Raw genomic sequence first — 72089 nt, 5'->3', positions numbered from 1 at the left:
TGTTTGAAAGTCCATAATTTTGATGTTTAATTTTTTGGGCTCTTTCGAAAGCTGCACCCCCAAGGTACTAGACAACAATACTGGGATAAATCCAGAGCAAATCCATAGACTTCAGAGGGGTTAATCTCAGTTCACCTGACCTAATTAAACTGAGAGCAGAATATGATTCTCAGTCTTTTTAAAATTTTTAAATGCTATGTGCTCAGAAGAGCAAAGTCGATACTGAAATTGTCTATTCAGATTGTATTTGAATGTAAAGAATTAAAACAGATGATCAGGGAAGGGTAATTATTTCTAGAGTGCTTACTGGAAAGCATATTTTTTTTACATTTTTTAACTATTGATTCTTGTAATAAATGTCTCCTTAAAGGCAGCTCATAAGTCAATAGCTGTAGTTATTATGATTAACTGGGGATATCTATGTCTGTTGTGAGCTTTTTACCTTTCCTTGTCTGCCTCACTCAATTGCACTTACTTTATGCATATTTGTAGTCATGCCTCTCTGCCTTTGTGAACATTTGCTACTGGGAATGGGAGTTTTAAAGCTCTCAGCCTTTTCTAGCCTCTCTAGTCATTGCTATCTAGCAAACTATACAGACTATGCCTGTAGCAATTTTGGTTAGATTTGCATTTCTCCAGAAGGCCATGTAAAAACCAGCTAATGATTCATGCAAAAATCTGGAAGGGATTCTGCCAAGAGGCTGTTTTACCTGGTCATGAGAGATTTTGTGTTTTTTCTTTCTTAATCGCTCTTCTTAATTACACCAGATATTTGCATGAGAAAGACATTTGTGGTGTTAAAAGGCCTACTGACATCTTTAACTTGTATGTCACCTAATTTAATGTCCTTAACTGCTGTGCTGCTGATTGTCACTCCAGCAACCAGGCCATAGAACTGCTGTTCTAAAACTGAAAAGTTCCACTGAACACACAATGGGACATTGTGACCTAGCTGGAACTGGATTGGGAAAACACCGGAGAAGCATTTTGACTGATTACCTTTAACAGCCAAGTGGCTAAGAATTATACAGTATAAAAGCTTTATGCTGCGAGTCTGGGATGGCTGCATTATGGATGGCAGAGAATTATACAAAGATATGAACTGTTTAAAACCTCATGTAGCTGTACAAAATTTAGCATTTTCAGCTAGCAAGGCTTTGTCCCAGTAAAGAGGGTCCACATGTTCTCTGACTCCTTGAGATTTGGCTTGACATAGGACCTGAGTTGGTGGGGTTGCAAGGAGAAGGTGGTTCTACAGCATCAACTCTGCTGTCACAGACATGGGTGTTTCCGCTGTCTTTGTTATGGGGCGTGCTTGGGGCCTGATATGGCTCTTGGCATAACTTAGAGCAACCTAAGTTCTGTTCTAAGAGTAGGAAATTATTTCAAAATAATAACTCACAAAATAACAAAACATGTCCACACTACAGGGAAGCCTTGAAATTAGTCCGAGGCAGGCACCCTTGATGTGGACATGCAACCTCAACTTAGAGCTCCAGGAAGCAGTGGGGAATAATTACTTTGAAATAGCAGCAGTGGAACATCCACACTACCGCTATTTTGAAATAAATACGCGTTAATCCTCATGGAAAGCAGGACGTATTATTTTGAAATAACCAGCCCATTATTTCAAAATAAGGGGAGTTATTTCGAAATAACTCCCTAGTATAGACCAGGATTTAGTTCCAGTAACAGTAACTGGCTTCTAGGCACTGACCTACCATCCAGGGATTGGTGGGGCACAGGGTGCTCCTACTTCACCCCTTTCCTAATCTCAACAACTTCCTTATATTAGGGCTTCTCATGCTGCCTGAGTGAAGTAGTGAATAAAATCACCCTATATACATCCTTGCCCTGGTGAGTGTATAATTAATTAAGCCAGAATGTGTGAATTTTGTATTTGTAAAAGTAGCAAACGTGTTTCAGAAAGGCTGCATTCTCCTGAAACTGTTAATATATTTTCATTGCTGTCGCACTTTAAATGAACTGATAAGTTAAGAACAGCAGCACTGAATAAATTATCATACAGCTTGTAGGAATAAGGTAAATAAAGGCATATGTAGAAAAAAATAGATGTTTATAGAAGAGCCAGCCCTGCAGTTGGAAGCCAGAAAGGATCGTTGTGATCAAACAGTGATGTCCTTTATAAGCAGGCCATAGAACTTCCCTGAATTAATTCCTGTTGGAATTAGAACAACTCTTTTAGAAAAAAAAAATCCATTCTTTATTTTAGAATGTCCAGTGATGAAGAATCCACCACAGCTCTTGGTAGGTTGAACAAATGGCTAATAACCTCTTACTGTTGTCTCTTTCCTTGTCTCTTAGAGCCAAAAGAGGGCAGAGGCAGGTGGCAATACAGGTGCTTTGCCAGTTTTACACCAGCTGAGATGTTAGCACAATGGGGAATTTTCTGGTAGGCAAATGCAAGCTCCTCGTGAAACAGGTCTAGAACAGCATCTGGCTACTTCTCTGTCTCACTGTGGTAGCTTGCAGCTTAGGAACCCAGTGCTTGAGAACATAGATGTGTTTCTGATCTGATTAAGAATATAATATACATCTTTACAATATAAAGTTGTAATTTCAATTCTGTGTGTGTTAATTGTTACATATGAATGATTCTTGTTTTATGTCTTTGGAACCACTCTGGGGAAGGATCCTGAAAACATGTGACTGATACTTGGTATGTAACTGGCAAAACTATGCTTTCATCTTGATCCTTACAGCTGCATCTCTGTGTCACTTGACTTAGGGAATGTCAAGAGAGGAAGATGATGGGCTAATTGAAAACAAAAACTGTTTTCTTCTGACTCCTTCTCATTTAGTCATGCTTGCTCTTTTGTTCTGGATTTGTTCCATACCTTAGTTGTTCCTAAGGAAGGTGGAGGTTTTATAGTTTAGTGGGTAGGACACTAAACTGGGTGTCAAGAACTTGGGTTCTCTTCCCAGATTGTACTTTGGACAAGTCCCTGATTACTTTGGACAAGTCCCTTAACCTCTCTGTGCCACAATGATCAATACTTTGAAAGTGCTTTGAAATCCTCTGAGGAAAGGAACTATAGAAATGTAAATCTTTATGCTCTATGTTGTTACTGCATTTGACTTTAAGGTCTGGTGTCACATTAAGAATTCTTTACTAAATGAAACCAAACAAACCTGATTTACTCTTTCTACTTACTTTCCTGCACTGGAAATTCCTTCACATGGAAATGTTTCAGGATTTCATAGGATCAATAGGTATTTAATTGTAGTTTGAGAGTTATCTTACATATCCAAGCCAGCTCCTTTTGGTTATTTTTTAGCTATATTTATTTTCTGGTATGTAATTTTCTCATATCAGTTAAATTTCTTTTTATCCTTCATCTTGTCCTTGCAAGCAAGTGTTTTGATTTATTGATGTTTACTCTTGTAATTTTTTCCTTAAAGGTTCAGAACACGGTTGGGAAGAAGAGCACAAAATCCATACAGAAAGGAGAGAAGCAACCAGTGCCGGTTTACGGAGCAATGCTGTTCTCAGGGAACATGAATAGTCCTTTTTCATTCCTAGAGAAGTCTGATCTTTCTTCTTCCATCCAAGATAAAACAGTCTACCTGTCCCATAAATGCACAGTAAGGTGCAATTTCATGTCAAATCTTCATCATCTGGCCAATCCTGAAGCTTATCTAATGGCTAAAAGTTCTTGACAAGCTCAACTCACCAAAATGATAATGTGCATCCTTGTCTGAATCTCATTTAAGCAGGCCTTTATACTTCCCTTTCCTGGAAAGGATACCTGAAAGGTAAATGTGCAGAAGGAAGAATGGCAAGGTATTTTCTACCACAAGATTACAGAAGAAGACCTGCAATCCAGGAGATGGGAGTGTACTTCTAATTTCCTTTCCTGTTTCTCACAAGAAAATGAGGTAACAGCAAAAAGTCTCTGGGCCTTTAACACTGGTTCTTTGGAGGGCTGCGGTTTCTTTTCTCAGGGCTGAAATGCTTCTTGACCACACTCATATGTTCTACTTCATTGACCCCTTTGGGCATCTCAGTGTTGTTTATTTTGAATAGGTTTATAAAACTCTTTTTACACCTAATTTATTGATAAAATTCCTCTTAGGTTTTATTTTTCACGATGAGGAATTTGTTTGGATCAATCTTATTGACCCCTTTACACTTTGACAAACTTATAATTAAGTCTCCTACACAAAGTAGCTAGTTAAATGAGAATAGCTCAGCATGCCGGGCTTTCATGTGTACAAGAAATAGAGCCAAATGTGGCCATGACCTCATTTGCCCAAAGGGTACGCCTATCATAGGTTGCAGACACTTTTAGTTTTGGTCTATGAAGATGGCATGTTCCACTGCTCTGAGTGTATCAAGATGGCACCTTGCTAACTGGGATGCCGAAAGGGCACCATTATCCCTTGAGCGCCCCCTTGAAGCTGACGGTGGCATCAGTTTCCCCAACCTTAATGAGCTAACAGTCTGCTAGCTCCATTTAATAAAGTTTTCTGAACAGCAAACTTGTACCTCAGAGCCCAGAAAAAATGTAGACATCCCAAGACAAGTCTCTAGGTTCCAGCAGCAGCTCCTTCTGCTGTAGGGGCTCAGAATTCTCTACTATCTCAAGAGCTTTTGCAGTCTTTCCACTATTTTTCAGGATCTCTCCCTGCTTTCCTCCTTCCTTGGAGAGCTATTACCTAGGTCAGGATGCCTAGGAATCCCCCCTCCTCTAGAGCTTCCATTCTCCTCAAGAGACTTTCTTCAGCTGAGCTCCTCTAAACCTTTTATTAGTCGGGTGAGCTCCTGACTCAATTTGCCTTCCAGCTACTTAGCCAGTTTACTATCCCCCAGCTGGAGATGGGTTAGCTCATTCCCTTCCTGGGATCCTGTCACATATAGGTTAGGCATCCGAGTCCTTAAAGGGCCAGCCCCGTGACCTGAGGCTAGTCGTCATGGCACATCATAATGCCTTGTTAAAGATGAGGGCTGACAGAAGTCTGAGTGTGTCTACTGGGATGCGGCTGGCCCATGTCAGCTGTCTTGGATTTGTGGGGTTTGGACTGTACGACTATAAAACTGCAGAACAGATGTTCTGGCTTGAGCTAGATCTCAGGTTTTGGGATGCCCCTGCCTTTTTTTGGTGACCCCAGAGCCTTGGCTGCGTCCTAAGATTCCCATTGTCTATGCTGCACGTTTATAGCTCTGCAGTCCAAGCCCTGTGATCCTGAGTTGGCGGATGTGAGCCAGCTATGGGCAGGGTGCCACCACAGGGGTGGAGGGGACAAACAGGGCAAGAAGTGTCATGATGCCCAGAGATTAAAGAGGTCCAGGACTCTGGGCTGCTACTATGGCATGGTTTGGGCAGTGCTGAGGGCTTATTGGGGAAGGTGATCCCTTAGTCCCACCCTTTCTGCCAGAGGCCCTACCTCTTTCAGGGGCCCAGAATTGAGGCCCTTCCCCCTACATTGCCCAGGCCCTGATGAAGTATGTCACCAACCTTAGCTGTGGGTGTTTTATTACAGTGTAGACATACCACGACAGCCCACAGTTGTCCATCCCTTGCTCAAATGTAGACTAAACAGCATCCCAATGTGAAAGAAAATATTATAGAAATGAAAAACAGAAAAGACCTGTTAAGTAGCAGGCTTGGGAGGAAAGTTCTTCAATGTCACATCTTTACAATTTACATGTAAATGCTTCTGCTGAGTATGTTTTCCCCTTCACCCTGGAGTATTGGGGGAAACACTGGGTTTACATCTACCCTTGCATGCCTCCTTTCAGCCATCTCCGTTCAATGGCCACATACACACCACATACTGTTTTCCCAGCACACGAGTTAAATCACCTCCTCGAGGGGAGTAGCTAACTGCACCAGGAGCACCGCTCCCAGCACTGTAGCCCAGTTTACACTGGCACTGTAACTTGCTGTGCCTGGGGTAGGGAAGGTTTTCACACCTCTGAGCCAGAAAGCTGCAGCGTTATAAAGTGGCAGTATATAATTAGGCTAAGGCATGTAACAGGAGGACAGCCAGAATTTGGCCCATAGTTTAAAATATGTGGACGCTTGGGAGCAAAAAGCTTTCTATAAATTAGACAATAATATTAATTCAACCTGGCAGTTGGGGCGTGATTGAAAGTTGCTTTAAGCTGTCTTCATAGCAAAAGAACCTTTGGTCCTTGCCAGTTAACTTTGGGGCAGCTTTTAAACCAATCTTCTAGCAGGATTGCCCCAAAGGTTTACCATAACAACTAGAGAGCACAAAATTAAAGCCACTCCCAGACTGGAAAAGCATTCTCAGCAGACTTCAAAACTTCTAAAATGCTTGTTTATTTAATAATTATCTAGCATAATTATGGTAATGAAGTTTGTTCACATTTACATACTAGCGATGCATTTTAATGATCTGATTATAGAAAAGTGAGATACAACAGATTAAATTTTGTTTAGAAATGTTGTTAGGCTGGAGTCATGAGACAAAAAAAAAAAAAAAAAGCCCCTACAAAAAAACTAAAATCCCAAACCAAACAGATTTATGGGTGCTCTGGGAATTATCATGTAATAAAATCCAGGGGTTGTAATGAAATAGCTAGAGCAGAACAAAACTCAAACCATTCATTGCACAAAAATCCCCTAATGGTGAACTATTGCTAAGTGACATGAGACAATACAATTTTTGGAAGCTTTTTTTATAATACCACTAAATGGATAGCAGGGTTTTACTCAATGGAGAGGATTTTGAGAAGAGTGGTTTCCCTTATGAGGTGTTGCTTTCTTTGTGTCTGAGAAACGCGTTAATATGTCCAGATAAAGAAGGAAATGACCCTCCTGTTGTCTTATCTAATTCTCATGCTTCCTTTTTTAATCTGTCTCATCCTTCCTTCCTTTCATCCATCTTTTGAGTCTCCCTTGCTTTCATTCATAGGTATTTTTGTCTGGAAATCACAGTTGTGCTTTGTCCTAATAGTGTCTGTATTTTTGTGGTTGGGGTAATGATATTTTGCTCATCTATGGCTTTTTGCATGCTTGGGCTCTGTGTTTCAAGCCTTTTAAAATCTCTTCTTTTCTTAAAGACTCCATTCTTTGATCTTAACTTGGGGGAATACAATCTTATCTTTGACTCATTAAGTGTCCTTTTTTTGTTGTTTTCAGAGATTCGTGATTTATTTTGTGCAGCACAGCAGCAAATTGGATGATCCTTAAGTCAGGGAAATCAAAGCACGGCTGTGCATATGAGCCACTGACTGGCATATGGGGAGAGCATGCTGAACTATTCAGTTTGTATTTGAGGGGTTTGATCTGTTTTTGCTGTAAATAATTAGAAGGAGATTAGATGGAATAGTGTGACTAATAGAGAAATTGAAATGCTAGAATTAAACAATTCAGCGAGAGCTTCTGAAAAAAACTCTTGGGCTCAGATGTTAATAGTCTCACTCCACAAGATACAGAGATGCATGTTGTTTCTGTCAGCATGATTCAGTGTATATACTAATTTGGCTCGGTTGGAAACAACCTCAACTCTAGTTTATAAATCTTGGGTTCAAGGACTGCACAAGAACTGGAGTTCCCACTAAATGCATAAATTGTGGAGTAATTTGTGAAGGGAGGTGGCTGCAATATTAGTGGCATTATCTTTCGGGGGATGATACTCTGGACCTGGTTATCAGACATTGGTACCGCAGTTTGTCCTGCAGGTGGGTGCATAAATTGGTGTTGAGAGGCCCAAAATTACATCGTAGGTCAGTACATTCTGATTAGAGCACCAAATCACAAAGAGAGGTGTGGAATTAAAACACAAAGCTAGGACACAGGAGCTTCAGGGCTATCACGCTGGCACTAACATAGCACCATCCTCTGGTGTGGAAAGTGACAGCTAGCAGATACCCTCAAACCAATGGAGAAGGTCAATTTTCTAGCCATGCCTTTAAAATGCCTTCATTTTATAAAAGTATTTTTTTGCAGATGTAAGTTATTGTGGCTATGTTTTTTGTAGGCATTCTGCCTGCAATTTGCTCTCCTGACCACGGAGACCAGCTTCTGAAAATCTGGTTCTTAAAGCCTGCTATTCACAGAACCTTGTATCTGAAACAAGAAGTTACTTTTCCTTATCTCTCTTGCCTGTTTACTTTGGTCTGCACACTGAATCACTTCATCCATATAGTGTAAGTATTCCCAGGAGGTATTTGGCTAATTCGCTCACTTTATCTTCATTCACTGGTAGTTATTCAGATGCACACCTAAGAAGACTGCTCTTTAGGATTGTTTGCCCATGTTTTAGGTTTGCATGCTACTCACCATGTGTCAAAGAACAAGAGTTAAAGATTTAGTGGTGCTATTTACACTGTTCTCCAACTGTGTTGGACAAGGGTGTCTCTGAAATGCACTTTGAGTGGCACAGCACTTTGAGTGGCATATTGTTGTGGGGACTCAATTAAACGAGGAAACATCTGATATAACTATTAATAGCAGCAACACTCCATAGTTCTAAATCACAAACTTGGTCTGGCTCGCAGGACCCATCTCCTTTTATGGGGTTTATCTATTCAGTCACTTGATGAAATGGATTCTATAGTTCTACAATAAAAATCAGCAATGTTCATATTAAAAGAATTCACTAAGTTCCTCTGAATTCAGAATTGGTTGTTGCCCTTGATGAAGAAAGAACAGGACTATTGTTTACTTGAAAGATTTCTGCTTTCTGTTGAAATCAGTTGGAGATGAGTCATTAAAGTGTGAAGATGGCAAGAAGCCAGTAATCATGAAGAATGAGCTCTTTATCTTCCTTCTACAGAGCTCCTTGCAGGAAACATCTCTGTTGGTTGTCCTGTAGGCAGGTTCACTGTCACTCATTCAATGGAAATTTTGTTGTCACCCTTTCAACAAAAGGAGATACATTTCTTTATCTCCCTAAGTAAGGCTTAGTCTCGAAAACATTGTATTTTGTCTGGGGCACCAATGGTATACCTTAAAAAGAGCAACTCCGTATGACTAGGAGGAAAAAAACTTGATGCAGCTGTACTTCATGGATTTTCAAATCAGAGGGGGAGCATTAGGAATTGAGAAGTGAACACATCCTGTGGATTTATGCTGCATCAACATAGATGCCCATTACCTTGGATATGAGTTGCCAATAGTCAGAGATCATACAAATTGTTGCCCTGTGTACTGACCGAGTGTTCCACTGCTAGCACCTGGATATGCAATCTTACTGCACAGTGGCTGGCTTTGTATGTTTGTGCTATAAGCCAAACAATAAACATATCTCTAGAGCCAGGTGCAGGCTGCCACAGTTATATTCTCCACCTTCCAAGCCAATTCCAAATGGTTTTCAGAAATTCCAGGGATTTGCCCCACCCTACCTCTCTGATGCCATAATCATCTCTGCTCAGCAGATTCTTCCTTCAGATTTGTCCAGCTCTCAGCCTGAAAGGGTTTGAACATCTGAATGAGAAAGGGGAAAATAAGGGCATGGGTGTGTGTGTGTGGGGGGGGAGGGGTCCTGCAAAAGGGAAGGCCTATGAACAACCAAAGTCAGGGGACTCTCAGGCTGAGGTTCGTAGGTAACGTTAAATCGGACAGTAAAGAGAAACTCTAGGAAGGCACCATGTTTGGACATGATTTACTGATGAGTGCAATGTATTTATTTATTTGCTTTTGCTTCTGTCATGATCATGATGGTTAGCCAGCATCCTGGGGACTAAGGGGTTAAAGATGCCCCTTACCTAAATCAGGTGGCAGGCAGCCAATAGAAATGTAGGTAGGAATTTCAAACTGGGACAAAGCAATTTTTGGGTTTTTCCCTCCTTTGTCCTGCGTAGTTTCTCTTCAGCTATTGAAGGGGACAGGATGTCTCCCTCTAAGAAAATACTCTTCACAGTCTGTAAGTAGGATACAATTTAGATAAATCCATTAGGTTTTATTGTTTTATGGTTTGGGAAATGGGATCTGGTCTGTGCATTTAAAAATGGGTTTTGCTCTCCTTTGTAACTAAGTTCCTGGCCCATGGTAAATTTCTCCTCCATGGGTTTATCTAGACTACATGGCTCCATCCATGTTCTTTTCATGGGTATTTATCATCCAGAATTCCCCCTTTCCCCTCTATTTTTTAATTTCCCATTGCCACACTCACAGACGACACTTGTCTTTCTTTCAGAGCTGGACATGCCCATGGCAAAGCCATTAATTGTATTATCTCTTAGGGACTGCTGGAAAGCAAGATGAGTCAGGCACTATGTAGGCTTCTAGCCTATGCTAGTTGAATGGCTGTACATAGCCATAGACAGATCCACAGCTACCGATCCACCATCAGAGTATTGTTTCTTCTTTCAATGAGTCAAAAGGCCAAATTCTGCCTCAGCTTTATCTGAGTCATTCTATTGACCTCATCAGTAGTTTCATCCCTGTAAGTGTGGTCAGAACTAGTGCCAGTGCATTGGCTTAACAGTGCAGAAGACAGAAAACCCATGCTCTGTGAACAGGTAGACCGACCCAATGATACTGAGAAATTAATGTTAATTCCTTGCATTTCTTATCCTGAGATCCCAAACAATTTCTCAGACATCAATGGATCAAGCCTCACATGCCCTTGTGAGCTAGGAACAGTGAGTAGTTTTATCCATGTGTTATACCTAGGGCAACTGAGGCAGAGAGTTGAACAAGGTCACAGAGGAAACTGGTGGCAGAGCCAAGATTGGAACCCAGGTCTCCTAACTCTGTCCCCTCTGCATTAACCCATCTTGTCTCTTCTCTCTCCCCGGAGATGTTATAATGAAGCAATGAGGTGTAAAACAAAGGCTGGGAAAAAATGTGCCCTCTTGGAGTAAGTGTAGCCCTGGGCTGCTCCATTTACTCTGTCTCTTTACACTCTCAGAGCTGGCATGCAGTGGCTGCAGTGCCTAATCTTGTGACAATAGCATGACTCAAGCCGCTAGCCCTTAGCTATATCCTTCTCTCTCTGTCTGCTATGGGTTGGCAGGACATGTGGTTCCATCACAAACAGCACACAAGATGCCCATTATGATCATTTTCATGAGCAGCTTTTCCTACTCAGGTAGAACGGTCTCATCTGTGAGTCTGAGTTTACCTTCCTGCCCTGGGTTGTCTCAGGTATGCAGCAGACAGAATATTAACCAAGCAGGCCCAGTCTGGGGAAGCCAGATAGGAACAGGAGATCCGGTGTAGACCCTTAAGAAGGAACTTTTAACTCACCATATTTTGTTACTATTTCTGTAGAAGACAACAATGAATAACAAAGCCTAGCCATGTGCCCAGGGGCAGTGGGGGAGAGGGACACACAAGAAGAGGAATTGCCCATTGCATGCCTGTGTTTTTGTTTGCTGGGTTCTTTTGTTGTGACTTGCTTGTTGAATGCTCTCTGCAGTAATCTTGAGTGACTGGAGTTATAGTAATTCCTTTTGTCTTAAACTAAACAGAATAATTAAAAATAATGACTTCGCAATATTATTAAATGGAGGAGCTCAATATAAATTCTTAGAAAATATAATTATATTATTGAACAGAGATGCGAAGAAGCCAACATCTGACCAAACATAACCTCTTCCATAGCAATCAGTGATGTGGTTAATTGTATCTTATTTTATGTATTTGTATGGCCTCCCATCCCGCAGTGTGTGAGCCCCTCAGAAGCTGGAATGTATTTATAAAACACCCTTGTGAGTGAGTTAGGGAATTGGTAGCATCCCCTTTCACAGATGAGGCACAGGGAGATGAAACGTTTTGTCTACGGTCACACCAGAAGTCAGTGAAGTAGCTGAGAGTTAAACCAAGAACTTCTGAGTCCCTTGATGAATTGTTTTCCTTGTAATTATGGCACCAGGCTGCCTGGCTAGACTGCTGTCAACAAAGTGGCTGGCTATACACACCTACAGCCTTCTTGAAAGCCACCCATGAGAAAGGGGCCGGATTCCTGTCTTGTCTCAGTCTCTTCTTTACCAACAGCAAGGCCATGTTTCTCCTTGCTGCACCTCATGGGCTTGAATCTGCATCTTTTATTTGGGTAAAACCTCCAGGGCTGGATTAAGAAAAGGGCCTTAGCCCGGGATCCTTAGCCCCTAAAGCTCTTGTGTTCTGGGCCAGCCCTTCCTGGTGGTTCAGCACCTCCCCCTCCCTCTGTCCCAGGCTAGAGCCATGTTGCTGCATGTGCCTGAAAGCTCTGTCCCTGTGTTGCCCTCACCATGAGGCTCCACCCTGCAGCTCCCATTGGCCGGGAATCACAGCCCATGGGAGCTGTGGTAGGCAGTGCCTGCAGGTGAGCATGAGCCGTGTGGAGACACCTGTTTCCCCCCTGAAACGGGAGCTGCCCCAGGGGAGCTCCCTGAATCCCAATCCCCAGCCCTGAGCCCTCTCCCACAGCCCAACCCTCTGCCCCAGCCCTGAGCTTCCTTCTGTACCCTAAATCCCTATCTCCCTCCCTGACCATGTACCCCAACCCAGAGCTCACTCCAGCATCTTAGCTTACACCTTAGTTGACATCCCACACCCCCATCCTGAGCCCCCTCCTGCACCTTAATTCTTGCCCAGAAACTGCATCCCCACCCCAACCTCCTGTCCTGAGCCCTCTCTTGAACCCCTAACTCCTTGACGCCAGCCTGGAACTCCCTTCTACACCCCAAATGCCTCATCCCCAGAGCCCACACCCCAAGTCAGAGCCCTCCCTCCCTCCCACACTCACCCTCTCACCTCAGCCCACACACCGAACCCCTAAATTTTGGCCCCATTGCCGAGTGTAGGAATCCTCAAACAATCGAATAGCCATGGCCCCACAGAGATAATCCAGTCCTGAAAGCCTCCCCTGAAATCAGTGGGAATTCAGGCCCTCTAGACTTAGTCTCACTAATCCATCCTCCTACACATTAACTTGCTTTTACCTCAGCAGAACTAATGCAGGAGTGTCCACCCCGACTGAGGAGATTGAAAGATACTGGCTCAGCAGATCAAGTCTGTGCACTTCACCTCCCACCCTCGTCTGTCTCCTGAATGGATTGTGACAAAGAGGTAATATTGGGGCCTTCCTAATGAACAAGTGCATTGCCACTTCCTATCAAGGAGGCTGTGCTGCACTCTGCCCGTCCAAACACACAGAGACACTGATGAATTCAGGCTGCGTAGCTGCTACTGTTCTTCTTTCATTTGCTATTATTGCACGTGTGGATACCCCCTATTGCACTTGTCGGTTCTTCTCCACTTTATCACATTGATAGATGAGTTTCAGAGCATTTCCTGACTGCCCAAAGTGAAAGTTTAATTAGACATCTAATCAGCTGCAGCATGTATATTTTAAAAGGTTAAAAAATGCATGTATCTACCATTAGAATAAAGGTGTTTGCTAGCTATAAATATGGCTTTAAGCTCTTTAACCTACATTGTTTCCAAAAGCACCTAGAATTTTACATATTGCCAACACAACCCAACAGAAGAAATCAGTGATATAACCTGTACGCAATGAATGTGTAACTCATAATTGATGGTGTAACTTATAACTGATGTCACCTTCTCTCTTAATATCTATGTAAGAAAACCATTTGTACCATCCAAATTCTGTTAATTTTAATAGAACTGTAACGCTTAGTCATCGGCTAGCCATAAGTGGTTGTGTACGGGTGGAAGGGGAAATAAGATACTATCCCCTCCACCCATAAAACCCACCACCAGCCTCAGGCCTGCCAATGGGGGGAGGGAGAAGGGAAAGTAGCGGGGAGAAGGAGGGGGCTTTTGCTCCAGGGCCAAGTGATTCAAAAGGGCCCAGGTCCCTGGCCACCATCCAAATACTGCTGTAGCAGTGGCACCTGGAGCCCCAGGCCCTTTAAATCACCACTGGAGCCCAGTGCATCACACTTAAGGAGGCACTAAGACTGTCCAGGGGGAGGGCATAGAGTGGTCTGGGTGGTGCGGAGGGATGGCTCTTCTTCCAGAGGTTGACCCCTTCTGGGAGTGTGGAGCTGGGCTCCCCACACTTGTTCAGGTCTGTAAGTGCAGGGTGAAAACAAGGGCTTCATGCTTGTTATTTCCCTCCCCTGTGCTGACAGACAGGGAGTGAGTAGAGGGGAAGCAGCAAATGGGTGTAGTTTCAGCTCCATCCCTAAAATGCCAATTAGTGCATCTGGGCCAGAACTGAAGGCTTGAATATGTTTCCCTGTGAGTAGGGGGTAGCAGAGAAAGACATTTGCCTCTAAAGCAATTCCTTCCTGTAGTAAGGCCTTATTAGAAATCCTGGGAAGTGGCCTTGTGAGAAGGACCACTGGACCTGGGTTCCAAATGAATATGAGGGACTACTAATGAAAAATTGGCCCCACTGATCTAGGGCACCCTCTTGTCCTCCTGGTGGGGCTTTGGCCAAGGCAAGGTTATTGAGGAGGTCTTGAAACTTTATAGGGCCATGCATAGGGTGTGCGAAAATGAACAGGGGCAGGGAGTAGTGCAGCCAGCACCTCAGTGAGAGGTTTTGGAGGATCTGGAAAAGGGGCTACAACCTGGCACATTCAAGACTGTCATGCACCAAGTTCTCCCTCATGCTGTGGAAGGGACAGTGTAATGTGGCAACACTCATCTCTCACGAGTGGCCCCATCCAGCTGACAGTGCTTATGGGTACTCAGCCCTGTGGCCCAGTCACACCCTCCTTGGGCGGCGGGTGAAGGTAGGGCTGAGGGAGGCAAGCCTCCAGCCCCACCCCCAGCACTGCCCCTTCTCCCAAGGCTCTGCTCCCCACTGAAGCCAAGCCACCTCCCTTCTTCCCCCCACCATGGGGAGGTGGGACAGCATGCCTTTGGTTGGGTGGGCAGCCCCCATCCTCAGCTTCCCCAGCCCTGGAGCACAGAGAGGGTGGGTGCTGGGGACCAGCAACACTCTGCTCCTCAAACGCCTACAGCAGGCATTCTGGGGGTGGAGTCTAGATGGGACCAGGCTGTCAGTTTGTGAAGGCAATGGCCTTCCTCCACCTAGCATACCAACCCCCCATGGCACCTTATGTGCATCTAACATCCCTTCCAGGAATACACCTTTACCAGGGCTGTTTAGAGTTTCTATTCCCCACTCAGATAGGGAGTGGTGCCACCACGTCTTCCCTTCCTGGAAATATTGCCCTCACCCTTTCAGGGCTCTATCACAGTTCATCCTATGTCAATCCACAGTCTAACCAGCTCGCCATGAGGAATTGTCCATGGTGCTGAAACTCCCTCAGACAGACAGGCATCCCTGGTCTTCACTTCTTCAAATCTGAGCTGCAGCTGACTACTGCTGTGCTTTTCCGCTCCTTTTATAGGCTCTCCTGGCCCCTGGTTGGCTGGTTCCTCCACAGCTGCTGTAGCCTACTTGTAGGACTTCTCTATGGACCTTTTCTGGCCTGGTCCACCCCATCACAGGCAAGCACCAGAAATGGGGGTGAAATGTGCCAAGTACACATTTGTGCTCATGGTTCTGTGAAGGAGCTGTCAACTGATATCCCTTTCAGGCTGTGGGACCAGGTGTAATTCTTCACACTCACTATGCTTCCTGAAAGTACAAAGGGCAAAGCAAAAGGCTCAGTTGGGGCCCGGTTGCTAGACACGATGGACATCTCCTCTGAACTCCCATGCTGGGAAGTTGCAGTAGGACTGAAGGAGCAGATGGCTGGCCTGGACTACCTGGACCTCTGGCTGATCCAACCCTGAAGGGAGCAGACAACTAGATTGCATGGCCTGGACTCTTAGCTGACCTGACCCTACAGCAGGTAGATGAGAGGTCTGGAGTACCCAGAACACTGGCTGACTCAGTCCCAGATGATGTGGCATTGGTGACAGAGGCCTCGCCTGACATAGATATTGCACTGGATCAACAGGTTCACCTGGAGGAAGAGTGTGGAAGCAGGCCAGAGAAAGTGAATACCTGTGTGGCCAGCAAGGAGTGAGTCAGTGTGTTATGGCTCAGATCCCTGCCTACTTAAAGGCAGACTGCTCTGCCACTGTTAGGCTATGTCTAGACTGCAAGCCTTTTTCGACAGAGGCTTTGTCGACAGTATCTGTCGACAAAGCCTCTGTTGAAAAAGAGCATCTAGATTACATTATGCGGATTGAAAAGTTGATCCACTTTTTTGAAAAAACATCCAGACTGCCGGACTCACTGTCAACAAAAGAAGGCACCCGGAAGTGCTTCTGCAGGGCATGGGGGCAGCCTTTATTTCCAGGTGCTGCTGCCTGCCCTTTGCAGAGACGTGTGCTTAAAGGGATTCCCCCTGGACAGCTGTTGCTCTGCTCCTGCTTCTGGCTTGCCTACCTCCTAGAGGGAAAACAAAACTGCTGCAGTGCTTGCTGTGGTTGCCCTGCTTCCTCGGACACCACAGAAGTTTATTTGCAGTTTTTTTTCCAGTTTTTCACCTTTTATTTGGCCACGGAGCCTGAGCTGCCCCTGGGCAGGCGATGGCCCCACGTTGCCATACTGCAGCTTCTGCTGCATCTGCATGACTCTGTCATGACTCTCCTGCCCCATATGGACCTGGACCGCACCGAGGAGACCCTCCTCTGGGATGCAGGAGCTCTGCCCTTGCCCCCAAACTTTTTTGGGGACAGGCAGATTTGGAGGCACGAAATGATTTCGGACTGGTGGGACCAGCTCATCATGCAGCTCTGGGACGATGACCACTGGCTCTGCAACTTCCGGATGTGGAAGGCCACATTCCTGGAGCTGTGTGCCTGACTTGCCCCTGCTCTGGAACACCAGTACACCCACCTGCGGCCCGCCATGCCCCTGCAGAAGTGGGTTGCAATCACCCTGTGGTAGCTGGCTACCCCCTACAGCTTCCACTCTGTGGGTCACCAGTCTGGCATGGGGAGGTCTACCATCGGGGCTGTCTTGATGGAGGTAAATCACTTTTCAGGGATAGGGGGGCTCAAGTAGGCTGCTGCTTCCCTGATCTCGGGGTCCTACCACCTTCCTATGCCCTGGCATTGCCACGGCCTTGGTTCGGGTGGAGTGAGACCTAGTCCTGGCCTGGGCAGGAGTGGGGGGCAGCTGTTGGGCCTGTGAGGGCTCAAGAGCAGGCAGGGTTGGGGGAAAGAGAGGGGTTGGAGAGCTGGGGGAGGGAGGAAGGGTGGATGGAGGAGAAAGGGAGGCTGAAGGGGCTGGGGCAGCCGGAGGAACAGGGGGAGCAGGGTCCCAGCGTGTAGGAGGAGTAGTGCCTGTGACAGGGGCAGGCAAGGTGAAGAGTTCCCTCATTGTGGCACAGATGGACCAGCTCGTCCAGCAGCCTGGTGCGCCACTTGGCCTCTGCTTGCGTCCTCTGCTGGAGGGTCCTGTTGAGGTCCTGTAGGGCCACTACGTGCTTCCTCAGCAGGTCCGTGTACACACGCCAGTGCCTGCGGCTGTAAGGGTCCGGGATGGTGGTGGGGCAGGTGTGGTACTTCCCTGTTAGGTAGAGAGTCCGGCTTCGGAGGAAAAGAGGAGGAGACAATCACTGTCTATGTTCACTCCTTCTGTCCCCAAGGGCATGCCATGGCTGTCAGGGGCTCTCCTTTGGACAGGAGACTCAGGGGTGTTACACGTGACACCGTGAGTGAGCTGGGCAGTGGCCTGAAAGCCTCACAGGAGCCCCGCAGTGGCAATGGGGATAACTGGCCCTCCACACTGCCGACCCGCCCGTGTGTGGTGACCCCTCAAAGCAATCACATGATGTTCTCTCCCCGCTGTCCATGGATGCAAGGGAGACCTCTGGGGTCTGGGTCCTTGCTGCCTCCTCTTCCTCCTCCTCTTCCTGGTGCAGCTCTCCTGCCTCTCCTGCCTGGTCTTCCTCCCTCAGGAGGGGTTGGTCCACGATGTGGAGGGATAACCTGGACTCCACCACACGCAGTGGAGTCTGGGCTTCCTCACCGCCCAGGATCTGCTCCAACTCCTGGTAGTAAGGGCAGGTCTTGGGGCTGCCCCAGAGCAGGAGCTCTGGTCCCGGGTCCCTGGCATATTCCTGCCACAGCTCCTTTACCTTGGCCCTTACTTGTGCCATGGTGTGGGGGTGATGCTCTTTGGTGTCCAGTCCCAGGTCCAGGCACTCATAGATGTCCGCATTCCTGTGGGGCTGGCGGGGCCTGCAGGGCTTCTTTGTGGAACGAGCTCCAGCAGGTTTTTTATTTCTGGCCCTGACCAGGCTAGTACCCGCCTTTTGGTGCCCCTGGGTGGATCCTCCTCTCTGTCCTGAGAAGGGCCAGGGGGGCTTTGAGGCTGGGACATGGCTGGCACGGGTGCTCTGGCTAGCTGCCGGACAGCAAGGCCTGTCTGGGTACCTGTGCCTTTAAGAGGCTGTGGCCAGGAACCGCAGAGGTGCTGTACCTGTAAAGGCTAGACTGTCCACCAGAGATTCTTCCTGGAGGCCTTTTTTGTCGACAGAACTGGCTTCCTGCATCCACACACTCCTTTTATCAACAGATCTCTGTCGACAAAGGCGTTCTACCTCGTAAAAGGAGGTTTACCGCTGTCGACAAAACTGCTGCATTCTGCAGACTTACTGTCAACAGAACTCGGCAGTAGTGTAGATGCCGGTATAGTTTTGTCAACAAAAGGCCACTTTTGTCGACAAAACCCTGTAGTCTAGACACACCCTTAGGGCTCTGGGCTGGGCACAGTACAGTGGGCAGGCCTGCAAGCTCCCTATCATCCTAGTCTGTGAGTGGCAGTCTCCCCCTCTCTTAGGCCAGAAGCCTGCACTTGTTGGAGTGAAGAGGTTTGATTGTTTGCTCAGCCTAAGCATAGGTCTGTGCTCCTCGACACTTTGCTACCCCACCCTGAGCAAAGGTGTGGGCTGAATGACTGTTTACTGCTCAGCTTGAGGGCAGGCCCAAGCCCCTAAACTGTCTTGATGCCTGCCCCGACTAGGGATGGGGACTCTGTGACTGTGCTTATTGGTTAGCCCTGACCAGAGACTCAATCTTATGGCTGTAGTCACCCTGCTGATTCCCCATGTCCGGTGACTGGTAGTGACCTGAGAAGATGGACTGGACTGGCTGCCCATGTACAAGGAGAGGGAAAGGCCACAGCCTCCAACAGACTACACTGCCTTAGGGTATGTCTACACTACCCTCCTAGTTCGAACTAGGAGGGTAATGTAGGCATACCGCACTTGCAAATGAAGCCACGGGGTTCGAACGAGCGGGGTTTTAAAAATGGCGGCGCCCCGCTTATGCAAATGAAGCCCGGGAAATTCAAATCCCGGGCTTCATTTGCAAGTGCGGTATGCCTACATTTGCAAGTTCGAACTAGCGGGGTAGTGTAGACATACCCTCATAGCCCTTACTGAGGGATTTTCATGCAATCTAGCTCTTAGGGATTTAAATGTAATCAGAAACGAGGATGGGCACATATCAGAGCCATTCATATCACTCTTCTGTTTCCTACCCTTCCCCAGCCCCACCACCACACACACACTCTGGGTAGGGATGGGAAAGGCGAAGATGAGCCTGAGCCCATTCTACCCCTGGCTTTGCCCAACCAAAACTTCCTTTGAAACCTGCTAGAAGATATGGACAAAGAGCAAACAGAAATGCTTCTCATGAGTATTACTCTTTTAAAAGCAAAATCCCCAGAGACTCAAAACTTCTGCTTTGAAACTGATTGAAGGACAAGCTGCTGGGACCTCATCCATAACCTCTCACCATACCTCAGTGAGTTGAATATCTAACTTGTCAAGCAGGGGAAAGTTAGCTTGATACAAATGCACTCTCATTCTCTGTTTTTACTCTTGGCATCAGGATTCATCATAGCCCATCTCATCCCATTAGGAAATACAAACTGGTAGGAAAGATCCATTTTCTTATTAATATATGCAGACAGTTGGAGGGGGAAAATCTATGATCCTTTGTAACTATTTGATTAATCTGTGAATATTGAGCTAAATGCATCCGTTGGCATAAATCCAATGACTACAATAATGTGGTAACCTCTGTTAAAAGACCTCTACCAGAATGGTAGGTGTTTTGGTCATCCACATGGGATAATTCCTAGGGTCATGCTTTGCTCAACCTCTGCTGCAATATGGTATGAAATGTCACTTAAATTATTCCCTTAGTCAATTACCAAACCCCTTTCTTTGCCTCCTTCCAAACCCAGAGATTTTAAACTTTGTTCTCTCTCTGTGTGTGTTTTTAAATAAATCTGAAGTCCTCTGGGTACTGGGTTTATTTGCTGTGGTTTTAGGCTGCTGAAATACTTGATGTTTTGTTTCTGATCTGAAAATGCAGAAGAAACACTGAAGGAGCTTTGTCATTGAAGCTGTGCAAATATTCAAATGAACCAGCCAGCTTCCTGGACAAATATACTCTTGGTATTATATGTCCCTTTTAACATCTCAGTCATTATCTTTTAGAGAAAAAAGCAGACTCCTTTTTCTCTGAAGTTTTAAAAGACTTTGCAGAGAATACATCTGGTGATTTGTAAATGTAGCACAATACTTCTTTAACATATAGCCTGAAGAAAGGGTAGGCATTGGCGTTCCAGTGTGTTTGAGATAAGGACCAAGCTCCATGTGCTTAGCATACAGAGCCTATGTTTAGTTTGAAGAAAAGTCATGTGCAGCTTTGTTAAGAAAGTACTTCTTACACACCATTAGAACAAAGGGATGGGATTGCTAATCAGTGACTGCTCTACATTCTGCAGTTGTGTTGGCAAGTTTTAGAAGTATTCTTCAGCTATCTTCAGTATTTTTATTAACAAGATTGTTGATCATTCAAATAAACACACTGGTTTGGAAAATAGCCCTAATTTCCATGCAATCTTTCTTCCTGAGGCTCCTGGAAAACCAGTTCATTTCTCAACATTAGCTTCCAGGTAAATAGGATTTAAATCTAGCCACATTCACACGTTGGCCACAGGGAAGTGGCCGCTCTTATTGAGGGTAGAATTTGGCTCCTTGGTCTCAGTTGGTGAATAATGCCATAAAGATAAGCAGACTCAATAAATTATCTTGTTTTATAGTAAGAGAGTGAGAAGACTCTAGATGTAGAAATTCTATTTGGGATCATGTTAGGGTATGTCTACACTACAAAGTTAATTCAAACTAACAGCCGTTAGTTCGAATTAACTTTAATAGGGGCTACACATACAAACCGCTAGTTAGAATTTAATTCGAACTAGCGGAGCGCTTAATTCGAACTTGGTAAACCCATTCTACGAGGACTAACGCCTAGTTCGAATTAAGTAGTTCAAATTAAGGGCTGGTAGCCACTTAATTCGAACTAGTTGGAGGCTAGCCCTTCCCAGGTTGCCCTAGTGGCCACTCTGGGCCAGACCAGGGAAACTCTTCTGCCCCCCTCCCGGCCCCGGAGCCCTTAATGGGGCACGGTCTGGCTACAGTGCTTGTGCCAGTTGCAAGCCTGCAAGCGCCCAGCCAGCAGACCCTGCACCTGGCATGGCATGAACCAGCTACCTGCTGCCACCCAGGCCTCTGCCCCTTCCCAGGACTGGGCTGGTGGCTCCCAGGAGCCTGCCCAGGGCCACAAGAGGCGGGTGCCTGCTGGTCTAGTGCAGAGATTGTGGACCTCATCGAGGTTTGGGGGGAGGCCTCCAATGTCCACGATCTCCGCCCTAGGCACAGGAATGGGGCCGTCTGGGGCAGGATAGCTGCCAGCCTGGCCACCAAAGGCCACATGCAAACCCAGGAGCAGGTCTGCGTGAAAATCAAGTTGGTCCAGTGAGACCCCTGACCCTGAACCCTGAGCTTAGAACATAGGAACATAAGAATGGCTGTAGTGGGTCAGACCAAAGGTCCATCTAGCCCAGTAGCCATCCATCTCCAGCCTTCCACAAACAGAGGCCAGGGACACCATTCCTACCCCTGGCTAATAACACTCCATGGACCCAACCTCCATGAATTTATCTAACTTCTCTTTAAACTCTGTTCTAGTTGTAACCTTCACAGCCTCCTGTGGCAAGAAATTCCACAGGTTGACTATGAGCTGTGTGAAGAAGAACTTTCTTTTATTAGTTATAAGCCTGCTACCCATTAATTTCATTTGGTGTCCTCTAGTCCTTCTATTATGGGAACTAATGAAGAACTTTTCTTTATTCACCCTCTCCGCACCACTCATGATTTTATAGACCTCTATCATATCCCCCCTCAGTCTCCTCTTTTCTAAGTTGAAAAGTCCCAGTCTCTTTAACCTCTCTTCATATGGGACCTGTTCCAAACCCCTAATCATTTTAGTTGCCCTTTTCTGAACCCTTTCCAAGGCCAAAATATCTTTTTTGAGGTGAGAAGACCACATCTGAACACAGTATTGAAGATATGGCGTACCATAGTTTGATACTTCCCCTCCTTCTTCTTCCCCTGGCTTCCCCCTTCCAGCTCCCTCCTCCCAGGTTTCCCCCTCTCCTCTCCCACCCTCTCTGTTCCCCTCTCCCACCTCCTTTTCCCAGTCTCCCCAGAGGTTAATCCCTTCCCCAGTTTTGTTAACTGAAGAGAGTTTCTATTTTTGACCACGTGTCCTTTATTTTTTACATCAGGAAGGGGGGCTAGGGAGGGGTAAGTGGAAGAAAGTGAAGGAGGAATGGGGCACGAACCCCCAATGGGGAGGACTGGAGTGGCTCTGCGGGCTCCTCAGGGTGGAAGCTCTCCTGCAGGGCCTCCTGGATCCTGACAGCCTCCCGATTGACCTCCCCGGATGGCAGCCTGCTGCAAGTGCAGCCGGGCTGATGGCTGAGTGCTGTGATGTGCCAAGTGCGGGCACTCAGGGCACTTCAAGACAGGACTGCTTTGCTGTCCCTCATTGAGGTAGACAAGCAAGCGGGGAACCCTGAGAACTTTCTGTCCTGGGTGGGGGTCAGGTCCCTTTAAGAACAGCCCTCGGCTAGGCTGAAGTAGCAGCTCCACACTCTAAGTCCTGGTTCCAGCCAGCCTTAACTTCGGTTCAGGATCCACTCGATGTGGACATGCTAGTTCGAATTAGCAAGACGCTAATTCGAATTCGTTTTTAGGTCTAGATGCACTAATTCGAATTAGCTTAGTTCAAATTAACTAATTTGAATTAAGTTAGTTCGAATTAGTGCTGTAGTGTAGACATACCCTTAGAGACTATGGTCCCAATATCCGTACCATGGTCTGATATAGTAATTTGATTATAGACTGCTATTTCAGTGCTAGTGCTGTTTATACTTAGGTTGTAAAATTATTTTGTCCACTCTTAGGGCAACTTCTTTTATGTATCGTCATAGGTCTCCTTATTGCCTATCATTATCATTATTATGATTAATTTGAAGTGCCTAGTCATACAACAGCAGGGCCGGCCTTAGAGAAAATGGTGCCCTAGGCAAACTTGTATGTTGGCGCCCCTTGAGTTTAAGTATGTACCAGTGTTAGTGAAAATTTCAGCAATGAAGTGGTAATCTCAAAAGTTTTCAGAAATTTACAAAAAGACACAAAATGTTATTCAATTTTTTAAAATAATAAAGTATCGAAACTAAACACTAAAACTAACAAATAAGAACAAATACAAAATGTTGTTCAGCGGGATGCTTTTGCTGCAAACTCTGACATTGCTTGTGACAGGGTGGGATTCTGAGCCACGGCATTCTTCATAGACAGCGTGTAGAATTGGAGTCTCAGGAGATTAAGGGACAAGGCACATTGTTGGGGCACATGAAGGAAGCTACTCAGCCCTTTCCTCGGCTGGGTACAGGGCCTGCTATTGTCTCTGCCCCTTGCAAAGGGAATTGTCATGATCAGTCCTTTGGCCAAGCCCTTCTTTAAGAGTTACCTGGGGAATGGATTATTTTAGATTAAATATTTATCCTAAAATATGAGGCACCAGAGCAGAGGAATTACCTGAGACAAGTGAGTGAGTTGCCTCTATCTTCTCTGACCCTGGCTGAGCTGGCTGCTGTGTTTCCCCTCCTGCTTAGCTGACTGGCCCCAGGTAAGGTGACGTGAGACTATTCAGATGCACCCCCATCAGCACATCGCCCTGGACAGCAGCCCTCGTTGCCCATGTCTAAGGCTGCCAGTGTACACCAGGACCCCATTGTGCTCGTCATTGTACAAACACAGAACAGAAAGTTGGGCACTGCCCCAAATAGCTTCTAATCTAATGTGAGTGGAAGCATGGCACACTGAATACAGGGATGGAGTGGAAGGGCAGGAAACATGAGTTATGGCTTTATTATTTTCTTATTGTGTGAAAACAGTCAAGTCATGAAAATTCTGCCTCAGGTTTCCCATCTGTAAAATGGAGCTAGTCTGACTTTTCTATGTTTGTTAAAAAACTTTGAAATGAAAAAAAGTAAATAATGTTGTATATCATTTCTCGATCTCAATTAAAAGAAGGCCTATTTTTAATTAATATTATGATGTACATGTTCATTGCTGAATCGAGCAGAGCCCCCTTAGGCTATGTCTAAGGTATGAGATTATTTCAGAATAAATTATTTTGAAACGATAACTCACATAATAACTGTTTTGAAATAGGTGTTATTTCTCATCAGAACCAGGGGTTATTATTTCAAAATAACAAGCCCATTATATCAAAATAATTTTAAAATAACAGGCTTGCTGTGTGGACATTCAGTTTGTTATTTCGAAACAAGGGGAGTTATTAACTGCCCAGTGTACACATGCCCTTAGATGCTACGGAAGCACAAATAAATATTGGTCTGTCCAGGTTCTTACATCACTGAATTATCATAACTCTATAGATGGTTGACGTGTTCAGTTATGATCGTTCTCAGGTTTCAGAGGAACCCAGAGGATAATTGGCAATGAGGGAAGAAAAAAGCAGTATTAGAAAATCCAAACACGTGTTTTTAATCTGTAAAAAGCTTAATTTTTATAAAGGTCTGAATAAATCTTACATATTTTATGGTATATTAACAGAGTGTGCTTTGCATTCAATACATTATTTCACCCAAATTTAACACAGGATTCCAAATGTGTCTTTAACTAGGATCAATTGTTTGGAACTGTGCAAGTAATTGGGGAAAAATAGGTCAACTGCCAGTTACTCTTTGAAGATGCTATTGATTACAGCTGCCACATTGCCAGTTACGATGTCTTTTTATGAAGCTCCTAATCTTTGTCCCGTGGCCTTATTCTCTCTGAACAAATTAGCAAGAAGATGAGTTTCATTGTGCAGCCTTCATTCTGCATGCTAGGAGACTGTGAAATGATTTCTATTGCACCCTCCCATAGCTACCCCATTACTGTGGTTTGCAGGCAGCGTGTGCAGGTGCTGATAATGCTCTCACACCTCTTCCTGGCGGATACAATTTCCATATGACATTTTCTCTGAAAATTGCCTAACCCCCTGAGAATTGGCTGACCTGAGCTGAAAGTAAAGGGCAGTTGTTTCCCTCTTCCCAACTAGTTATTGAACACAATTACACTAACTACCTACACTAATTTAGAGGAGAGGACGAGATGGCGAAGGGAGGGGTGGCTAAAGGAGGAACCCCACAAGGGGGTTATTATGCAAGATTATAAAGTGGCAGAAGACCAAGCAAGCTTGCCAAGATTAATCTCTTTAGGGAAGATGCCAGTCTGAATGTGCAGGTAGCTCTTTCTGTTTGCTGATTCATATGATGGAATAGGTGTCTGCCTCTCTCCCGGCTGAAGGTAATAAGTTGAGCGAAAGGAGACTGAAAATATCCAGAGGGTAAAATAGAGCAGGATTAAATGAACAATATTAAACTATGGATAGGTTAGTCCTGAAGCTCCCTAGCAAACCTTTTGGGCCTGATTTTCAAACCATTACATGCACATGGATATGGGAAATGATGATCATTTGTTTATTATTTGACTATTGGATCCATAATTTATCCATTAGCATGTAAAAATGTCTGCTTTGCAGGAACAGTTGTAGCAACTAAACATGTTCATTAGTGTGACCCGAAAATCAGGCTCTTAACACAGCAAACACCCAGTGAGAGAACCTCATGTTCCGGTGTTGACTGGAGCAGGAAGAGTGTATCAATGGGTAATCCAAGAAAGAGGGAAATTCTTTCATGAACGTTCCGACGTGCCCAAAGCAGTTTCACTGTGAGAAATCGGAATGTGAATACAACACATCTTTGTAAAGTGGCATTGATACATGGCAATAGCCATGGAAATTGTACACACTCCCCACCCCCACATGGCCAAGTGATTGTTGCATTCCAGGAAATTAGTCCTATGAGAGAGGATGGATTGTTCCAATACAACTGCGAAGGGGAGGGAAGGCTGACCAGGGCAGAACAGCGTGAGTGAAAGAGACAAGGCCAGCTGCAGCACTTAGAGGATAGGGAGAAGAGATTGAGAATAAAAAGAAGCATCAATGTCTTTGAAGAGGATTTTCACCTTATTTTCATCTCTCAAAGATGTGAGTGTGAAAGAGAACCCCTCGTAGGTGTTCCTTTCAAAAGACGAATAAATAATGTAGAGCGTGATTAATACTTCATCACATAGCTGAGAGATTTTCTGTTTAAACTCCACATAATTGGCAGGGAACTAAGCCTTGCTTTGCTGAACCACAGACTGCTCTCTGCGGTAGCTGGAGAGGGATCTGTTGGAATTGTTACGGGAAGTTTTTGGAGCCTCTGCTGTTCCATTGACGGGCTGCAGGTGGTACCAGAATTCTTCTCTGATGGACTACTCATGTCACTTCCACTAGTCCAAGGAGAAAGAGTCTACTCCTCACTCTAGATCTTCCACTTGTCAATGCTACGAGCTGCTGCCACAAAACTGTTTTTGGCTCAATCTGCCTTATTTAGTTCTATGGGCTTTAAAAGATACCAATTGCTAGGTGTGAGGGTAAGACAACAGGGAAACAGAGCAGTGCTGCTGAAATATTTCTTACTAAATTTCCTTGCCCAGCTCAGCCGATTGGTACTTCATGTCTGCGCAGGCACTTAACTTTATTTCACAGACGTGAAATAAAATATAATTTAGCTGAGATAAATCTCATTCAATATATATTCTTAAAGATCCAGAAAACCATTTAGTAAATCATTGCTAATATGCTGCTTATCAGTTCTAAGATAGTTCAGTGAAAAACAGCAGCTGTATTTTCAGTCAATGCAGTAGATTAAGATGATAAATCTGACAAGACCTGCCTTGCAAAGTTAGCGGGGAACTAACAAATTCTTTTATCCCCATTAAGAATAGCCTCCACTGATGGAGAGTCTTTACCCAAGGGAACACTTTATATCTCCAGAATGCTGATGATAAATGTAAATGTGTGGCAGTCATATGCAGAAAACTAATAAGCTCAGATAAGCAGGGAATGTGGCACTCCATCACATGGTAAAAATGGATTAGTTTTGTGCAGGTGTGGCTGTCTCTTTGTCTGCCTGTTGGAAGGTTGTAAACAGGAATAAGCATGGGAAAGGCAGCGGCTTTTGCTTTCCCTCTGTGGAGAGGGTTGAGGAAAGGGGAAGGAGTCAATTCTTTACCTATAGGCTGTGTCTAGACTGGCCAGTTTTTCCGGAAAATCAGCTGCTTTTCCGGAAAAACTTGCCAGCTGTCTACACTGGCCACTTGAATTTCTGCAAAAGCACTGACTTCCTACTGTAAGAAATCAGTGCTTCTTGCGGAAATACTATTCTGTTCCTGTTCAGGCAAAAGTACCTTTTGCGCAAAGCTTTTGCTCAAAAGGTCCAGTGTAGACAGCTCAGATTTGTTTTCCGCAAAAAAGCCCCGATTGCGAAAATGGCAATCGGGGCTTTTTTGCAGAAAAGCGCGTCTAGATTGGCACGGACACTTTTCCGCAAAAAGTGCTTTTGCGGAAAAGCGCCTGTGCCAATCTAGACGCTCTGTTCCGAAAATGCTTTTAACAGAAAACTTTTCCGTTAAAAGCATTTCCAGAAAATCATGCCAGTCTAGACGTAGCCGTAAGGTATAGGAAAATGGAACATTAGGATTCTGGAGTGGCTGGAACATTGGCTGTCCTTTAACTGGGATTGCATGGCTGTGACTTCATGAGGAGGGTAGCATGTCCTGAAGATGGGAGCTATGGCTGTGAGAAAAGGTAGGGGGAACGGTAGCCAAGGTTGTAGCAAAATTGGATGAGGTGATTATCTGCAGTGGGGAGAAGGGCCACATGTCTCGGACAGCAGAGCCAGTCCTAGAGGAATGAAAACTGTGCCCTGGCGCACAGCGCCCTCCAACTGTAGTGGCCTGTCTTATCTGCACATCTCAGGCCATGCAACCTCACCGATCCACTCCTGAAATAGACCCCTAGCCTCTGAAGTGCTCAAACCATAGTTTAAATACACCATGTGACACGAGGCGTACAGATAGTTCGGATTAGAAGCCTAATCCGAACTATCTAGTCCGTGCCGCGTGTAGCCGCGCGGCACGGGGTTCGCACTAGCCGGCTTTTAAAAATGGCAGCGCCGGCTTTATGCTAATGAAGCCCGGGAAATTCAAATCCCGGGCTTCATTAGTAAGTTCGGTATGCATACATTACCCCCCTAGTTCGAACTAGGGGGGTAGTGTAGACATACCCATAATACCTAGAATCATAGAATCATAGAACCATAGAGCTGGAAGAGACCTCAGAAGGTCATCAAGTCCAGCCCCCTGCTCTAGGCAGGACCAATCCCAACTAAATCAACCCGGCTAGGGCTTTGTCAAGATGAGATTTAAACACCTACTTCCCTAGGTAACCCATTCCAGTGCTTCACCATTCTCCTAGGCTATGTCTAGACTGCAGGCTTCTTTCGAAAGAGGCTCTTTCGAAAGCATCTTTCGAAAGAGCCTCTTTTGAAAGATCGCGTCTAGACTGCAGGCAGATCTTTCGAAAGAGAAATCCGCTTTTTCGAAAGAGAGCACCCAGCGAGTCTGGATGCTCTCTTTCGAAGACGGCCTCTTTACATTGAAGAACGCCTTCTTTCGAAAGAGGAACTTTCGAAAGAAGGCGTTCTTCCTCGTAAATTGAGGTTTACCGCCATCGAAAGAAAAGCCGCGTTCTTTCGAAATAATTTCGAAAGAACGCGGCTTGAGTCTGGACGCAGGGGAAGTTTTTTCGGGAAAAGGCTACTTTTCCCGAAAAAACCCCTGAGTCTGGACACGGCCCTAGTGAAATAGTTTTTCCTTATATCCAACCTGGACCTCTCCCACCACAACTTGAGACCATTGCTCCTTGTTCTGCCATCTGTCACTACTGAAAACAGCCTTTCTCCATCCTCTTTGGAACCTCCCTTCCAAAGAAGTTGAAGGCTGCTATCAAATCCCCCCTCACTCTTCACTTCTGCAGACTAAACAGACCCAGCTCCCTCAGCCTCTCCTCATAGGTCATATGCTCCATCCCCCTAATCATTTTGGTTGCCCTCCACTAGACCATCTCTATAAATCTCTCTATAAATTTCTCAAGTTGTGTCTTGAAACCTGTTAGGTTTTTTTTGCCCCACTGCTCCTCTTGAAGGGCTGTTCCAGAACTTCACCCATCTCATGGTTGGAAGCTTTTCTCTAATTTGAATCGTAAACTTGTTGATGGCCAGATTATACCCATTTGTTCTTGTCTCAACACTGGCTCTTAATGTAAATAACTCCTCTTCCTCCCTGGTGTTTATCTCTGATATATTTATGGAGAACAATCATATATCCCTTCAGCCTTCGTTCTGAAGAACATTTGTGATGAAAATGAACATACAATCATTTTCATCTACATTCTTAGTAGGGGAAAATAATTTTCTGAACAGCTTTCCTGTATACCGTTTATAGAGCCCGATGTTTTATGGTCAGAAGGAACCCTCTAGTTTGGCATTCAGCATTACCAGCTCTTCACCCAGTGATTCATCCAGTGATCTCAATAACTTGCAGTGGAAACAAAGCATTTCTTCTAGAAAAAATACACTCTGGATGTGTACGACTTCAAACAATGGAGAACCTACCACATCCCTTGGCAAGGGAGGAAATGAGTGATTCAAACCCACCACCTTCTAGGGTTGAGGCTGACTTCTAACATTGCATCCAATGTCCCTCAGGGTCAGGAGCACCAACAGCCTGGGCTCCTGGGCAAGGTGGGGGCAATAGCTTTGCATTCCTAGAAGGGTGGGGTGGACAGCCCTTGGCACTCCCTGGAGTGCACCATGCTGGCTCCAGGCAGCCCTCAGTGCCAGCTGCAGTGCAGCACCCCCTCCCTTAGTGCTGCCTAGAATGATGATACTGTAGAGAACATTTTAAAACCCATAGTTAGCTAGCAGTTCAAATTCTATAGGAAAAAACCTGAAGTAGAAAAATTAGTTACATGACATATAATGTCAAGTGTTTCCCTGGCAAGAAAATGTTAGTCTTTACCTGGATCTGATGTCATATTCAGGTATAAAACGGGATCTGATGGATAGTTTATCCCTGGGAAAATTCTCCCAGTCAAACATTTTATAATCCTTATTTAATCACTCTCTTGTTTGTTACCTTTGGCTAGATGCTGATTTTATGCACACCTGTGAGCTGCCATTACTAGACCTGCTGTTCTGTAAGTGGCCTTTGAAATGTAATCACTTGGTAAGGATAATTTGAGCCCTTAAATTTATAACCTTTTCCAACTGCTCAATGTAGCTGGAATGTAGAAATATCCAGAGAGTTTAGAGTTTGGATTTCTTTATAATGATTCCGGATATTTTTAAAACTATCATGATGTTTTGTATTTTTCTGCTACTGTTCAACATGTCCACTGTTCCTTGGATTACTGGAGAGAACCTTATTTTAGCCTTCAATCGTCATCTAAATCACATCCACCTGCAGCTATTGCTTATTTATTTGTGTCATTGAAAATGTTTAAGTATGGAGATGAGGCTATGGACTATGTCTCAGAGAATCCTCCCCACTTCTTTGGATCAGAGCCATTGTGCCTGGTTGGCAGTTTCTAAGGCCACGTCTACACTACAGATAAGATCGAAGCAGCTGCAGTTGATCTTCCGGGGTTTGAATGAGCAGGTCTATGAAGATACGCTAATTCAAACTGAGAGGGCACACCTGTCAATGCTGGTACTCCTGCTTCTACAAGGAGTAAGGGAAATCGAAGGGAGAGTGTGCTCCCTTCAACTTCCTGCAGTGTGGACTCTGCCAAAATTCGAGTTATGATACTTTGACTTAAGCTATGCAATTAACATAGCTGAAGTCATGTATCTTAATTCGAACATATTTGCATAATGTAGATCGGGGGAAAAGAGGAATGCTAACCACATAGGATTTAAAACAAGTCATAAAGGAAAGAATAAAAAGGAATATTTCTGGAATGACAACTGAAAAGAGTTGCTATAGAAAGACTAGGTGGCTCAAAGAAGTGGTGATGGGATGTACTAACTTCTGTCTCTAAAATGATTCAGATTTGGGAAGTGGCTAATTTTTTTTTAAAAAAAGCTGATAGATCTAAGTAGTGCTTCATTTTTTAGCCTAGCTCCTATCAGAAAAGTGTCCTCATCACAACTGGAAAGCTTTGGGGCAGCTTGAGAAGACAAAATGTGACTGGTCTGTTAGGAGTGAGCTAGGGTTGCCCATCTACTTTGGGGAGGAGACACACCAGCAAAGCAGGCCCGGAAAAGTTTAGAACCATGACTCATGTTTCATGACTCATGCCCCATATTACTTTAAATTTAAATTAAGCCACAGAATACTGGCCATCAGAGAATGGAACTTTGGAAAAGGCGGTGATAAGCAAATTGAGAGGGGGAAAAAACGTGAGACTTAAAAAAATATTAAAAACTGAAGTAGTTGTGGGGGGAGGGGAGGAAAGGGGAAGATAGTCAAAGTAACACAAGAGACTGCTGGAAAGGAACATAATTGGCATGGAGAATGTAAAAGGCAGACCAGCACAGGTCTGCTTGCCATGGTTGCAGAGGGAGTTTTGAGGGCAAGCCCATAAATCTGGATTTAAAAAAATGTTCTGCCTTCATTTCCTTGTTAGGAAGGTGGAAGAAAAATGTTTCAGGAACATTAATTTTCACAACAGCTCCTTGAGGTAATAGCATCTCTATCTTACAGGTGGGCAGACACAAAAAAGTGGAGTGATTTGTAACATGGTAATTCAGTAGAAGAACAGAAACAGAACAAAATCTAGGCCTAAATTTTCAAAACCCACTGGTGCTTGTGCCTCAATTCTGGGGCACCCATCCTTAAACCCCTTTAAAGGTACCTGATTTTCAGACAGCAGATGCTCAACACCTTCTAAAAATGTTATCTCAGACTGGATACTGAATATCAAATAATTCTAAATCACTAGCTGCGTTTGGAAATGTATGGCATGTCTATACTGCAGTGCATCTTGTGAAGATGCTCTGTGTTGACAGGAAAAAGCTCTCCCATCAGCATAGTGAAATCAGCTACATGAGGGGCAGAAGCTACATCGGCAGGAGCAGCTCTTCCATTGACATAGTATTGTCCCGCCCACACTTACGTTGGTGTAACTGAAGTTGTGTAGGGGTTGGTTCATTCACATGCTGTGAGCAGCGTAAGTTCTACTAACATACATGGTAGTGTAGAAAGGGCCTAAGGCTCATGGTGTTGTATTCTACTCTGCAGAGTCTCCTTGCTAATGCTATAAGAAATGACTAATGTTGATATTAACCTATGGTAGCAGTTCTCAACCTGGCTACGTCTAGACTGCAAGCCTCTTTCAAAAGAGGCGTTCTTGAAAGATACTTTCGAAAAAGCCTCTTTTGAAAAAGAGCATATAGACTACAACCAGTACTTTTGAAAAAGCAAGCCACTTTTTCGAAAGAGAGCACCCAGGCAGTCTGGATGTTCTCTTTTGAAAAAGCACAGTTTGCATTACACAGCACTTGAAAAAGCACAGTTTGCATTAAAAAAAAGGCGTTCTTCCTCGTAAGACGACGTTTTCTGTGGTCGAAAAAACTTCCATGTTCTTTCGATTTACTATTGAAAGAATGTGGCAGCAGTCTAGACTCAGGGGAATTTTTTTCGAAAAAAGGCCACTTTTTTTGAAAAAACCCTGTAGTCTAGATACACCCCCAGTGGCCCACTGGCTGCATGTGTACCAATTAGCACACAACTGTGGCCCAATAGTTCACCTCTGGCCATTGTTTGAAAGTATCTTCTTTTGCCCATAAGATTCAGTATAGGGAACATCAAAAAAGTTTGGTTATAATGCAATCTCCCTGAAGAACATCAGAAACCCTTCCTTGAGAGAATTTCCACTTTTTAGTGGTCTCCATTTCAAGTAACTTCGTAGACAAATATCCTTGAATGGAATAAAGCGAATCTCATAGCCCACTCAGCCAGATTACAGGCTACAACAAGTACTGATAGATCTTTCATGTGTATGTTTCTCATTTGAACATGATTTTTCCAAAATGTCTTTTGTTTCAGCTTAAAAATTTCATTGCTCTCTAAATTAGTCCTGGAATTAATAGCGGTATTTTACAATCTGGTAAAGTTCAAATCTAGAGGAGCATAACTACAGTTTTCTAAATATGGAACCTCCCCTTTTGGATTTTATGGTCTCAATTTAGGCCATTTGTCGCCAATCATTTATTTTATCCTTATTTCTGAATCATAAACTTCAAGGGAAAAAAGGGGAATCCCCGAGTGGTACTGAATGGCACATTTGTTATAGCCCATCACTGCAGCTTCTAGGGAGCAATGATCAGGTGCTTTTATCACTCTTCCCTTTATATCAATGTACTTCTGTGTACAGGGAAGGCTGTTTGCCATATGCCGTTGGATTATGAGTAAAGAATTAGCTTTTGATTCCTTGCACTGGGATCTTCATCATTAGTCTCAGTGGAGTTTCAGGTGTTAGTTATGTTGTTTAAAGTGATAAAAGACCTGGCACCTCTCTCTTGGTGCCATCATGTGGTCAGCAGTGGGGAGCTTGAGACAGATACCTGCAGTTATTAAAGGAAGAGGTTGGCAGATGGGGCTCCACTGCAATTTACTTCCCCAGTCCAAAATAGCTCAGATTTGGGGACTGTCCAGGCAAGTGGAGCAAATAGATGGTTTGATTGGGCTTTTGGAGAGGGCAAAGGGAAGTGCCACAAATGAGGAGGGATGGAAAGGAGTTTTTTTGTAGGAGGCTAGCTGGTGGAGTTCCTTCTGAATAGTTATTTTCATGCTGCTGAGTATTTTTCTAGTAATGAATATGTGTTACAGCATCTACAACTTTATACAGGATTATTATTATTATTATCTAAAATGAAAAACACATTTTTAAATATCAGGTGTCTATAAGAATACATTTTCTTTGTAGATCACCTAAAGGCCACAGGATTCACAATTACTCATGTGAGTAAACCCCTTAGAATCTGTGAGCATGATCGCTAGTATGGAAAGGCTGGCAAAAGAACCTGAATTCTCAGTTCAGCAAAAGACACATGCAGGTACTTAGCTTTAAAAGTCATTCAGAGTTGAAACCATTTGGTTAACAAGGTACAGCTCTCAGAGCAAATCCATGCCTAAGGTATGTCTAGACTACATGGCTCCGTCGACGGAGCCATGTAGATTTGTTTTTTTGGCAAAGGCAAATGAAGCCGCGATTTAAATGATCGCGGCTTCATTTACATTTACATGGCTGCCGCGCTGAGCCGACAAACAGCTGATCAGCTGTTTGTCCGCTCAGCGCGCTAGTCTGGACGCTCCCCTGCCGACATCAAAGCCCTTTGTCGGCAGCCCTGGTAAACCTCATCCCACAAGGAATAACGGGGCTGCCAACAAAGGGCTTTGATGTCGGCGCGGGAGTGTCCAGACTAGCACGCTGAGCGGACAAACAGCTGATCAGCTGTTTGTTGGCTCAGCGTGGCAGCCATGTAAATTTAAATGAAGCCGCGATCATTTAAATCGCGGCTTCATTTGCCTTTGCCTACAACCCTAATCTACATGGCTCCATTGATGGAGCCATGTAGTCTAGACACAGCCTAAGCTATGGATTCTTCTGGCTAAAGCAGGAGCTAGGGAGTCAGTCTCTTCTGCTTTCCTGTATCCTCCACTGTGGAGAACTATTGCTGCTTCCCTAACTGTAAAATGGAGATAACACCGTGAAGTCAATAGATGGCTCATCTGCTTTAGTGTAAGCTGTTGGTGAGTGTACAGGTCTCCTTGTGACCTGCTGGGCAGAGGCAGTGTGTCTGGTCTAGTGTCTGCCTTGGAGCCTTGGCTGTTTAGCTCAAGCTGCAGCAACTCTTGCTTTTTCACTCAGATTAATTTCCCAGCCTGTGAGCTGAGATGTCAGCCATCACATAAGCTAGTGTGTAAGCATTTTGATGAATGGAATGAAGGAAAACAGCCAGTGCTACCCACCGACCTGTCCTCTCTACGGGGACACTTCAGTCTGAGGTGAGGGGAGGATTCAGGGGCTGAAGAAGGGTGGCACAGAGTGAAAGCAAAAACAGCTAACTTATGGTAAGTAGCAGTAGCAGGACACCTTTCCTCAGAGCCTCTCAAAGGTCTAGCTCCTCAGAGGTAATTAGGTGCCTAACACCCATTGACATCAAGAGGCATTAGGTGCCTAAACACCTTTGACAATCTGGGCCAAAGTGTTTAACTAGGATGGGTATTGTGAGTATTGTTTTGATCAGATACTTACTCCAGAGCAACGTGGAATAGAAAGCACAGGTTCTGATTCCCTTGTTTTAGTCAGAGGAACACTGCTTACACTAGCGTTCACTCTTTTGGGCTCTTCCTTATAACAGAATAGCTGCTCAGTGGCAAGAAAATAATTACAAGTTACAGACAATCATGTCACTCTGATTTATACATGTGAATCCTACTGCAAAATTTTGTAAAAGAGAAAACCTTAACCTTTTATCAAATGACACTGTGTGAGTTATAATTAGATAATAGCTGTTGTCTCCTGGGGGAACTGGCAGCTTGAAATGATTCTCACCAGTTGTTGTGGGATCAATACTAGCCGAATAATTAAAATTCGATACTTCTACGTCTCTATCAGTAACACTGTGGGGAATGATGTATGACAGGTTTAATTGAATTTGTCAGACAATGTGACTACTTGCATAGATCACTGGGATATTTTTAGATTTATGTATTTCATTGCCTGATTATGCTAGCATCGTGCCTTTTAATATTCACGGTTACTTCTAAGCAGTAAGACTGCTTGCTTAGAGAGCATTGACAAACTGTAAACAGTGACCCTGAGTTTATGCTGAACTTTTAGTCTAAATGTTAAGAGTCTTAATGGAGACACCCAGTAATAAAACAGCCGGGTAAATATTAAAATACAAAAGAATGATAAACTGGAGAAGAGAATAGTATTTTGCACATTGTAGAAGTTCTTACTAGTGGAATACTTAACCCCTTCATTGCTGGCCCTTTGTGGCAATAGTTGTGCTGATAATGTTTCACTGATCTGCACAGAATGTTAGGACTATGGTATAGGTAAAGATGTACCTAGCAGAAGCATATTCAATGCTAACTTGATAGCTAATATTGGAAAAATAACACAGCAGGGCACAGATTATCCAGCAAGCTCTTGGAATGCATTGGAGACAATTTTTTTATTTCAGAAGGTTGAGAAAGCTACTGCGGGAAGGTGTTCTAGATTAGATTTTAAGAAACAGGGGAGGAACTGGTTGAAAATTTGAAAGTGGAAGGCAACTTGGGTGAAAGTGATCATGAAATCATTGAGTTTATGATTCTAAGGAATGGTAGAAGAGAGAACAGCAAAATAAAAGGCTCATCTACACTTGGCTTAACCAGGAGCTCTTAAATGATCTAAATATCAAAAAGGAGATATATAAAAAGTGGAAACTTGGTCAAAGTACAAAGTATTAGTATAAGCAAATAACACAAGTATGTAGGGGCAAAATTAGAAAGGCCGGAGAAAAGCGCCAGTCTAGACGTGATTTTCTGTAAAATAAACCCTTTTCCGGAAGATCCCTTATTCCTACTCGGCAAAACCCCAAGCCGGAAAAAAGCGGCAGCCATGTAAATGCAAATGCTGCAGGGGATATTTAAATATCCCCCGTGGAATTTGCAATTCCAACTGGTCTCATTAGCATCCCTTTTCCGGAAAGGGGTGCTAATGTAGACACAGCCAGAGGGTATCAGGAAAACATTCTAAAAATATATTAGAAGCAAGAGGAAGACCAAGGACAGGGTAGGCCCATTGTTCAATGAAGAGGGAGAAACAATAACAGAAAATGCCAAATGGCAGAGGTGCTTAATGACTTCTTTGTTCTGGTTTTCACCAAGAAGGTTGGTGGTGACTGGATGCCTAACATAGTGAATACTAGTGGAAATGAGGTACATTTAGAAGTTAAAATAGGAATAGAACAAGTTAAAAATTACTTAGAGAAGTTAAATGTCTTTAAGTCACCAGCGCCTGATGAAATGCATCCTAGAGTACTCCAGGAGCTGATTGAGGAGGTATCAGCGCCATTAACTATCATCTTTGAAAAGTCATGGAAATTGGGAGAGATTCCAGAAGACTGGAAAAGGGCAAAGACTGTGCCCATCAATAAAAAGGGAAACAAGAAAAACCCAGGAAACTACAGACCAGTTAGCTTAACTTCTGTGTCAGGAAAGATAATGGAGCAAATAATTAAGGAATTCATCTGCAAACATTTGGAAGATAACATGGCGATAGCCAGCATGGATCTGTAAAGAAAAAAGAATGTAAAACCAATCTGATAGTTTTCTTGGATAGGATAACTAGTCTTATGGATAAGAGGGATGTGGTAGACGTGATATACAGAGACTTCAGTAAAGCATTTGATACTGTCTCGCATGACCTTACCAATACACTAGGGAAATACAACCTAGATGGGGCTACTACAAGGTGGATACATAACTGACTGGATAACCATTCTTAGTAATTATTAATGGTTCACAGTCAGGCTGGAAGGGCATAACAAGTGCAGTTCTGCAGGGGTCTGCTTTGGGACTGGTTCTATTCAATATCTTCATCAATGATTTAGACAATGGCATAGAAAGTACACTCAGAAAGTTTCAGATGATACCAAGCTGGGAGGGGTTGCAAGTACTTTGGAGGATAGGATCATAATTCAAAATGATCTGAACAAACTGGAGAAATGGTCTGAGGTAAATTGGATGAAATATAACAAGGACAAATGCAAAGTACTCCACTTAAAAAGGAACGATCAGTTTCAAACATACAAAATGGGAAATGACTGAAGGAATACAGTAAAGTCTCGGTTATCCGACCTAAATGGGATTTGAATTTCCCGGGCTTCATTTGCATGTTGCCGGGCTCCGCCATTTTTAAATGTCCGCTAGTGCGGACTCCGTGCCCGCGGCGACACGCGGCATGAACTAGATAGTTTGGATTAGGCTTCCTATTCTGAACTATCTGTACACCTCAGGCCAGGAGCCGGGCTTGCTCCACATGGGGGCAGCTCCCTCTCTTCTCCCCCCAGCCCGCAAAGTTTTTTTGGGGGGAAGTGGGTCCGGGCCCACTCCTAAAAGTGGAGCTGCTAACGTGGCAGGATGGCCAGGACCGGGCCCCAAGTGGGGCACAGGCCCAGCACCCCTGAGCATCGGGCAAGCCTGCAGCATGGGCGTGAGCTGCCCCAGCCGTGGGGGGGGAGGGGTACGGTTGCCGAGCCCGCACTGCGTGTGCCAGGCTGAGGGGAGCCCCTGCAGACCTGCCAACCAGAGCTCCTGCCCAGCCCTGGAAAAAGGGAAAGCAAGGCCATAGTGGTGTGAAGCGTCCCTGGAGCCCCTTGCCATCGTGTGACGGGCAGCACCATCGGATAAAACGGAATGTCAGATAAGTGAAGGTCGGAAAATCGAGACTCTACTGTACTGCAGAAAGAAAGGTAGGGCTCATAGTGGACCACAAGCTAAATATGAGTCAACAGTGAGGGTATGTCTACACTACAGCGCTAATTCGAACTAACTTAGTTAATTTCGAACTAAGCTAATTCGAACTAACACATCCAGACTAAAAAACTAGTTCGAATTAGCGTTTTGCTAATTCGAACTAGCATGTCCACATTATGTGGACCCTGAACCGGGCTTAAGGATGGCCGGAAGCAGTGCTGGCAGGGCATCAGATGAGGACTTAGAGCGTGGAGCTGCTGCCTCAGGCTAGCCGAGGGCTGTGCTTAAAGAGACCCGACCCCAGGTCCCATATGAAGAGAGGCTAAAGAGACTGGGACTTTTCAGTTTAGAAAAGAGGAGACTGAGGGGGGACAGGATAGAGGTCTATAAAAGCACAAGTGGGGTGGAGAGGGTGCATCAAGAAAAGTTCTTCATTAGTTCCCATAATAGAAGGACTAGAGGACACCAAAGGAAAGGAATGGGTAGCAGGCTTCAAATTAGTAACAGAAGGTTGTTCTTCACAAAGGAAATAGTCAACCTGTGGAACTCCTTGCTGCAGGAGGCTGTGAAGGCTAGAACTAGAACAGAGTTTAAAGAGAAGTGAGATAAAGTGATGGAGGTTGGGTCCATGGAGTGGTATTAGCCAGGGGGTAGGAGTGGTGTCCCTGCCCAAAGTTTGTGGAAGGCTGGAGAGGGATGGTATGAGACAAATGGCTTGGTCACTGTCTTCGGTCCATCCCCTCCAGGGTCCCTAGGGTTGGCTGCTGTCGGCAGACAGGCTACTGGGCTAGATGGACCTTTGGTCTGACCCAGTACGGCCATTGTAAGCTCAGGGCTCAGGGTCGGGGGTCTCAGTGGACCCCCTTGATTTTCATGCACACCTGCTCCTGGGTGGCCAGGCTGGCAGCTCTCCTGCCCTAGACGGCCACTTTCCTGTGCCTAGTGCGGAGGTCGTGGACGAGGTCCACGATGTCCGCACTAGACCAGGCGGGTGTCCGCCTCTTGCGGTCCCGGGCAAGTTCCCGGGAGCCGCCAGCCTGGTCCCGGGAAGAGAGGGAGGGCTGGGGGGCATCGGGTGGCTGGTTCGAGCCGTGCCAGATGCAGGGTCTGGTAGCTGGGTGCTGGCAGGCTTGCACCTGGCACGGGCAACATAGCCAGCACGTGCCCCTTTAAGAGGTCCGGGGCCGGGAGGGGGGTAGTAGAGTTTCCCTGGTGTTGGCCAGAGTGGCCACCAGGGAAACCTGGGGAGGGCTAGCCTCCCACTAGTTCGAATTAAGGGGCTACACACTCCTTAATTCGAACTAGTAAGTTCGAACTAGGCTTAATCCTCGTAGAATGAGGTTTACCTAGTTCGAACTAAGCGCTCTGCTAGTTCGAATTAAGTTCGAACTAGCAGAGCGCTAGTGTAGCGCCTATCAAAGTTAATTCAAACTAACGTCTGTTAGTTCGAATTAACTTTGTAGTGTAGACATACCCAGAGACACTGTTGCAAAAAAAGCAAACCTGATTTTGCGATGCTTACACGTGTTGTAAGCAAGACAGGAGAAGTAATTTTTCTGCTCTACTCTGCACTGATTAGGCCTCATTTGGAGTATTGTGTCCAGTTCTGGGCACCACATTTCAGGAAAGATGTGGAGAAACTGGAGAGGGTCCAGAGAAGAACAACACATATGATTAAAGGTCTAGAAAATATGACCTTTGAGGAAAGACTGAAAGACTTGGGTTTGTTTAATTTGGAAAAGAGAAGACTGAGTGGAGACTTTATAACAGCTTTCAATTACCTAAAAGGGTGTTACAAGGAGGAAAGAGGAAAATTGTTCGCCTCGCCTCTGATGATAGGACAAGAAGCAATGGGCTAAAACTGTAGCCAGGGAGGGTCATGTTGGACATTAGGAAAAAAACTCCTGTCAGGATGGTTAAACACTGGAATAAATTGCTTAGGGAGGCTGTGGAATCTCCATCTCTGGAGATATTGAAGAGCAGGTTAGATAAACATCTATCAAGGATGATCTAGATAGTGCTCAGTCCTGTTATGAGGACAGGTGACTGGACTGACCTCTGGATACCCTTTCCAGTTCTAGTGTTCTATGATTCTAATGACAAAGGGTTAATATTTTCTCAAGAATGGCTGCTGCTTTTACTCTGATTGCTTAATATACTCAGTAGGAAATGGTAACACTTTGATTCTGTGAGATCAGAATTAAATCTCCAGATTCTGAAATAAATGTTTGAAAGTTCGCAATCCAATATTGTTTCTGGGGAGTTATCAAAAAGAAATGGCAAGCCCGTTCTTTGTGCCTCAGTGTGAGAACTGAGAGCGGTAGCATTCTGATACACTAGTTGGCTTTTGCTAGGATTAAGCTATATTTTGTGTTGCTTACTATCACACTGATAAACTGTATTGCAATTTTGTCCCATGTTTAATTCTAACACTGGATTTAAAATAATTAACACCTGAAGGGGCTAAACAGTTGACGCCTCGAAGGAACTGCCTCCTGATCATTAAGATTTTTCTCCCTCGAAGTGTGATGCTGTTAAAAGATTGATTTATGTAAACAACTGACAAATTTGATGGAGAAAGGGTGGAAACATCAAACCTGTTGCGCTCGAGTAGTACTAAAATTATTTTTCGTTTATGGTCAGTTATAGTTGTAGACTTCATTGTTAATATATTATTATTTTTTGTTATTAATATTAATTAATTCATAATTGACTATAGTTGTATGTTGTGTCTTTTCAAGCAAATCATATCAAGATTTCTCCCCAACTTTCTGATAGTGATGTGTGTTTGTGTGTTGTCTCTTCTTTGACATAGCAACACCAAAAATCGTGAGTTCAGGATTTTCTTTGCCAACATGTGGGCTAGAAGCTTTCTTTTTTAATGAGAGCTGAGATTTTTCATGATATCCCTTGATTTTACCTGCTGGGATAGAAACATCAACTACTACAAATTGCTTGATAAAATTAGATGAGTTGATAATACTGCTGATACTTCTTAGAATATCAGAGGATCTGCAATAAACAAACAATTCTGTGAAGTTAGTAGTCTTGGAATAGTCCTTGAAATTGGGGTTTGTATTGAGGTTTGCAATATTTCTGTTTAGATGTGAGTTCAAACTACAGTATCAGATCTGAAAAAAACCAAGGTTTTCAGTGTTTGGACACACTGTTTTGGTTCATTTATCATCTTGATGTACCAAGAGAGACAAAAATCATGTGAAGTAAATGTATCTTTTTATGGTGTTCCTAAGGGACCCGTCAGTGTACTAATTTACTAGCAAATACAGTCATTAAGATGCCCAGAGATGTCTGTTGTATACTTGGTTCCTACATTCAGTAGATTTGCTTATTGTCCTCCTCCCTCTTATTTTACTATTACGTTGTTTCTCTCTTGTTGTGATTACTTAGGTGAAATCTCACCCCTATTGAAGTCAATGAAGTTTTGTGACTGGCGTCAAGTGAATCAGGATTTTTGCCCTTCATTTTTATCCTTTGGTTATTGTTGGAAACCTTTGCTAAAAAGGCAAGTCTTGAAGTTTTCTGATGAAAAATTGGGCTCAGCCTTATGTTTTCTCTTAGGTCTTTCCACAGGAATCCTTAAGCTTCAGCTCTCATTGGAGGCTGCCCTAGACATTAATAGCTGAATCATTCCTGAAGAGGCTAGGTGGAACAGTGATTTGTAAATGAAGAGTTGGGATGAAAGAAATACAGGCCTTAACCCTGAGTGACCCTTAAATTTTCAAAAGTGACTGATTAGTGATTTGGGGGATCTAACATGAGACACTTTAAATGTGGACTGATTTTCAGACATTGGCACCCACTTTCTAGCTCCTTTCAGAATTATTAAGAAAAGGAAGTAAACATCCCTGTCACTTTTGAAAACTCAGGCCTAGGACCAGGACCTTGTATTTGCACGAGAATTGGCACTCTCAGATCAATCAGCAAAACATTATGTTGACTCTCAAAAGCAAAAGATGTCTGTTTCTGCCCATGAAGTGTCTTCTTTTGTCTTTGCAAAAGGCCTGCTGCTATCTTTGCACATCAGTTTTATTCAACACAAAAAATAGTAAACCTGCATGGCACCATCACCACCAGTTTTTAATCAAATGTATTCCTCTCTCTTAAAAGTACGAGAGTGGTTCCAGTCATAAAGGAGACTTCTTCTTTACATGAAGCAGCTGAGAAATAAATGAGAAAAGAGAGAATCCAAGTTAGGCTCTAGTGTAAAAGAAGTAATTTTAAATATCTGAGAGTTCATTTTTGCAAAGCAAATGACTGTTTATTTTTGTGAAACCTGAGGAAAGAGAGAAATATTAGAACAGAGAGGTGCATTTGGAATGAAAAGGGAAAAAAACTTTAATTCACCTGAAGTGGTGACAGGAAAACTGTGTTTGTGAGGGGTGAAATACCTGGAATGACCTCCAGTGGATCAGTAGTCAGAAAAGCACAAAAACTGAAGACAACATTTAACTATGCAATAGTTATTTGACCTTGGGTCAACAGTTGCTGTCAGTATTATGACCATAAAGGATAAGGCCCAGCATAGCTCTAGGATGAAAGAAAGTACTAATTGGAATGGAACCTCAAATTTTATTATGTCAAAATTCAATTTAAAAAATAATTTGACTTTAAAATGATGTACACAAGTGAAATCCTACATCAGTTGCAGCAAATGGGAGTTTGCCATTGATTTCAATGAAGCCAAAAGTTCATCTTCATGTTTAAATATATATTCCAAAGCAGTTTCCATGCATAGTGTTTTGAGGCACTAAGAATTAAAACCTGAATGTAACCTTAAAATACTAACACTTGATTCTAGCATCTTTACACCATAACAACTATGTTTGAACCCCAGCTGGGATGTTCTAGTACTATGATTTAAATGCCTAAGTAAAGCAGAGAGAGGGAAGGCTTGATACAGATGAAAGTGACCTGTGATGCCTTCGGTGCATCTTCACCTACCCATAAAGTACTGGTTAATCTTTCAGAGCCAGTTTCTGGCACAGTAGTACCAATCTATACGACATATCGCTGAAAACATCTATCCAGCATAGTAAGAGACATCGTGGTCAATGGATCTGATCCTGTAGATTCTGTCAGGCCCGAATGGCCACTAAATTGTTAATAGGGATTGAGAATACTCACTTCATTGCAGGTTTGAGCTCACAACCCTGTGTTGAGTTGAATTGTCACATGGACCCTAATTACAAAGTTACCACACAGACTACGGTGCCAACTGGGTATGATGCCAAAAGGGCAGAGACCAAATCCTTCATTACAAGGAGGTCACTCTGTCAAAGGTACCAAAAGGCCCAAGGTGTCCTGAAAGGTACGTCTAGACTTCACTCTAAAATCGAAATAAGACACGCATCTTATTTCAATTTAATTTCAAAGTGGGCTATTTCGAAATTTGGCATGTCTACATGGTGCCAAATTTCGAAATAAAGCACCATTTTGAGACATCCCTTATTCCTTGTGGAACGACATTTACAGGGATGCCAAAATAGCATGTCCGTTATTTCAAAAATTATTTTGAAATAGTGGACGCATTCCTTGGACGTGGGGTAGCCATTTTGGGATACCTCTGGTATCCCAAAATAGCCTTGCAGTCTAGACATACCCAAAGAGAGCGTTATGTGGCATGTTGCTCTTAATTGCCAGCTAATGGAGCACAATGCAGAGAGGTCCAAATACCACTGATCCAAATCCTGCTTGCAGAGTGGCCATATTGCTTAAGAAGTCAAAAGTCTCAGCATCCCTTTACACCCATCCCATTCATGACCTAGTGACAAGATTCTCAAACTCTTTCCTTTACCTCCCTCTTCAGTGATTTGTTTTCTTTCCTGCCTTTCCCTCATCATTTTTTAAATGTTTTCGTCTTCTTCTGTACAAAGTGTTAGAAAGAGGGAGACAGAATGTGTATATAAGTCAGGTAGTCTTAGGACAGGGCTGAGCACAGACCACTGTGCATCAGCTAATGAGGCAGTATTCTTTTCCTGGTCAGATGATTCCCTGGAGGGCTATCTCTAACAGCGTGTTAGCTTGTTCTACTCAGCTGGCATGGGCCAGTTGTGGAGTTTTAATTGCAATGTAGATATACCTATTTAAAGTTATATAAAAATCCAAAAAGACTGGAACAAATTGGTGCCCATAAGCTATTTGAAAAAAAAAAACCACACACACCAAAAACAACCCACACCCACACACGCAAGGTCAGGCATCAGTCTGGAGGGCATTCAGATATAAGCTATTCGGTAAGATTTTTCTTTATAAGGATTCTTGAAATATAAAAGAGACTGACAAAGTCAGGCACAAAAGTGATTTTATTTGGTTGCATTATTGTATGCACAGGATAAAGTAACTAATTAGACTTAAATGAGAAGGGAGGAGTAAAAAAAGATGGGATTAAAGGTTGATTTTTATTTCCAGGTTGTCCAAATACAGTGGACAATGTCTGTCTCTCTTTGTGTTAATGTTCCTACTATGCTAATAATGTCCCTAATCTTTTTGTTTGAAAATATTCTTGTTTGTAGAAAAAAGAAACTATGAGGTATACATTGCAATGGAAAAATCCTGTACTCTGTCCAGAACAGCTTTGTATGGAGATACAATATGCTCTGGGTACCACTCTGTAACTAGTATGCCAGATTTCTCTAGTATAAAATTGGGAGTTTGAGTCAATTGTTGTTTTATAATGTGTTCAGTAAGACCCAGAGTCTCCAAGGTATTTAGACACCCAGCTATCTGTGAGGATCTGGATCTACAAATCTTTTCTTTAGCAATTTAATTTATCTGTCTTGTGTTTAATTCTCTTATTTTTCCTTATATCAAACACTAGATACTCTGTTCCAAAATAAAGCAAAGTTTGAAGTTAGTCTCTAATTTCTTTTTTATAGATATTATTTCTGGAAGCTGACATTTAAATGGAGTTTTGGCTCTCAAAAGGTTACAGTGTAGCGGGGGATGATTTAAAAAATTCTGCCATGAGTCCTTGAGGAAGCAAAGTTGAGTACTGTTTGGAGAAGTCAATAGGCTTGTTGTAAGCAGTCTTTGTATGTTCTATCATAGAAGGCTGAAACAAATCAATTTCAATTTACTTGTGTAGCAAAGGAGCCATTATTTGGAACTGAATAGCCATAGCTCCTGTAATATATTGTGAAAACTTATTGTAGTTTTACTGAGAACCAGCTTATGATGAAATTATTTGTTTAGAAGCAAAGTGAGGATGTTTGTTGAATACAAATTTCCAAGGTATTGATTAGACCTTGCTGAAGAATGAGTCACATTTATTTTCTAAACCTGGTATCAAAAGTAATATCAACCTGACATTGATATTAGAGCTTATTGCTGTCAGAAAAAGGAACTGCTTGGTGATGGTGATATAGACAACAATAGCAATTAGCTTAGAAAGGGAAATGTAATGTCAGTTATGAAGCACCATTTATTTCACCTTTAAAAAGCAACTGGGCTCATACATTTGGTTCACTTATATTTTCCCTTACAAAAATGTTGCCATGAGCTCTGTATTTTACATTAACCCCACTGCTCAGTCTGTTACCAGAAAATTGCTGGAACTCCCTGTAGAAGTAACATTTAAGGCCTGTATCACTGAAGTTTTATGCTTTCCTCTGTGCACAGTTTACATTAAAAAAAGACATTTGAGTTTTGAAAAATATTTATGCAGCAAAATTGGCTGATTGTGTCTTTTTTTATATTCACCTTGCCTCTTTATGCATCTTTCCCCAACCTCTGCTGCTGCTCAGTGGTGTAAATAATAATTTCATGGAGTCAACTAAGGGAACTCCTGTTAAAGGAATAGCTCTGTTAAATGAGTAGTTTTTGCACAGCAAATCAGATTCTGAAAATACACAGTGAAGTCCTCCAAAATTGGCTCTTGTTAAAGGAAATGAATTTAACAAAGCAAATTTCAGCTTGACAAGATGTGAAAGGTAACAAAACATTGATCTATTTTTCCTACTAGAATATTTGTTATATCTATTGCATCTTTACTCATCATGCTAAAATACACCTGGCAAAAATATTTTTTTTGCAATTAAGTTACATATTTAAATGATTTCTCCTTTAACATACAATAACTCAAACTCAATATCAGTAGAATGAGATTTCCCCAAGCTTGTTGTATAAGAATGCTATTAGTACAAGATTGGTATTTGTACAAAAAGGCTATTCCACTCATTTTTGCTTATCTCCAGAAATGAAGGTTCAGCAAAGGGAATGGTAGTGGACATATGTCCCCTTGTAACCAAGGCACTGCACACATTCCATCACATCTGTCCTTTTGCACTATAACTCAGTATCAAGGGCATCCCATTTATGGAGAACAGCCTTGTTGCTGCATGATAATAACATCAACAAATTTTTACTTGGTATTAAGATTATTTTAATTGTCATTGTCTGGCATTCTTGGGCTATAGAATCATAGAATAATAGGACTGGAAGGGACCTCAAGAGGTCATCGAGTCCAGCCCCCCGCCCTCAAGGCAGGACCAAGCTCCGTCTACACCATCCCTGACAGATGTCTATCTAACCTGTTCTTAAATATCTCCAGAGAGGGAGATTCCACCACCTCCCTTGGCAATTTATTCCAATATTTGACCACCCTGACAGTTAGGAATTTTTTCCTAATGTCCAGTCTAAACCTCCCCTGCTGCACTTTAAGCCCATTACTCCTTGTCCTGTCCTCAGAAACCAAGAGGAACAAATTTTCTCCTTCCTCCTTGTGACACCCTTTTAGATATTTGAAAACCGCTATCATGTCCCCCCTTAATCTTCTTTTTTCCAAACTAAACAAGCCCAGTTCATGAAGCCTGGCTTCATAGGTCATGTTCTCTAAACCTTTAATCATTCTTGTCGCTCTTCTCTGTACCCTTTCCAATTTCTCCACATCTTTCTTGAAATGTGGCACCCAGAACTGGACACAGTACTCCAGCTGAGGCCTAACTAGTGCAGAGTAGAGTGGCAGAATGACTTCACGAGTTTTGCTTACAACACACCTGTTGATACAACCTAGAATCATATTTGTTTTTTTTGCAACAGCATCACACTGTTGACTCATATTCAACTTGTGGTCCACTATGACCCCTAGATCCCTTTCCGCCATGCTCCTTCCTAGACTGTCGCTTCCCATCTTGTATGTATGGAACTGATTGTTCCTTCCTAAGTGGAGCACTCTGCATTTCTCCTTATTAAACCTCATCCTGTTTACCTCTGACCATTTCTCTAACTTGCTAAGGTCATTTTGAATTATGTCCCTATCCTCCAAAGAAGTTGCAACCCCACCCAGTTTGGTATCATCTGCAAACTTAATAAGCATACTTTCTATCCCAATATCTACATCATTGATGAAGATATTGAACAGTACGGGTCCCAAAACAGACCCTTGCGGAACTCCACTTGTTATCCCTTTCCAGCAGGATTTAGCACCGTTAACAACAACTCTCTGACTACGGTTATCCAGCCAATTATGCACCCACCTTATCGTGGCCCTATCTAAGTTATATTTGCCAAGTTTATCAATAAGAATATCATGCGAGACTGTATCAAATGCCTTACTAAAGTCTAGGTATATGACATCCACCGCTTCTCCCTTATCCACAAGGCTCGTTATCCTATCAAAGAAAGCTATCAGATTAGTTTGGCATGACTTGTTCTTCACAAACCCATGCTGGCTATTCCCTATCACTTTATTACCTTCCAAGTGTTTGCATATGATTTCCTTAATTACCTGCTCCATTATCTTCCCTGGGACAGACGTTAAACTGACCGGTCTGTAGTTTCCTGGGTTGTTCTTATTCCCCTTTTTATAGATGGGCACAATATTTGCCCTTTTCCAGTCTTCTGGAATCTCCCCTGTCTGCCATGATTTTTCAAAAATCATAGCTAAAGGCTCAGATACCTCCTCTATCAGCTCCTTGAGTATCCTGGGATGCATTTCATCAGGACCTGGTGACTTGCTGACATCGAACTTTCCTAAGTGGTTTTTAACTTGTTCTTTGTGTATCCTATCTTCTAAACTTACCCTCTCTCTGCTTGTATTCACTACGTTAGGCACACCTCCAGACTTCTCGGTGAAGACTGAAACAAAGAAGTAATTGAGCATCTCTGCCATTTCCAAGTTTCCTGTTACTGCTTCTCCCTCCTCACTAAGCAGTGGGCCTACCCTGTCCTTGGTCTTCCTCTTGCTTTTAATGTATTTATAAAAGGTCTTCTTGTTTCCCTTTATGCCTGTAGCTAGTTTGATCTCATTTTGCGCCTTTGCCTTTCTAATCTTGAGCCTGCATTCCCGTGTTGCTTGCCTATATTCATCCTTTGTTATTTGTCCTAGTTTCCATTTTTTATATGACTCCTTTTTTATTTTGAGATCATGCAAGATCTCCTTGTTAAGCCAAGCTGGTCTTTTGCCATATTTTCTATCTTTCCTACACAGCGGAATTGTTTGCTTTTGGGCCCTTAACAACGTCCCTTTGAAATATTTCCAACTCTCCTCAGTTGTTTTTCCCTTCAGTCTTGCTTCCCATGGGACCTTACCTACAAGTTCTCTGAGCGTATCAAAATCTGCCTTCCTGAAATCCATTACCTCAATTGTGCTGGTCTCCCTTCTACCTTTCCTTAAGATCATGAACTCTATTATTTCATGATCACTGTCCCCTATACTGTCTTCCACTTTCAAGTTCTCAACTAGTTCCTCCCTATTTGTTAAAACCAAATCCAGAACAGCTTCTCCTCTGGTAGCTTTTTCAACCTTCTGAAACAGAAAGTTGTCTCCAATGCAGTCCAGAAACTTATTGGATAGCCTGTGCCCCGCTGTGTTAGTTTCCCAACATATGTCTGGATAGTTGAAGTCCCCCATCACCACCAAATCTTGGGCTTTGGATAGTTTTGTTAATTGTTTAAAAAAGGCCTCATCCACCTCTTCCACCTGGCTAGGTGGCCTGTAGTAGACTCCTATGGCAATGGAACAAATGAAACTGTGTACATTGGAGCCAGAGCTAGACACCCATGGCATTCATAATGCACTCCTTTCTTTAACAGTCGTCTCACTAGAATTTAAATCTCTTTGGGTTTTTATTTTATGAAGCAAGAATGTCTAGTGATCAGTTGCCTTAACCATTTATGATTGTTGCATTGGATGTTAGAGATACTGCAATATAAATATAAACTCAGGCTTTGTTTCCTTCTTGACTGGAAGGAACAAATTCAAATCAAACTAAAAGGGCCAGATTCTCAGCTAGACCAATATATGGTGTAAACCAATACAGATACATTAAAGTCAAAGGAGCGATGCCAACTATGAATCTGACCCAGAGAACTCACCATATTCACAATACACAGAATTTCAGCTCTTTGGGATTTGAAAATGATTAATCACTGGTGTGACCACAGTAGCAACAAATTAAGCCAAAATACAGGCCTGAGCTTGCTGAGACAGCAATGGGAAGGGTGTTATTTGCAATTAATGACGGGGTTAGTTCTTTAGTTATAAATTTTGTATGCAGTTGTTTTGAGTTTTCTGTGTGTGTTGGGAGAGTAGGAAAGTATCATTGTGAAAAGCCAGTGATAAATGGAAAGCCAATTTGTGCACCTACATCTAGGTTTTACTGTGTGCCAAAAGTCAGTCACTAAGTTTGGAATTTCTAAAAGGAGGCGAAGGGAATTACAGGCTAATGCACATAGACTTTCACAGTGGGATTTCAATGCTGAGCTCCTGAAGGCTCCTTTTAAATCCCAACCCCATAGTACATATGCCAAAATCTGGGCATGTAGTCTTGAACAATATTGTTCATTGCGCTGCATCTCAGTGTTAATCAGCAAGTTTATTTGTCCATAGCTTTTGCCTATTGTGGATTCTGAAGCTTCCGAATGTATTGATTTGTTCTAGTCTAGGAAACATCTTATAAACTACATCCAGAGTTGCATGTAGCCTTCTGAAATGCAGATTGAAAATGTATTGGATGTGAAAAGTGTGCTAGTCTGTGAAGTTATTGCATGTAAACCTTCTTATATATTTGTGCAAATTCTATCCACATCTACAAAGGCGCAAATTCAAAGTAACTCTATTGAAATGAGTGGGATAACTCCAGCTTGGCCCCATTGTATTCAAGAGCAGAATCAAACCTATATTTACTCTTACTCAAGTGTAATTTTGTATTCTTGTGACATCCTGCACATGCAGTCTGTGTCCTAAATCTTAATTCTTAATAACACAGAGCCCTTATGCTTCCTTTTCATCAGTGCTCACCTTAAGAATTTTCTACACAAAAGAAAAATTTAGCAAAGTGCCTTGCAAATCACACAATGCAGTGTTTATACCTCCTCTTTCAGAAGTCAATTATTATTTGTATAGTGAAGGCTGCGTTGCAGGCTGTGAAAACTTATTACAAAGAAAAGACGTGAATTTCATACTGGTAAAAGCTCACAGAAATGTACAGTCAGAACAGTACTGTGCTGTGGCATCTGATGGAAATAAGCTGAAAATTTCTCAGTGTTTTAAGTAGATAATTCCAGTACATTGAACAGACCAATTGAAAATATCAGGCCTGATTCAGTTCTCCCTTACAATGGTTTAAATGTAGTGTAATTCAGTTAATTTTACTGGAGTTACTCTTGACTTACATCACTGTAGATGAGATCAGAATTGGGACCTACAGTATCACGTTAGAGCCCAATTAATAGGGCTTCAACTTTGTCACCTACAAAGCTCCTGTAATTTTGCACATGGAATATCCATTGATGTGCACAACTCTAACAACAGACAGATACCTATTTAGCTATTCTACATGTGCATATCCAAAGTTTTGCACTTGATCCTTAGACTCTGGAATTTGAAAATCCTTTAATGAATAATGTCCACTGATGTGGGCATTAAAGTTTGCTTTTGGGCCCCAGTCTTAGCCCACATTTTGATAAATTAATGAAACACATATCCATCCCCCTTCTACTTGTATCCCAGACATGTGGTCCTGGAGCCATAAGCAGTAAGTAGTCCGCCAACTCTCTCCTCTGTGCAGGAGTGGTCTGAGGCTGGCTGCGGCAGCTGGCGCCCCAGGTGGACGGTGCAATTGGCATCCCCCCATTGGCCGCCCCTGCCTCAGTGTAGTCTGTGTATAGATTGCCAAAGAACACGGACATTCTAGGCCAGCGGTGGGGAAGGAATTCTGCTACCCACACCTGCAAGATAAATTCATGGAGAACAGAATTGAATTTTGATCATGAATTTCTTCTTGTGTTTCCATTTGACTATATTTGTATCCTGTCACAGCATCTGTTCAGCTAATCATTCCAGGAAATATTATACTTGCCTCCTGTGTGGATGTGCAAGAGAAGGGGAGGGTAGACACACAATCCTTTCTAGTATCTGCAAAGTGGAAGGAGAGAGTTTGGATTTGGTTAAGGGGAGCTATGTCTAGGGCTGGGACTGGTTTGGCATAGATAGGATGCAGGCCCTTTTATGACAGGTGTGCATACCCCGCACTAGAAAAGGAGGGTTAAAAACCCTGTGGGAAGAGGAAGTCCCACCCCTTCAACCAGACTGGGCATTCTCCAATTGCTGGAAGAGTATAAAAGGCCAGAGAACATCTCAGTCTGGGCTGGCCAGCGAAGGGGAAAGACCTCCAGAGAGAGCTCCAGAGCTGCAACAGCCTGTGTTCCAGATGGAGGGAATGGAGATGCCAGGAGGCGCTGCTACTCAGCCCCAGTGGAGTTCCAGGGAGAGCCAGGAGACCTAGCAGCTACTTGGGATGACACCCCACCAGAACTAGTAGGAAGTGACCCTCTCCCACCCAGGTACTTTCATTGTGTTTCAGCTTGATTCCCTGCTGAGAGAGTGGTAGTCCACTCTGCTGCTCACACAGCCCTGGGTTGGGACCCAGTGGAGCAGGGTGGGCCCGGAACGAGGTGCCCGGAACGAGGTGTACCGGTAGTTCAAATTAGAGAGCCTAATTCTAACTACCTACTCTGTGCCGCGTGTAGCCACGGGCACGGAGCCCGTACTAACAGGGATTTAAAAATGACAGCGCCCGGCAAGATGCAAATGAAGCCTGGGATATTTAAATCCCGGGCTTCATTTGCAACTTCGAATGCCTACATTAGCCACCCTAGTTCGAAGTAGGGTAGCAGTGTAGATATACCCTTTCTCTTTTAGTATAGTGGAAAATGTAGAAGGTTGATCTGGTGTCTTTGTGGGTGGCCAAGGAATCTGGAGACTGGAGTTCAAATAATTCTCTGCCACGGGTATCCTTTGTGACTTTGGGTAAATCACTCAGTTTCTCTGTATGTTCTGTAAGTGTAAAATGGGGATAATAGCCCTGTCCTTCCTTGCTGGGAAGTTGTGGATAAATCTTCTGATAATTATGAGTTGAGTTGCTTTGATGCTGGAGGACAGATAAGTACTTAAGCTTTGGGGTTTCCTCCCTAGTTCCACAGAACTTTTCCCCTCAGTTGAGGCTCTGGATTGTTCCTTAGAGGCACTGCCCCACTAGTGCCTCCCAGAATTCCCTCTCACTCAGAGCATACACCACATGGACTTTTCTTCCTATACTAGCTCTGCTAGCTGGTGGATAGGGCAGGCCATGGTTCCACCTTCCCTCTACCCCCCCTCCTGACCCTCCTGCCCTGGCCTTAGGCTACAGAAAAAACTTAATACCTGCAGGGGGAGGCTAGTTTTACCCTCTCATTTGTGTACAGCCTAGCATACCATGAACACAGTGTAATGCCCTATCCTCCCATTTGTGTATAGCAGTGTAATGCCCTGTCCTATGTGACCCATGTCCAGGGTTGTGGTTTCTTTGGTTGGCAGGTGCAAACATACATGCTGTTGCCTCTCTCCCCTGGGTCTGTCTGCACAGCAGTCTGTTCACATGGGATTGAGTTATACAAGAATTCTATCGGTAATGTCAGAAGAGCGGAATTCTTGTGTATTTCCAAAGCTTATCCTCTCACACTGAAAGACAGTGACAGCTTGACCTGCCAGTGTGCTCCCCACTAACAGGAAAGAGAAAAAATGGACAGCTCTAATTGTAGCCCTGCCAGTGCCCTCTTAAAAGGCACGTATGAGAAGGTGACTCTTAGCTGTGAAACGAAGATGAGAATTTACTATCATCCTCATTCTCTATTAAATTCTCTACAGCTCTGCCGTAATAGAGCAGGCGGTGTTCATATTCTGGGCATCAAGAGAGGGTTTTGTTCTCCAAGTGTGTCAGGCTAGTACCTTTCAAAAGCACTGGGGTGTGTGGTGCGGACAGATTTAGAGAGATTTAGATGCCAAAAGATGCTGATAGATGTCTAAGTTTCTATGGGAGTTCAGCACCTATGCTGCTTTGGCGCTTCTGGAAATCCCATTAGGCACCTATCCACATCTTTAGGTGCTGAAGTACCTGTCTAAATCTGGCCCTAAATTCACTTGTGCGTATATGTGTGCATATATGGAGATTAAGACAATCTAATATGAATGCCATTTTCACTGACTTGCAGTGTTGCTGACTTACCTACTGAAATTACAGCCTTGACAATAGCAAGCAGGCACAAGCCATATAAAGTTCCACAATAGCAATGGAAAGGAAAGACTTGGTTTGCAGGAAGCATAAAAGCTTTTTTTATGGATCATGTAATCAGATTGGTGTCAGCTGATCACTGAAGATGTATCACAGACAGCCTATTTATATTTATTTAATACAAAGCCAGGCCACCGTAGAATGTGCAGACCCCATTAAAAGAAACATTTGGAAAAATGAACATACAGCCTTTAAAATTGCTTTTCATAAGTTATCTCCTAATAATCAAATCCAAACTAGAGGGGAATGAGAAGAGCCAAGTAGGATGTGACAGGTACTTAGCTTAAGAAGAAAATAGGCTCTTCTGTGTTATTATTTTCTAGCAAAGTAATAATAAAACCCCCCAGGAAGTGATCTTCTCTGTTCTGCCTGCAAGTGAGAAATCAATAGCTACCATTTCTAGACACTTCCACGCCTCCAGAAACCAGCCCCAAACCAACCACCTCTCCTCTGTCATCTATTGACTGTTGAATTTTATTGTATTTGCTTGTGAGATGTTTTTACTTTGCTGCCAAGTGATGCCTGTGTGAGAGGAACAGAGCTAGATTCTGGTCCTGGATAAGTGATATATAGGGACCACAAAGGGGCTGTGACAGATTGTGTGGAATTTCACCTTGGCATAAGCGCAGCATGGAGCTAATTTCCCAGCCCCATTCTGCCTCCTCGCAGGCCTTAGTGGAGAGCCTTCCTTCATCTGACCTCAAGCATAGTCCTGAGCAAGTGCACAAGTGACAGCAACCTCAGTATAGTCCTGGTAGACAATGTGACTCAACTTCTTCCCACTTGCTATTCTGGACAGTGAATAGGGGAGGAATTCCCTATCTCTAGCCCATCTGCTCCAGGGCTGAAGTAAGCAAACAAGTGAGTTACTCTCCATATGACTCTAGTTGGGCTATTCTAGGCCTAGGCAGCTACTCCACTCCCATTCTTTTGTGTGGGTGTGTAGTCAGAATCAAAATCTAGCCCACATTAAATAGTTCTGTTGAGCCTCTGACCTGAAGATATGCCCATCTTTCCAACATGTGCACAAGTGATGCAGAGCGACTGCCTGCTATAACTGAGATGAGCAGCTTCTCAGTACAAAAGCCCTTAGCCCACTACATCTAATATATATAAATGTCTAAACAAAACTTTTACAGATGACATATTGGCAAAACACTGCTGAAATAAATTTTTATGTGGGTATAAAAATATGCTCAGTGGGTGTAAATTTTATATGGCTATATACAGATTTCAAAATCTAAACTTGACAAATTGATGAGCTGGCAGGGCATAGCTGTATTCTCTCTCTTTAAAGTGATAAAGAAAATCCAAGTGCTGTAGACACAGATAAAAATAAATGTGATCACATAATGCATTTGATTTAATTTATGAAACACTCCTGATTCTCCTCCCTTAGCAGAGTATTCAAGGCATGTTCAACCATCATAATGCTCTAAAGCATGGACTGATCACACAGGAGTGTTAAAGCATCCATTACCATTAAGTGCTGTCCTCCACTGTGAATATAGGTGGCACTTTTGTATCACTATTTACCAGAACTTGGTGTTTCCTGTTCATTTCATTCTCTCCTCCCTCAGCTCTTCTCACCCCCTACTTCATCCCAGGTTTCCTTTTTTTCACTAACACCCTCATCCTACAAAGCAACTCATTTGGGGGAACCTCATTGACTTCAGTAGTGGTCTGTACAGGTTTGGGGTCCATGCACACATTGTCATTTATAGGCCTGGAGCGTAACATATTGTTGAAAGCTATGTCTGTACTGCAAAGAAAGATATTTTAGCTAACTGGAGTTTAAGCAAGAGTAAAGACATGGACAACTCACGATAGCAGCTCAAGTTAAATTTTGTAGGGAAGCATGAGTTAACAGGGCTAGGCCCTAAGGCCAAAAGGGCCACGGAGAAGTCCTCTGGGTGGCTAGAGTGGTTAGGAGGAAGACAGCCAATCAGGAGCCAGGAAGGACTATATAAGAAGCTGAAGGACTAGAGGAATCTCAGTTGTAGCCTAGACTTGGAAGGGAGAAGGTCAGGAGTGGCTGGTTGGTAGAACCAAGGACAGCTCAGAGTGGGGCACTATTTAGCTGAACCAGAGAATTTGCTGAACCACAGGAGGTCAATATTGTCTAGCAGCATTACTAACACTTCCACTGCTTACTGGGTTCATAGATGATATTTAGGGGTAAATTAGAGCTAAACAACAGCGCAGAACACTGAGAACCAGGACTGGTGACTGTAAACAAACTTTATGGGACCTCGAAACTTGGCCACACTTGTGGTAAGTGGACATCCAGCCAACTAAAACCCATGCTAGATCATGGATTTTGCTGGATCAGAGAGTGCCAGACTACAGAGGTTCAACCTGTAGTAGAAAAGGGCAGATCTCTGAGCAGAGCCTTTTTGGCTCATCCATGACAGTAGACCCAGGAAGACAGATAAGTAATGGGTTTTTTTTTGGCTGCCTTGATCAAAATGCCTCTGCATAACAGAAATGTAAATGCAAGATGGAAGGTAGTTAGGATATGGGCCCAAACCTTACAGCTTGGGCTTATCTGCAGGTGAAATGTAAAGAAGGGAATTTACGGTGCAGACCATTTGACATGGTTGCTCAGGCCAATTCTGGTTTGGAAGGATGAGCTCTTGGGGAGAAGACAAGTGGGAAAGGAAATGAAAAATGGCAAGAGAAGATTGCATGGAGACTATGGGTTTAGTATTACACAACTTCTAATATTTCATAGCAACTACAGATTTTTAACGGTCTTGATTCTTTGGCTTTTTATTATCATACTACTTTCTCTCTACACCTCATTGCATCCTAAATGTTAGTGATCGAGTTTGTCTGTATTAGCATATCTGCTCCAGGGAATAATGGTAGTTCTGTGGGTGGGAAACATGTATAGGTGAACAAACTTCAAATTGCTGACTACACAGCTGCAGTTTGCCAGTGCTTACTGCTGATCTGATGAAAATGGAAGGATGGCAGTTTGTATCCTGAATTGCAGGTCAGGCTTAGGAAATAGCAATTATATTTGCAAAAAATGCCCAGAGATTACAATATACTTGGCTGAAAGACTGTTTCACTGCTGAAAGGACTGGAAGTGAGGAATCAAGAATGGTGTAATCACATAGCTCATGCCCTCAAGCTTGCATAGATCTTATAACAGATGTTTGATGGTAAACATTCACTGCAGAGAAGCTGTTATAAACAAACTTAGTAATTCAAAAGGTGATAAGACTTAAAAAGGAAGGAAAAAAGTGAGACTCAGTAAAAGTTAATTTGGAAAACTTATCTTTGCAAGGATGAAATAATTACACTATCTAGAGAAAGCAGAACTGTCTTGGAACAAGATAATATTCTTTCTTGGCAGACACATGAGCATATACTGCATGTTTCTATTTATAAACAAATAAAGAATCTTGACATTGGCCTAAAGTGATGCTGAATTATTTAAACCATTTTGTTAATTTCCTTTAAAATATTTGTAAGAAGTAGATGGTTGGAGTTTAATTTTATACAGAATCTGATATTGACTCGTGTGGCCATTCAGATGTAGAATGTCACCTTTTTATTCAACTATGTTTTGCAGCTATTCCAAATATCATTGTCTTTTCACTGATTTAAATGGATTTTGGATCAGGCTTTGTGTTTCTCATCAAGAAGTATCTTTAAACTTTGCCGACAAACAATTTTTCATGAGCATTATCTGAGTCTGGCAAATACCACAGCTACCAGGGCGTGAGGTTGATTCTGTTCTGCTTCATGCACAATAGAAAATGCTAGTTAAGTAAGTACTGATTCTTTATTACCGGTCATAACTTCATTGCTAGAGTTTACTCTAAATGATAGAACGATTTAATTTTCAGATTATAGGTTGCATTTGCAGTTCTGTCAGTTAAAATATCCCCCTCCCAGGTTTTGATGAGCAATCTAAACTCAATCACTATGGAACAGTCACAGATGGAGGTTTTCAATTAACAGCTGATGACACGGACCAGGTTTTAAGGACTGGATGGCATGTTAATTAGGAGGGAAAACCCAAATTTGGTATGGGAATGTAATCTCTTGATACAATGTTGGGATGAGATATTGAGGATCTACTTTCTTAGTGGACCTGAAAATGGCTTCTACAATTATATGTGGAATTTGACACCTGTAATTTTGTGAGTACATATCAACTGTGTGTACAAAGAGTAGTTTATGGATGACTAAATGATTGATTGGCACATGCAGATAGTTATATTTATAAATCTGTTATTTGTATTTACAAGCCATGTGTATTTTCAATATTGTAGATTGTCCTGGCTTTGTTTTGAATTGGTCACTGAATGTCATGGACATTGCCTTAGGATGCTTTTTAATGAAAGAAGACTAGCTGAGCCTGTTATATGCTAATTCAGTAATATAGGTAACAGAGGTTTACAGCTTACTTCCTAATTTCATCAGGTTCCTTTTCTTTCTTAGGAATAGGACATGATATTAGGAACAGACACAAAGTCAATAAATCACTGATAACAGGTTGGAAGAAGTGGATTGATTACATGCGAAATGTAGAGCTTTGACAGAAGTGGGAAAAGGGCCATCAGGAATGTTTCTGCTCTAGTTTTATTCTGTGTAAAGAGAGAAGTAATGGGACCAGGAGAATATCTCTGGTTATAGGCATCTGCTGAGTGGCAGATGGAGTTTTTGAAGACTGGGGACATTTAATGAGAAACCTAATCTGAAGTCACTTCAGTTGGGAAGAAGAGCCCATTATAACACAGAAGAGCTGGCCAGCTGGGAGCAAGACATATGGGAAGTAGCTGAAATGTCTGGTGTGTTCTTTAGATACAATGTGATCTATTATAGACAAGTGAAAAGAAGAAAAAGACAGATTGCAACAATGGAGGAAATCAGTGTTACTTTGAAGAGTATACTTTAAAAAGTGGTCCTAAGAGTAGTTAGTAGGAGTAGTTAGTAGGAGGGAAATGAATTATTTCTCTCCCTTACTTGATCTGCTGCTCAAGAAAGCAAGAGGGATGCCAGTACATGGTGCTGTCTATTATCTGATCCTCCCATCCCCCAAAAGTGGGACTTCAAGTGACTGCTTGCTTGGGCTTAAGGGTGTTTTGGTTTGTGTGTTGTGTTCAAAACAATCCCAAAACTGCGAGTGAAGCTCCAAGAAAACCATTGAGTTTCACCTGATTTTGCACAGAAACCCATGAGGTTTAAATGGCTTCATAAATCTGCTCAGGTTCACTCAGAATCTTGTTCAGGGCTTTTTGAAAAGTTTGCAAGTGCTAGAAAACATCACTGACCCTGGGCTGAGTTTGTTCCTAGCAAGTTACAAGCCACGAGCCCAGCTGAGTATTTTAGGATTTTAAAATTTTTAATGAAAATTCTTACATTTTTCTAGTTCTATTAACACTCAGGGCCACTAACAAGCCTGTCACATCACAGGGCATTTCATGGGTCAAAATATTTTCACAGTGTGTGAGGCCAGAGTTTCACAAATATCATTCTTTGACAATGTCTCTGGCTTCAGAAAGAAGAACAAAAACAAAGCCAAAAAAAAAAAAAATAAAGCGAGGAAGTATTCTCATAATGGTGGCTGTCAGTGGAGTGTGAAATGGCACACACGATGTTCCCATTCTCAGAGGAAGGCAAGGATAATAACTGATGCAATCTATTAAAGGCAGAGTGCTGGAAAGTGTATTCAACAACCTGCTTGGGTTTTTAAAGACTTGTTCAGGGCAAAAGAAATAGAGGACAGGACTATAAACTGGAAGAGGCCAGCCTGAGTTAGAACTGGTTTTGCCCTACTTTGTTCAATGCAAAATAGCATGATATAACACTAATTTATTTCTTTAAAATGCCCTCATTATATACCATTTAAATATGCCAGGAGCAGTCACAGTGCCCACTGATGAGATGTTCAAGACAGCAAGATGAGAGCTGGGCCAAAAATACCCCTTTTAAAGCAAGTTCTGCATTTTGTTATGGGTATTTTTTTTATACTAAACAAACACTGGCAAAAACTTACCAAAAACATCCAGTGGAGATTCCCAACTGTTCCTTGTGTGTCTATTTGAGGCTGTGATGTTTCCATCTTGGTAAAGCTCATCAAGCTGTTTTTCCTTTTAGCATTTTCGGTGGAGGTGGCCCCCACTATGTCAATGGAGACTTTGGAACATTTCTAGGGATGTGAAAATGGTACTTTGTAATAGGCTTCTGGTTCTGGTAAACTGAAACTTTTTCTAGGCCTCTAAGGCAGCAATAAAAATAGCTTGCAGCTTTCCTTTAATAAAAACACAGGTGATTAAGCCACTGAACCCAGTTATAACCCAATCCATGTTTAATCCAGTTCTATTTAACTGACTCTGCTTATGTTCCCTGGGGTTTTCAGAACTAACAAACCAGCACTCGGGAGTTTGGGAAAAGGCCAGTATAGCCCTGTGGACAAGGGCTGTACTACATTCATCTTCCCTCTCCGTAAGGAGTGTAGGTAGCATCTCCTCTTTATCTGTATAACAGATGCTGGCAGCATTACCGCATGATTGCATGCAACAGACACTGGAAAGTGACCTGCATAATATATGGTTTTTTGTTGGGGCGTTACAAAACCAGCCATTTTCCCCATTGTCGATTGGAGCAGGGTCTCAATTCTGCTCTGGGTCAGAGGGTGCCAACCTGTCTCACTGCTAGCAGTCACTATCCCATGCTCTGGTGTGCAGCGGGTCAACTTCAGAGTCACTGGGCTCAGCCTGGTTGTAGTCAGAGCAGGGAACAGTTCAGTTCAGGCCCTGGTTCAGGGTGGGGTGAGCACAAAGTCACTGAGCTTGGCTGGAGGAAGAGCAGCAAAGAGCTAGTGAAGAGCCCAGCTCTTGCTAGGTAGAGGGGAAGCTGCCACCCATGAAGGCTGGATGGCGGGAGGGGAGGTACAAGCCCACCCACTCCTCTGCACCTCAGCCTAGGGCCCTGAAGCAGCAGCCTCATCTGCCACCGCATCTATATTAAATTACTGTCTGCATTGAAAGCAAAAACATAGAGAAAAGAAATGTTTGAAAAATATTCTTTTTGAACTTAGAACAAAATAAAAGTAAAATTCTAAACACAGGCTGTATATACCATCTCAGTCTATTGTATACATTTATACACTGAATCCCTGAAGCTACGTCTACACTGCTTCCATTTTGCATTAAAAATATGCAAATGAGGCAAAGCATGGAATATTGCTGCATCTCATTTGCATAATTAATGAGGCTCCATGTTTGCGCAAGAGCCATTGGTCCACTTTTTTAGGAAGAACGGCTCTTGCACAAGAGGGTGATTTTGCGGTCTACAGGCTCCTTTTTGCAAAAAAGCCTCTTGCATAAACACAGAGCCTCATTCATTATGCAAATGAGGCACAGCAATATTCCATGCTTTGCCTCATTTGCATATTTTTTGCACAAGTGGCTATAGTGTAGACATAGTCTGAATCTGATATAGCAAATATATTTAGTCTCTTAATGATAACACGGTTGTTCTAGATGTCTAGTATGAGAAACCTTGAAGTGCCAGCCAGACACCTTCAGAAGACAGATAAAAATGCAAGGCACCCAAAATTTGGGATATTGTCTAATTCAGCCCTCAAATACACATCTATGTGCCTGCTCCAACCGGTGAAGTCATGATAGTTGCATGTGTGCTTGCAAGGGCTTTTTTTTTTATCCTTATGGTCTAAAATAGATAGCCATACATTTTAGATCATTATCTTTTAATCAAGCATTGAAGTTTGACATTTGTTTGTATCTGGCATGTTTCACCTCCAGAAAACAATTTCTTACACAATGGAGGGACAGAAATATTGTTCCTGGTTTTTGCTAATTTCTTCTAGCGTTTATATCTCTTTTTAAAACCAGTTGGTTGGATTTTTATCTCAGTCATGCTGATCTCAATCCAAAATAAAACCACGGAGATAAATGGAATTACAGTTGAACCTCTGTGGTCTGGGACTCTCTGGTCTGGTAGGACCACAGATGCTGGTGGCTTGGAGCAGAGATGGCCAGCCAGCGGGGCAACGGAGCTCAGCTGCTGGTGGGGTAGCAGAATCTGTGGGGCAGTAAAGCTGGTATCAGAGCCCATGGGGCTCTGGAGCCTGCAGTGCAGCAAAGCCAGCATGGCTGCTGGAGCTTGCGGGACAGTAGAGCCTGCAGCTGGTGGTGCAATGAAGCCAGTGGGACTGTGGAGCCAGCAGGGCTGCTGTAGCTCGCTGGGCTGCAGAGTCAGTAGGGCTGATGGGGCTGCCAGAACCTACAAGGCTGGGGAGAGGAGCCCTAGGAGAGGCTGCTCCCTACCTCCATCCAGCAAACTCCCGTGTCCTGGCCCAGTGAGGTCCTGAGGGTGCCAAACCAGGGAGGTCCAACCTTGTATTATAATTTAACTTGTGGAATAATGATTGCAAAATATGGCTCATTATTGTAGTCTTTTTTTTTTTCAGTGAATGCCAGAGTTGATTCAAGATCTGAATAGGAATGTTGCTCCATGCTGCCTTCCAGAGTGAATCTTGAATTACCTTTTAAAGGCTACACATGGGACCTACTTTGGCATGATAACAGTGCAAATCTTTGCTTTATTTTCACAATCAGTGTTGAATATAATATGAGATGAAGAGGCCTGCACTAGAATAATATAACTGTCTGATGTTATAAGATGTTTCTTCATAAATATTGTGCTTTATTGCTTTTTGTTAGTGTGGCAATGTGGGATTCATAATTTATTTCAATTATATCAGCCATGGCAGATACTGCTGAAATGTGATGCTAACAATGCTGCCTTCACTCTGCTGCTCTAGATTTTCTGGGAATTACATAGTCCAGCAATTTTGGGGGCAACACCTTCGCCTTTCTCCTTCTTTCAAAAGCACCAGTCATACTGCAATCTAAATAATAAATGACAGCTGAGTTGGCTTAGGATGCACTAGGAGTCTGAGCCAGAAGGGGTGTGTCTAGACTACATGCCTCCTTCGACGGAGGCATGTAGATTAGCCAGATCGGAAGAGGGAAATGAAGCCGCGATTAAAATAATCGCGGCTTCATTTAAATTTAAATGGCTGCCCCGATCTGCCGATCAGCTGTTTGTCGGCAGATCGGGGCAGTCTGGACGCGATGCGCCGACAAAGAAGCCTTTCTTCATCGGCACAGGTAAGCCTCGTGAAACCAGGTTTACCTGTGCCGATGAAGAAAGGCTTCTTTGTCGGCGCATCGCGTCCAGACTGCCCCGATCTGCCGACAAACAGCTGATCGGCAGATCGGGGCAGCCATTTAAATTTAAATGAAGCCGCGATTATTTTAATCGCGGCTTCATTTCCCTCTTCCGATCTGGCTAATCTACATGCCTCCGTCAAAGGAGGCATGTAGTCTAGACACACCCAAGGAGGCAGGCGGAAACAGGGAAGAGAAGAACAGAGGGAGAAAAGGAACAAAATGGGAAGAAAGAAATTGGGGATAGGGGTAGCGTGGTGGTGGTGGTGGTGATGGGGGGGAGGGGGAGAGGAATACACCAAGAGGAAGGGATCAGGGACAGCAAGGGATGTATAGGTGGAGTAGGTTAATCATTCAAGAGAACAGAATAAAGTGTATGGGGACGCAAGGAGAGACAGACAATGCTGAAAGGGATTAAAGGGAGAAATGAAAAGTATATTAATGTATTCAATGAAAATGTCATTGTGAATTTACCTTAACTTGAACATGAACTGCCATAACCCAAACTTTTCTGTGAGTTTCACTCTCTGAATTTGGCATCGGTTTCACTGACTGTTAGTAGCCAGCCTTTATTTCCCCCTCACCCAAGGCTTCAGGATTTTTTGAAGCATGACATGAATACTAATATAATTGCTGGTATCTCCTAGACCTATTTTATGGTCTTCCTGTTTCTCTTCTAGAACTTCTTCGGCCATGATACAACATTCAACTATTTCCTTTCTTCTGGGTTTGCACCGTTTGACGTAAGTGACCAGCTACCAACCATGAATAATAAATAACCAAAAGCGAGTAGAGGATTAATTGGGAAGAAGCCATAGTTTGCAAATGATTCATCCAAACTCTTTGGTATATACTTATGAACAAAGTACATTGCAAGAGAAACAGAGTATTTCATGGGAAAAAAGGGGATCAATGTTTGTAATGTTACATGTAATAAATGGATCGAAAACTGCTACCCAAAACCAATAGTCACACTCACCTCTCCTCTCTTCTGTGTTCATAAACTTTTGTCTATGAGTCAGTATGTGGCTAACTAGAGTATAAATCCACAATGCTCTAAGGTCTGTATGGACCCTCAAGCTGCACTCTAAACATTCTGTAGTGCGCTGTGAGAGAGTACTGTTTTGTCAAAGGGCACTGCAGAACTTTTAGCTCCAGCTAGCAGAATCCACACAACAAATTAGTGCAATCACACAACACCCCAATGGCAATGACAGCGGATGTTTTATGGAAAAATAACATTAGGAAGATAATATATTTCCTTCTATGTTATAATGCAATAGTGAGCAATGATAGGAGCAGCTGCTCTTCAAAGACCACAAGTTGCTGGTCCTCAGACAACCAGTGGAGTACAGTTTTGAGACCCTCTGCCCTGCAGTCAACTCTAGCAATGGTCTCTGTAAAATTGTCATCAGATACACTGATAATGTCATTGATTGCTGGCAAGTTTTATGCATTCCTGGCATTACGCAGCTCAAACAAACTAAAATAATGTGCATTTTTTATTTACCTGTATATAAAAATGATGTGCTTTTATTCGTGCTGGAAGGAAGCACTCTGCTACTCTCCTTGGAGTTCAAGCAGGTCAGGAGAGAATATTGTAAATTGAACTTTTCAACCTGGTGTTCCCTCACGATAATGGCAGCCAGCAGCCTGACAGGAACACACGTTCAGCAATACAGAGTAATAATGAAAAATGTAGTTCTGCAACTTTTCTGCCAATAAGAAAGCTCATCTCTTTGTGCCAGCAAGACACTGCATGCAGCACACATTTCAAATTCAGTTAATCTCAAAATAATTCAAAAATCAAAGAGCTTATTCAACCATCAAGATATACGAGATTGACTCACTGTGTATTCATGGAGGGGAGAGGGAGAGAGAAGAAAGAATCCAATATCAGAATCAGTAAAAGCAGCCCTAGTTTTTGTTCAATTTAAATTGTTTTTAGACTACATGAGCACACTATGAATACTAAGAGAGATACGAAAAGAATATTTTATGAGCACATTGTTTGAATTACTGAACTAGGAAGAAAATTCATGCATGTTGGAAGATAACAATTATTCTCTCTCTCTCTCACAAATGCTCTCTCTCTCTCTCTCTCTCACACACACACACATGCATTGATTTTAAGATATGCATTTTTTTATGTTGTTCAAAAGTGTGTATACAGTGGTGCTATTAAAATTAGGACTCTGAATACTCTGCAGTTTGATCTTGCATCGAAGTGAATGGAGTTGTGCGCATGCAGTACTGTTGGGAAGATGAGTACACCCACACTAGTAACACTTGCCAAGGCGTTTGCAGTATTTCCTATTCTAGATACTGTCTGGAGAATAATGTGAATTTCATTGCCACAGAAAATTCCATTGCATAGTAAATATCCATTTTATTAGCACCTCTTATAGATAGGCGGGGAGTAAGATAGGTGGGTAAGTATATCTGAATAAGAGATATTCGTTGATTAACTAAAAATGCACTCTTGCCTAAAACATGATTTGCATCAAGTTATAGGCCCAGTCTTCAGATGGTGTAGATCAGCATAAGTCCATTAAAACCCAACTAGCATAGCTCCATTTAAATCAATTACATCAGCAGTGAATCTGGCCACAGTTGCTGGAAGTAAAGATGCAGTCTATGCTGCAGCAGTCTCCTGACTTGAAGTGATTTCCATGCTGATTAGGCCTCAATTGGAGTATTGTGTCCAGCTCAATTGGAGCACGACCAGGAACAGGTAACAGGAGAGTTTGGAGAGGGAGTTCTCCAGGTAAAAGAGGAGAAAAACGGGACCCTTATGGTAAGTGGCTGTCTGGAGTGTGTGTTTGTGTGTGGGGGAGTTATTTGCAGTGTGCTGAGCTTGTGTTTGTTTGTTTGGTTTGTTTGTTTGTTTGAAGGAGCTTCTAAAAGGTTTGAAATCTAGAAGCCTCTGTTAATTGACTGAGCCTCAGTCAGGGGGAGGGGCTACCAGAGCTATATAAGCCTGTGACTCAGCGACCAGGGAGAGGTAACAGGAGAGTTTGGAGAGGGAGTTCTCCAGCTAAAAGAGGAGTAAAAACGGGACCCTTGTGGTAAGTGGCTGTCTGGAGTGTGTGTTTGTGTGTGGGGGAGTTATTTGCAGTGTGCTGAGCTTGTGTTTGTCTGTTTGGTTTGTTTGGTTGGTTGGTTGGTTTGTTTGTTTGAAGGAGCTTCTAAAAGGTTTGAAATCTAGAAGCCTCTGTTAATTGGCTGAGCCTCAGTCAGGGGGAGGGGCTACCAGAGCTATATAAGCCTGTGACTCAGCGACCAGGGAGAGCGCAACCAGGAACAGGTAACAGGAGAGTTTGGAGAGGGAGTTTAGAGGGCACGAGTGACTTGTGTCCTTCTTTAAAACCTAACTCTTAGAATAATCTATACTCCAGAAGTTTAAAAAGAATCCCAGTTTGTACTTAAACTTATTCATTACAAACATGGAGACAGAAGCCCAGCAGCAGAGTGGGGGCTATCCTGTTTATTGCATCGAGTGTAACATGTATGATTACCTGCCCTGTGGGCGGGTGGCGTATGTGTGCACCCGTTGCAAGGAGCTCCTGACCCTCAGAGACTGAGTTCGGGCTTTGGAGGACAGGGTGGCTGAACTGGAGGAGCTAAGGGAGCTAGAGAGCTATGTTGATGAGACTTTCCGGGACACTGTAGTACTGTCCCACCTCCAGTCTGAGAGCCCCAGTGTTCTTAAGGAGGATGAAAATCTCAAGGGAACAGAGCATTTAATGGGAGCAGAGGGAAACCATCCCGTAGTTGGGACCCTCCTCCCAGAGGATGTTGCGGTATCCTCTTGCACTGAGGAGACCTCTGATAGGGAGGGAATGCCAGCTAGGAAGAGGCAGGTGTTAGTAGTGGGTGATTCGATCATTAGAAACATAGTTAGTTGGGTTTGTGATGACCGGGAGAACCGTATGGTCACTTGCCTACCTGGTGCGAAGGTTGCAGATCTCTCGAGGCATCTAGATAGACTTATGTGTAGTGCTGGGGAGGAGCCGGTGGTCGTGGTACATGTAGGTACCAATGACATAGGGAAGGGTAGGAGAGATGTCCTGGAGGCCAAATTTAGGCTGCTAGGAAAGAGACTGAAATCCAGGACCTCTATGGTGGCCTTCTCGGCAATGCTTCCAGTTCCACGCGCAGGGCCAGATAGGCAGGCAGAGCTTCAGAGTCTCAATGCGTGGATGAGACGATGGTGTAGGGAAGAGGGGTTTAGATTTATTAGGAACTGGGGACACTTTTGGGAGAGGGGGAGCCTATACAGGAAGGATGGGCTCCACCTAAACCAGGGTGGAACCAGACTGCTGGCACTAAACATTAATAAGGCCGTAGAGCAGTTTTTAAACTGAGATGGGGGAAAGCCGATTGGTGCGGAGATGCACGTAAATCGGAGAGAGACTTCTCTTAGAGGAGAATCCGTTGATAGAGATTCTCTAAGCTGTAGTCGGAAAGAGAGGAGGGGAGAGGGCAAACCGTTGGCCAGAGCTGACAAACAACCGCATAGAAAGGAATCCAATGCATCAGGGAAGGGCAGACAAATAACCAGTGGCAAATTTTTAAAGTGCTTGTACACAAATGCTAGGAGTCTGACTAATAAGATGGGTGAACTAGAGTACCTCGTATTAAATGAGGAGATTGACATAATAGGCATCACTGAAACCTGGTGGAATGAGGAAAATCTGTGGGACACAATCATACCGGGATATAAAATATATAGAAAGGATAGAGCAGGCCGGGTGGGTGGCGGAGTGGCACTGTATGTGAAAGATAATGTAGAATCAAATGAAATAAAAATATTAAGTGAATCAACATGTTCCATAGAATAGCTATGGATAGAAATTCTATGCTCCAATAACAAGAAATTAGCAGTAGGGATATATTACCGACCACCTGACCAGGACAGCAATACTGACATAGAAATGCTGAGGGAGATTAGAGAGGCTACCAAAATAGAGAACTCTATAATAATGGGGGATTTTAATTACCCCCATATTGACTGGATACATGTCACCCCAGGAAGAGAAGCGGAGATAAAATTTCTCAATGGCTTAAATGACTGCTTCTTGGAGCAGCTAGTGCAGGAACCCACAAGGGGAGAGGCAATTCTCGATTTAGTCCTGAGTGGAGTGCAGGATCAGGTCCAGGATATAACCGTTTCAGGACCGCTTGGGAATAGTGACCATAATATAATAACATTCAACATTCCTGTGGTGGGAAGAACACCTCAGCAGTCCAGCACCCTGACATTTAATTTCAAAAAGGGGAATTACACAAAAATGAGGAGGTTTGTTAAACAGAAATTAAAAGGCACAGTGACTAGAGCCAAATCCCTGAAAGCTGCATGGAAACTTTTTAAAGACACCATAATAGAGGCCCAACTTAAATGTATACCCCAAATTAAAAAACAGAGCAAGAGACCTAAAAAAGAGTCACCGTGGCTTAACCACCATGTAAAAGAAGCAGTGAGGGACAAAAAGGTATCTTTTAAGAAGTGGAAGTCCAATCCTAGTGAGATAAATAGAAAGGAACATAAACACTGTCAAATCAAGTGTAAACATGTAATAAGAAAAGCAAAAAAAGATTTTGAGGAACAGCTAGCCAAAAACTCAAAAAGAAATAACAAAATGTTTTTTAAGTACATTAGAAGCAGGAAGCCTGCTAAAAAGCCTGTGGGTCCCCTAGATGATCGAGCTATAAAAGGAGCAATCAAGGACGATAAAGCCATTGCGGAGAAACTAAATGATTTCTTTGCTTCAGTCTTCGCGGCTGAGGACGTTGGGGAGATTCCTGAATCTGCACCATCCTTTGTGGGTGATGAATCTGAGGAACTGTCCCGGATTGAAGTGTCATTAGAGGAGGTTTTGGAACAAATAGAAAAACTTAATGTTAACAAATCTCCGGGACCAGATGGCATTCATCCAAGGGTTCTAAAAGAACTTAAATGGGAAATTGCTGAGCTATTATCTGTGGTTTGTAACCTATCCTTTAAATCGGCTTCCGTACCTAATGACTGGAAGGTAGCCAACGTGACACCTATATTTAAAAAGGGCTCTAGAGGCGATCCTGGCAATTACAGACCGGTAAGTCTAACTTCAGTACCGGGCAAATTAGTCGAAACAATAGTAAAGAATAAAATTGTGAATCATGTAGAAGAACATAATTTGTTGGACAAAAGTCAACATGGTTTCTGTAAAGGGAAATCCTGTCTTACTAATCTATTAGAGTTCTTTGAATGGGTTAACAAACATGCGGACAAGGGGGATCCAGTAGATATAGTATACTTGGATTTTCAGAAAGCCTTTGACAAGGTCCCTCACCAAAGGCTCTTGTGTAAATTGCATGGCCATGGGATAAGAGGGATGGTCCTTTCTTGGATTGAGAACTGGCTAAAAGACAGGAAACAAAGGGTAGGAATAAATGGTAAATTTTCAGATTGGAGAGGGGTAACTAGTGGTGTACCCAAAGGGTCAGTCCTGGGACCAATCCTTTTCAACTTATTCATAAATGATCTGGAGAAAGGGGTAAGCAGTGAGGTAGTAAAGTTTGCAGATGATACCAAACTGTTTAGGATAGTCAAGACAGAAGCAGACTGTGAGGGACTCCAAAAAGATCTCACCAAACTGAGTGATTGGGCAACAAAATGGCAAATGAAATTGAATGTGGATAAGTGTAAAGTAATGCACATCGGGAAAAATAACCCCAACTATACATACAGTATGATGGAGGCTAATTTGGCTATGACAAATCAGGAAAGATCTTGGAGTTATCGTGGACAGTTCTCTGAAAACTTCCACACAGTGTGCAGCGGCGGTCAAAAAGGCAAACAGGATGCTAGGAATTATTAGGAAAGGGATAGAAAATAAGACCCAGAACATCTTACTGCCCCTGTATAAAACTATGGTACGCCCACATCTTGAATACTGTGTACAGATGTGGTCTCCTCACCTCAAAAAAGATATTTTGGCCTTGGAAAGGGTTCAGAAAAGGGCAACTAAAATGAACGGGTCCCATATGAGGAGAGGCTAAAGAGACTGGGACTTTTCAGTTTAGAAAAGAGGAGACTGAGGGGGGATATGATAGAGGTCTATAAAATCATAAGTGGTGTGGAGAGGGCTGATAAAGAAAAGTTATTTATTAGTTCCCATAATAGAAGAACTAGAGGACACCAAATGAAATTAATGGGTAGCAGGTTTAAAACTAATAAAAGGAAATTCTTCTTCACACAGCGTGTTGTCAACCTGTGGAACTCCTTGCCAGAGGAGGCGGTGAAGGCTAGGACTATAATAGAGTTTAAAGAGAAGCTGGATAAATTCATGGAGGTTAGGTCCATAAAAGGCTATTAGCCAGGGGATAAAATGGTGTCCTTGGCCTCTGTTTGTCAGAGGCTGGAGAGGGATGGCAGGAGACAAATCGCTTGATCATTGTCTTCGGTCAACCCTCTCTGGGGTACCTGGTGCTGGCCACTGTCGGTAGACAGGATACTGGGCTAGATGGACCTTTGGTCTGACCCAGTACGGCCGTTCTTATGTTCTGGGTGCCACATTTCAAGAAAGAAGTGGACAAATTGGAGAAGGTCCAGGGAACAGCAACAACGCTGATTAAAGGTCTAGAAATTATGAGTGATGAGGGAGAATTGAAATAACTGGGTTTGTTTAGTCAGGAAAAGAGAAGATTGAGAGGGGACATAACAGTTTTCAAGTTCCAAAAAGGGTGTTACAAGCAGTAGGGAGAAAAATTATTCTCCTTAACTTCTGATGATAGGACCAGAAGCAATGGGTTTAAATTGCATCAAGGGATTAGGTTGGCTATTAAGAAAAACTTTCTGTAAGGGTTGTTAAGCACTGGAATTAATTGCCTAGGGAAGTGGTAGAGTCTTCATCATTGCAGATTTTTAAGAGCAGGTTAGATAAACACCTGTCAGGGATGCTCTAGACTAGAGGCCTCAACTCCAGGCCCATGGGCCATCCCCAACTGGAATAGTTGTGTAATCTGTCCTAGACATCCTGGTGCTCCAGCAAGGGTCTGTCACAAACTCATTCCCCAAGCCCTGCCCCTTGCTGCTACAGTCCCATCCTGTCCTCCCAATGGCACCCCATCCTCCAAGGATGCTGCAGAAGGATTACCAGAGGATCCTGGCATGGGGCAGCAGCTGCGGTCACCCCCTCATTCCTCATGGTGCTAGGAGCCACTCAGAAGTGGAGCGAGTGCACCTGCCAATCGCACACCTCTTTCCTGTGGCTCCTGTGTTGAAAGACATGCAGGGGACCCAACCACTGCTTCTGCCCTGTGCCAGGCCCCCTGTCATCCTTACAGCTGCATTGTTAGGGCATGGGGTGCGGTGAGGGGAAGAGAGGGCAGGGCAGTGGCAGGAAGGGGAGGGCTTTGGGAATGGGAATGGCCAGTTTTCTCCCTACCCCCAGCCTGCTGGGATTCCCACGCTGGAGTGAGTAACTGCTCCAGCTGGGGATGGCCTATGGGACAGGGGTTTGAGACTTCTGGTCTGTATGGGGATTGGGCCTGCCATGAGTGCAGGGAACTGGACTAGATGATCTCTTGAGGTTCCTTCCAGTCCTATGATTCTATACAAGGCTTATGATTCTACACAAGACC

At 43.3% G+C, this 72089-nt stretch overlaps 1 long non-coding RNA gene across 1 annotated transcript; it reads right to left on the bottom strand.

The window, feature by feature from the left end:
• Positions 1-41859: 41859 nt before the first annotated feature.
• On the bottom strand, positions 41860-65106 carry LOC142831293 (uncharacterized). Its single transcript, XR_012907009.2, has 3 exons — positions 64972-65106; positions 60260-60412; positions 41860-42852 (listed from the first exon to the last, which is right to left on the bottom strand). It is a non-coding gene; the product is annotated as an uncharacterized LOC142831293 (long non-coding RNA).
• Positions 65107-72089: the final 6983 nt, after the last annotated feature.

The sequence above is a fragment of the Pelodiscus sinensis genome, chromosome 13, assembly GCF_052426305.1.
Source record: "Pelodiscus sinensis isolate ZL-2025 chromosome 13, ASM5242630v1, whole genome shotgun sequence".
NCBI lineage: Eukaryota > Metazoa > Chordata > Testudines > Trionychidae > Pelodiscus > Pelodiscus sinensis.
Note: the sequence above shows the minus strand (reverse complement) of the source record. Positions and strands in the feature narration are given on the sequence as shown.